We start from the raw sequence: 51,244 nt of genomic DNA, 5'->3' as shown, positions 1-51,244 counted from the left end.
TTTTTATGTTTTATATGTTCAGATATTCACAAATTAATACCTAAATAGGGACATAGTAGTATACTTAAAGTATGATGTAAAATTCACTTAAAGAAAACTTACGAGTGTACTTTCAGTATAAAACTACTAAACTAGTAGTTTACTGAGACTATACTTCAAAGTGTACTAAAAATGCTACTACAAGTATATAATTAGTAAACTATCAGTATATCTATAAGTTCACTTTTAGTATAGTTGCAGTACAAGCTAAAAAATTGATGTAAACTAGTTGTGTACTCAAAGTTTACTACTGTTATACGTAAAATACTTTTATATACTAGAAAGTGGGCCAATTTAGTCCCAAGGAGTATTTAAATAGTACACTTACAAGTATACTACTAGTACACTGATATTTGAATACTTATTACATAAAGTAAACTTAAAATATACTTGAACTTTACTTAAGTATACTTAATAAAATAAAGTTCAAGTATAATACTTTTTGGTAAGGGCTGTTAACCTAACCAAGACCAAATGTCCACAAAGAAACAATATTAAACAAACAAATCCCTTACTTCTCTCAGAATATCCTGTTTCAGATTTAGTTAATGCATCACAGTGCAGATGCCAAATACATCGCAGATGCCATGCCGTCCTTGGCGTTCACTTTTTGCCACCTTTAGCCTACTCCAAGTTAAAGTTCACATTAACAAAACAGCGCACTGTGCCAGGGTCATATTAAATGTTGTGCATTCATTCTGAGGTTGAATTTCCAACCTTGTGTGATTCTGAACCAAAGTTGTATTAATCCTTCATGTAAAATATGAACCGCTCTTTACTGTTTTTCCGTGAATTACCGCCAAGTTGGATCGTTCCTCTCAGCGTGTGACGGGCGTTCACGGCTGTTCAGGGACTCTCACTGGTGAACTGAATCTTCATTTCATTATGTTGAACTTTCCCCCAAACATACTTATATTTGAAAAAACAAAAACAAAACATGCAGTAATGAATCATTTGCAATAAGGGTAACCTTTACGAAAATTAACCATGGTTTTACTAAATATAAAACCAAAAAAAAAAACATGGTTACTAGCCAATTAAACCACGGTAACCAAATTAACCATGGTTTTGATACACTAACCGTAGTTTAACCATGGTATTTGTAGTAAAACTGTGGTTATATGGTAGTCAATACACCAAAAAAAATCATGGTTACTACACTTTTACCATGATAAAACCATGATAAATTTTCATAAGCGAAGTGTTTTCCACCAAAGTTCTGTCAAAATCAGATTAGCCTATGTTTTCAGACAGCAAATCTGGTGTTTGTGTTTGCTTACAGATCCTGTGCAAACATCCCTCTATTCATCTCACGCTGGACCACCAGAACCATGACAATAGCTGTTTCCATGGTCATTATGTCATTGTTCAGAGTTTGTCTTTCTGACCCCTTCCTCCAATCGTCCAAGCAGAGCGAACACGAGCCCAGCTCTCATCTGATCTGTCTTGAGTCTCGAGACTTTCTCCAGCTCAGCTGTCTCAAACACGGCTGGAATGAAAGCACAGATAACTCAGACGTGACTCTGAGTGTGTGTGACGGGTTATTATTAACAGCACTGACCTGACACAGAAACTGTCTTTCTGTGTCTCTGTGGTTTGCGGGTCTCTGTTGGAAGCCAGTAAAATCATTACAACTTGAATGGTTTGCTTTAACAGTGTGCTGCTGTTTAGCCTTAACGCAAGGAAAACCAGTGACAGCTGATTGCGATTTTAAAGTCATGCAGCCTACAATTTCATGATTGATAACTCAGCCTGTTTATTTTTTATGGTGTATTAATTTGTTTACAATTAAATACTTCTATCCCAGTTTTAATATAGAGCTATAAGGTTGACTTTAGCATAAACACTGCGCAGCATTTATGGTAGCTATGTATTTTGAGCAGAATAGGCATATTTTCTGTATTAACGATGTGTCATTTGTCAAAATGTGCAGTAGCTACTCAACCAGAATGCATTGCATGCAATACTGTAACCCACAATGCAAGGCGCTCAACTTGACTTTTTTAATTAGCATTTGGAAAAATCAGATCAGCTGATCTGTAAAAATTATTTATTGGTGTATCACTATTGGTTTTCACAACGTTTTGTGTCAGTGGCCTTTAACCCTTGCACTCATACACCTTATTTTGAACATAAGAGCAGGGAGGCAATTTGTAACGTGAAATGTGCGAGCTAGGCTTCCGGTTATTTTAGCTGTACCTAAAATATATCATTTGGTTGTACATAAACTTTCCCTTATGGTTTGTTGTATATATTAATTTATTGAGACCTCAGGTCAGAAACATATCTGTGTGACCGGCCGTCAGGTGGAGAGCTGAGCGCAGAGAAATAAAGGCGACTGTCCTCAAAAGCGATTCTACTCATAGACTACAGTGATCCCTGGTGGACAGTATAGGTAAGTACATCTCTACTGAAACTTTTCTCCCCGTCACGTGACCCATTCAGTTTACACCACCATGCTGGCAGGAAAGAACAGCCGGGAGCGAATATGAAATGAATGGCGCACTTTAATTCAAAAGACATAGACCTGTACATAGCAAAACGTAATAGATTAAACATAACAGATCCCTATAATGCCCCCGGGGTGCTTTTGATATATTTCCTGACCTGCAGTATCCTGAAATCTTAACTACCTCATCAAACTTTCCCTCCTAACGTTACTCCGGAGACTCTTTAAAAGCCTACACAATCCTGGAGGGGTGCAAATGGACGCACTCTAATTTTGTGATGAATATTCGGGTCATTCTACAGAAACGCCCACTTTTCTGTCCCTATTACAACTGAAATACACATTAGGGTTACAATTTTTTTATATATTTTAAAATGAAACAATATGTTATTTGAACAATTACACCTTCCTGAGCCATCAATGTGGCATTATTTTTTTTAAAATTAATTATATAGAATTCCAAGCACCACAAAACTGCTCGTCCCCACAGCCGTGTACAGCAGGAAAGTGCTTTATTTTGAGGTCAAAAACAGGATTTTCTACCATTTAAAATACAAAAGTCTATTTATAACTATATATGATATAAATGGCATAATAAAACAAAATGCCAAAAAAATATTATAAAATATAAAATGAAAATAGTGGTCCCCTGGAGTCGTGTCACTGGTGTTACCGCTTAACAAAAGTCTTTTATTTTGGAATAAAAAAATCACACTGATGATGACATCACTCGACTATGAAAAACATCCATGTTTAGTCCACTGTTTCTTTTCAGTTATCAGAAATTTTCTCATTTATCTCATGATTTCATATGAAGCTTTTAGTTGATGTCACTGGTGTGACCTACTTATTGTTAGGGAAATGTAAAAAAAAAAACTATAATACAAATGGATTAAACTACTTAATTTAGTGAGTATACCTTGATTGACAACATGTGGCTTGATACCTTGCAGCAGACATTTTGTAAAAATGCATTTTTCATGAAAATTGTCACTGGTGTTACTGTCACTGGTGTTACCTTCCTTATGGGTAACACCAGTGACGATCAGTATATCAGGCCTAATGTATGTCACTGGTGTTACTGTCACTGGTGTTACTGTGCTGTGTTATTGTGTTACTGTACTGTTTTTGTCTGTCACTTTAAATAAATAAAACATAATCTCCTTATTTCATGCATTTTCATTATTTTTCTGTAATTCTGGCTACATGTACATAATTTTTTTTTTAGAAAGAATATTTCATAAAAACTTTTAATATTGCTAAAGAAGGTAACACCAGTGACAAATAATGATACATGTGGTCTTGAAATAATTGCACAAAAAAGCTAAAAAAAAATAATAATAATTAAGCTGTCATTTATATGTATTCATAAAGTCAAAAGGTAATCTAATAATGTGGTCTAAGTTTAAATGTAAAAAAAAATAAAAATAAAATGTAAGACATTTTGCCATACCAAAAGACGTTTCTGTAGAATGACCCATTCAGGAGTCTTCCGGCTAAATCCATAGACTGTGAAAATGTCGTCACTGGAAGGTTAAGTCAACTGTGTTGTTAGCTAACGTAATCAACCCTAGCTGTCCTTGTAGGTAGCAAGCATCACTGTGAGTACAGTAGACATCAAATGTCATGAAATCTTACCCGGTAAATCCCAAATGTTGTGTGTTAGCATGTTTTATTGCAGTGAACCATTTTAGTCGTCTATCGGGATCCTTAGGAATACGATAAAATGATTTCCCCTTTGCTTTACGGGACAATCGCGCGTGTGTGTATATAGGAAAATGCATATTTTCAATTAAAGGTAACTTATAGATTTAATATGGGCTGCTTTTGGTGCTCGACACTTTTTTTTTATTGGTCATTTTTGTGTGTTTTACGAATAAGATAGGCTACAAGGTTAAGAAGCGTACTTAAATGTAAAATGTTTTTTCTCTATTTTGCAATAGTGAAAGACGGTTTCCGTGATCACGTCTCGGCTAGATTGCATGTTTTCTTGCGCGGCTGGATGTTGGACTCATGAAAAATAATCACTTTGTTTGCATTTGCCAAAATAGAAATTTACTTTAGTCAAAACACAGAATTTGCAGTAGCGCGAGCGCCGCTTATTGTGAAACGGGAGCGACTGGCCGACAGAGGATTCTGCAGACTTCCTCGAACAGTTATGTTCAGGACTTTCTGATTTAATTAACGAATACTGCGTGAGGGGGCGAGAAACTGGCCAAGGGAGGTCACGTACGGGACACATAAATTAAGCCCAATATACAGGACGTATACGGGGCGGTTGGCAACCCTAGCTTTCCCCTGCATGTTCTGGCATCCTGGCGCACAGCAGCTGTCCGCCAAGTTGAAATGGTTTAAGGTTTGTAAGGTCTAAATAGTCTGGTTTTAAATTATTGTTCTACAACTGTTGATATCAATGCTACGGCTGCTCTAGTCCTGCCCTTGCTGTCCAGAATAAAAGAGAACATCCCAATCGAGTGAAGGGATTTGTGGAAACTGTGGTTCCTAATTATTGTGATCCAACATTTACCTCGCATTTCAGGATGAAAAGACAAACATTTCAGGTGAAGGATAATCCACTTCTTACCTCCGAGACTGTGTTATGATCTATATGACCTTATATTTATTCTGAGTATTAGGCTTATCATTATTGCTGATCATTGTTGTTGTGTTATGATATTGTAATTGTGGCAAGAGTGGTCAGGTGTTTGCAAATTACCAGTAATAAGAGAAATCCTATGGTAGACAACGCCACCCGGAATACACCGGGACATAACAGCCCTATGCACTCATTCAACACGCCACATGTCACAAAGGGGCGGTACCAAGGATGATGCATCCCAAGCAGCCAAACACTTCCCTCTTTTATATTCACAACACAGGCACTATAGGCTCATGAAACTTACACAACTGACCAGTCATAATGAAGTACAAACACTGATTGGTTCACCTGTTTGAGTAGCGCCAGTCAATCATACCGGGGCTATACCTCACTCCGCTACATACTATTTACCATTATATAATCAGAGGAGCATAGAAAAGTGTATGAAAGTGTCACTCCACAATACAATAGCAAAATATATAAATATGTATAGTATTTGTATGTTACATTAATCAGTGTCTAGCACACCTTCCTAAGGAAAGGATATGGACCAGAAGCAGGGGCGTAAATTTCATCTGACAGTAGGGGGGGACAATAAACGTAAAATTTCTCAAGAGCAATTTTTGAAGGGGACACAAATAATACCGCCAAAATTGTACTTGTAAGGATAGATATGTGTACACAGCATGTGTACATAGCATTGAGACCGTGTTTAAATATGAGTTCATGGTTCCACGCGGTCATATTATAATTATTATTTTGCGTCATCCGTAGTATTTTAGGTTTAGTCTGTAACCTAGTATGTCTTTTTCGCATTAATTCAACCGCATTAAACCCACTGATCTGCCACTTAACATCATATTGAACGAAACCCAACACGTAGGTCTACAATATTAGCCTAATATCAGTTCACACACAGGCTTATTGCCGTGTTAGTTGTAGTGGGTGACAAGCTACATTATTAAGCTTGTTAACCTTATAATCGCCCTTACAAAAATTACCTGTGGTATTACATGTGGTAAAACATTAAAAGTACTGCACAAAAATTGTGTGGTAATTATGTGGTATTGTGTTGTTTTTTGGGACGCATTACCACAGCATTTTTGTTGTACTGTATGTAATATATCTGTGATATTCCTGTGGTACTACTGTCATATTTCTGCAGTAATACCTGGCTTTCCTGTAATAGTCCTGTGGTCCTTTTGTTATATTTTTGTGGTATTCCTGTAATAATTTTGCAGGGTTTTTTAATGGTAACACTTAATTTGCTATGATATTCCTGCAAGAAAACCATAGTTTTTCTGTCATAAACCTGTGGTATTACTGCTGGCTTTCCTGTAATAGTCCTGTGGTCCTTTTGTAATATTTTTGTGGTATTCCTGTAATAATTTTGCAGGGTTTTTTATGGTAACACTTAATTTGCTATGATATTATTGCAAGAAAACCATAGTTTTTCTGTCATAAACCTGTGGTATTACTAGTATACTTGTCATAATCTTAAAAATGTTACAAATACAAAATGTGACACACCATACTACATCTGCCATATTACATTTCAACATTTATTCACCATGTGTAACAACATAATCTGTGTACACTACAAAGTTGGGTATATGACACAATAAAACAATATAAGGCACAATTAAACAAAGCATGAAAATGCAAATTCACAGTATTCAAACATTAACATCTCACAATTAAGCTTTCGCTCATTTGATCATTTGTTGTGAACAGCCTCTCTCAGGGATCCTTTGTCCACATTAGGGAAAGCATTGTCTCGCGTAGCTAGAGCTTCAGACTGACGGCTTAAGGTCTGGAATCCATGGCAGCTTTCATTGGCCAAGGCCCGCCCATGAGGCCGTTTGACCGACATGTCAAACAACCAATCACAGTTCATTTCGTTCAGCATCATGTTTCATCATTATTCACCACAATAACAGACCGGTGTGTAAAACTCTCGGACGTATTTTACAGATTCTATGCCATGAAATTTAAATATTTCACATACTTTTAAAAATCCAGCGGTTAGTTGATCCTGATAAGCGCTCGTCATCACAGTTGTAAACATGACGGCTTTCTTCTTCGTGAGGAATTCGCCACGGCATATTTGTTTCCAGGTGGAACGTTAAAGAATGCAACACGCACGTCTCCGGAAATCCTGTATAATTCAATCAGTCCGATGACGACATTGAAACTCTTGAAGTGTTTCCACTTTTGTGTGTCATATGTATCAGATGTTTAGCCAACGGTCCGTGGGCATGACGTCTGAGGCTGAGAATAGGGAAAGCACAGCTCACTTTTTCTGCAAAATAAAAAAATGGACATGACTAATATACATTAATAAATAACTGACAAACGGTCCTTTAGGTTGGTTTGAAAACTACCGATATGTGTGTTGGAGCAGGTTTAGAACAAAGCTAGGACAGTTGCCCTCCAGGTATAAAGTGTTATAAAAAAACCTCACAATTCCAGGAAAGTTAGTCTATAAATTATTAGACCAAAGCCAAAGCCATGTTGTACTGTTTTGCTGTTGTTCTGAATATGAGCACAGCTATCATGTGTCCATAGGAACAATGATTAAACAACATGACTGCAATTTTGATATTGCTCTTTTACAACAGTACATTAAAAATGTAATTAATAGTGAGTAGAGATGCATGACATATCAGCAGATGATATATTATTGGCCATAAGAAGGAAAATTCAAACATTGTTATTCCACCAATAACTTAATTTCCACCAACAGTTCCACAGATAATTAAATCTGGTATATTTACGTACAGAGAAATTCATGATTACACGCAGCTTCTTTCATTTTGCAATTTGACAATGGCACTGAGTAGGGCTGTGCGATATGACGATATATATTGGACAAAATAAAAAGTATATCGTTTCATATTATGTTCTATCGTTTATTTTGTGGTGTCGCAAAATACATTGTTTACAGTAATACTTTTGAATCATTTGGATGACTGAGATCTTTACACTCCACCACGGGGCGTGAAGGGCAGACAGAACCAGGTGGAGAACGACCAGAACAAAACGAGGAAAAAAGGTTCTGTTTTTCCCCGACTTAAAAATAAAGGGGATTAATATTGATAATAACATTGAAGACATTGTATGATTATTCCTTAAAGATAAGGTTTTAATAGTTTTAGTAGTAGTAGCCTATTACGTTCTGCCCAATGTCTTCAAGTGAAACCGAACTTTTATTTTGACGGGTTGCCGTGAATACCTTTTACATTTCTGTGTATATGATATGAGGATAGTTTTTCTCAAATGAAACGCTCGAATGCTCATGAAGTGACTCTCAGAGCAGTTCTGGAGATGTTGTTCATGTATTTATGTCCTCATTTAGTGAGACGACAGACGTTAATATCACCGCAAGCGCCGCGCGCTTCTGTATGAGTAAACAAACCCACGCGTCTGCGCCATACATTAACACAGAGACAAGCAGAAATCATATTTAAATACACATTTTGCGGCTTAATATTTACAAATAGGTGTGAGAGTGTGCTCACTTGTGTGACATTTGTGTGTGTGTGTGTGCGAACCGGGGCAGAACTCCGCTGTGCGCGCGATACAGAGAGCACGACCATGTAACGTAGTGACAGAAATGACATACCGTCGTGCAAATAAGATAAATAACATAAGGCTATTTAGTTCGTTTAATAAATGACTTCTTTTGTGGTCTGGCGCTATAGAGAAAATAAAATTAAATAAAATTAACTTGACCTTCAAGGGGGGCTAGGGGTGCCGTTGGGGGCTGCCCCCCTAAAATAATGGTAGGGGAAACACTGAGATATATATATATATATGTGTGTGTGTGTGTGTGTGTATGTATGTATATATATGTATAGAATCTATACTAGGGCTGGGCAAAAAAAAAATTTTTTTTTCGATTAATCGTATTTTTTAATGACGTCGATTCGATATCGATTCTCAAAAGCCGCAAATCGATCTTTTCCGGTATTTATTTCAGCACGCATTTAAAACAAGATCTGATTAATGTGATTCTTATCATTAGTCTTCTCCACTAGATGTCACCCTTATTTACCGATGCGCGATGTTACAACAGAAAGCCTGTCATTCATTCAGTGCTTATCATGGCGGAGATACTGTTGATGAGAACCTGAACCAAGAACAAAGCCATACGCTTGATTCGTAATGCTCAGGTGAAATGTTATAGTAATACTATAAATCTGTAGAAGCATTTGATATCATGCATAAGGCGCCACGATTTCCACAATGAATGAATGAATGAATGAATGGGGATGGCCCGACACACTCTTTTGTTTACCACACACATACTAAAGCGCCGGACGACGCCGCAGTGTTTTCATCTTCTGCCGTCTCACTATATGATGATATTAACACACTGCTGCTCTGAGAGTCATTTCATTAGCATTTTACAGTTTAATTTGAGAAAACTAAAGTCATATCACATGATACACAGCAGCTGCAAGTTCCTCACGGCAACCTGTCAAAATAAAAGTTTAGTTTAACGTTAAGAGCAAGACTCAATGCTACTACTAATAATAAATATTAATAAATCTTTATTTTTTAAAGGAATAATCCCATTTGTTTTCTTTTTAATTTTAGCAGTAAACCTCTGTTGTGCAGCACTTTGTTTGCCAAAAAATAAAAGGGTTTAATTTTAATTCGATTAGGATAAATTAAATTAATGTTTAATTTAATGTAAAATTAACATTTTATAGGGCCCAATTATTGTTTAAGAAAGAACCCTATAGAAAAAAAAGAATGTTTAAAATAGAGGCCTGTGGTTCTTAATGTCTTTTTATTAATTCACTATTTGTAAACTGATGTTTACTGTTCATTTCGTTAGAAATATCAATAGCTTTTGTATTAAAACTATATTCACTGAATGTAATAAAAAAAATCGAGAATCAAATCGAGAGCTTGCGAATCGAATCGACATCTGAATCGATACCCAGCCCTAATCTATACATAATAAACATGTTAATTATATCTATCATAGATGGATAGATAGATATAATTAACACAGTGAAGACTAATTAATTTACACAATGTATGTAGCGTTTCTTATGTATTGTAGTTTTTGTCCTATTGCTTGCAATTAGTTTCTTATACTTATTTCATCACTGACTTTATTTTCAGTGAGCTTGAGTGTTTTTTTTTTGTCTATTTTAAGGCTTGTATTAGTTTGATATTGACATTGGTGACAAGGATTATGAAAATTCTATGGTATCAAAGATTTTAATATAAAAACCTTTTTAAAAGAAAAAAATTACTATATCGTGATTGTTATGGTCAGAGCCGGACACAAAGGTGAGTGTAAACAAAGGTGAGTTTATTGAAGTGAGTCCAAGCAAGGTGAGTATTCAAAAGGTGCAGTGACAATCCGTGAATGACTGGTTTCTTGTTTCAGCAGGTTAGGAAGACGAGACGAGGGGAACCACACAGACTCACACTATGACACCGTCGACGAAGGATCTGGAAGGGGAAGACAACAGAGGCAAATGGAGAACAACAGGAATGGATCTTAAAAGGTAAGTCTTAGGAAGGTAAGGATATCTTAGTTTTTCTTGAGATGAGAGTCCACGTAGCAATCAACGAGATCGGACGGTGAAGTGTGAGTGGTGCTGGTTTAAGTAGCCGGGTTGATTACTGAGGTGATTTGGTGCAGGTGCGGGTGATTAGTACTCTGGTGACCTGGAACGCTGTGATTGGTGGGGTGAAGGGCCTGACTGATCCGTGACAGTGATATATATCATATCGTGATATAAGATTTTGGTCATATCGCCCACCCCTAGCACTGAGCAATAACACATTTCGATTTTAGTTTGTTTGACAGATGTTTTGCCAAAGCAACTGTGCAAAACATAATAGTAGAGAACTTTTATGTTATCATGAGCAGTGTACAAATGTTTCAGTTCATTACGAAACTGTGTTTGTGACAAAGAGTGTGTTTAGTATAATGTGAGCAACACATATATTCCACTCTAGGTTTTCTTTTTCTGCTCCCTACTCACTAAATAGGAGCATTGAGGGCTTTCAAAAAATATGCTCCTCAATTCAGATCAATCCATTCCCCAACCTGCTTCTACTGTGCACCACATACATAATCTGTAATATTGTGAACAGAGTAATACAAACAGTGAAATGTCTTGGACCACCAATCAATCAAATTTGAGGATTGAAACAAATTTTTTTTCTAAATACAATTTTATATTTACCTCACTTTCAGTTTGAGGTCATGCCTCTGTCCTTAGCCTTCTCAGCTCATTGAGAATCCAGGAATCTCTGAAACAAGATTTTAACTAATTATTTTTTATGTAAACAATTTATTTTATCTTATAAATAATTTAGAGAAATATAAAAGGTGCTTTGAAATTTTTCTATAAAAACATATATTATATTAGAGACTTCAGACTATGTTTAAAATTATACAGAGTGTAATCAATGAAGCGGCCATTTACAACACTTGCATCATGTCTGCACTTCACTGGAGAACTTTATGTGGTAACATCTAAATGAACTGGTTATTTAACATGATCAACCTGACTGTATTGACAGATCAAAGTAATTTTAAGATCAGGTAAATATTGGCTCTATAACAACTGCATCAACTTTTTAGAGAGCATATTGTTTACTTTTTATTGTAACTGCTTTATAATATTCCTCATTTTGTGAGAAGTTTTTGTTTAGATAAAATATAAATAACTGAAAGACGTGACTCGAGATCTTCGTCCACTAATTTTTCCCTTACAGTTTTCAAGTTCCTCTCTGAGCCGCTGTTTTCTTCCTGTAGCCCTTCTATTCTTCTTTGCATTTCTTGATCTGATTCATTTACAGGGTCTTGAAAAGATACATAAGCAGCATAAACATTCATTGTCTTTTGTGGTATTGTGTTTTGAAAAACTGGAATTGACAGTTTTAGTATTTAGCCTACTATTTTTCACCTGTTTTCTTGTGGACTTATGTTTAATTAGTTGCTGCATTAAATGCTGTCCAGTCTTTGTTTCTGTTTTTCTTTTTTTATATAAAAGATTGTCAAAAAGAGCATACTTACTGAGGCTGAGCTGACAGTCTTTTCAGCATCATCTGAGCTTTTTCGGTTTTACAATTCTTCATTTAGCTTACCGGGTACATCAGCACCAGGCTTGCACTCTCTCTTTAAGCAGGTTTTCATCCAGGCCTGACTCTGTAATATAAAAACACGTCAACAATAGGGTTGTCAGCTGATTGAACTTAGTAGCTGAGATTTTTGTTTTAAATATGGGAAAAAAGTAGATTTCTGCAGCAGCACTCTTTACTTGTTTAACTCACACAGAAAACACATGATAGTGTATTACACCGAACTCAGTATGAATCGTATTAATCAATTAAATCATGAAAACTGGCTATACTATGTACTGATCCACCAATGTAGCTCAGTTCACGAACATGACACTATTGAGCCAGGCCTTTTTGGACAATTTCAGTGTCCAATTTATTAACAAATAACTCTTATGAACCCGCTCATTTAATGAAGAGCTGTATGTTATTTCCAGTCGGTCTAAATTCGTTATATTGATACTATCTCATCTAAACAGAGTGATATGTAATCGCGTGGTAAATTAAACTAACAAATACAACACAGGTAGCATAACATGCACATAAAAGTACAGCAGAAGCACTTAATCTACGTGAAATTAATCACCAGCAAAGAACTGAGACGTCTGGTTTCTCGCAGCGGGCCAGCTGACGATTACTTCCTCGGAGAAATACCATTCTTCCTTAATTAATGTTTCGTCGTGAATGTGCGTGTCTTCAGTGTAACTCGATAGACCTGTTTCGACTGCGTTTTCTTCGAAAAAAGAAAATAATCAGAAACGCAACATTTTACAAACTGTCTAGTTCGCGGTTGGCGGTTGAGAACGGCTTGACGTCACGGTTCAAAATCCAAAAGTGCGCCAAAGTCTGAGCTTCACCATTGCCATGGAAACGGGCAGCAAGCAACGCAAGCGTAAATGCCTGTTGTTGCATAATATCATTATTAATGTTATTACGTTAATGTGTATAATTATAATAATTGATTATTTTGTGTACTATAGGCTACACACAGACGCGCGCGCGCACACACACACACACACACATACATACAGTATATAACACACAATACATACTGGACTATATTTCATATCTTAGAAATACTGATGTTGTCATTATATTATAGCTGTTAAAGTTACAATATAACATATTTGTCATAAATTAAATTTAAATCATAAAACGAAAATTTTTGTGAGAATGTACTATCTAGGAAATTAATTTTTGTAGTTTAATAAAATTTTCAATTATGATAAAGTGAGATCAGACAATTGTTTATTGTGTTAAATATCACACAGAAACAATACATATACATATACAATTCAAATACAACACATTGTATTTTCTGTAGTAAATTCATGCTGTATAGAAAGTGATGTGGTAATCCTGTCATATTTAGCTTGTGTTGGAATTACAACACAAAAACAACAGAAAAACCACATACAACATCTAATGGTAAATTCTTGTGATACTGTACAACAGAGAAAGTGCTGTGGTAATCCTGTCATATTAAGCTCTGCTCATTTGTTGTGTGGTAAATTTATGTAGTACTGCTGCAGTACCACAGGAATACCACAGGGCGCTCATAGAAAAAACATCGGATGTCATAATTTTTTTGTCATGACTAATTTATTAATGATCCAGCATCATCTGTATTAAAGAGAAAGAATCATTTCACCCGATGTTTAAAGAGAATAAAATAGCCTTGACAGCCTACTTACACATAACTAACTTGCTCTCTCTCACCAGACTCGTGTGTGCATCGGTAAAGAAGGAAAGCAGGCAGTGGACCAAACCACTGTGAGGAAAGGGAGGGGGCAATCAAAACATTTCTGAACTTAAAACGATTTTTTGCATTTATTTTGTTTTACTAATCACACAGTTATTTTAAGTATATGTCCATTATATTATTTTCAATACACAGAGTCGCTTGTAATTATATTTTTAGGGGGGACAAGCCTCAGATAGGGGGGGTCCTGTCCCCCCCGGGATTTACGCCTATGAAGAAGACATTGCAATTACTAGCTACATGATATTTAGACAGACTTAAAGAAGTTCCAGATCTATACTTGTGCTCTTATTATTTCAGTTATTTTGCCTTTAATGTAAATAAACATATGCAAACAATATACTTGCTCTTGTGAATTCATTTTGATGTTAATTGTATTTACTAGCTATGTTACTATAAAACTCTTAGGACATGTCTTCTAATATCTTCAATTGTTGCGTATACTGAGCTGCAGCGTACACATTTGTGAACGACTTCAAACGGACCCATTGTGCGAGTTGTTTCTTTAATACCGCGTGGTTTATATACATATTGCTGCTGATTGGGCTGACATTTTTGACACACCCACCAAACAAGAGAAACGTATCTCAAACCCCGTTGCACACCGTTTCATGTCGTTCAACCCGGAAACCGTAGCAAAACGTTGGGCTTGAACGTGCCCCCGGCTTTTACTCTGCATATGCGCAGTAGTGTTTTCTCTGCCTCAGAAAGGCACGCGATCACATCACATTGAAAAAAAGGGATTTTTGATGTCCAGTAGGCTATTTTCCTGTTTAAACGTATCAAATAAAGAGGAGCGTCTCAAAATCGTCATCGGCGTTGACGAAGGTGAAGCCGTGCCGTTGTCAAGCTGATGTAGTCTACAGAACAAAACCATCAACATATGAAAATGTCACGAATTCAGGTATTTCTAATGTCAGACATCGATAGAACATCACCAAAAACTTTATTTAAATCTTAAAATATACCAATACATTAAACATGCATGAAATTATAATGTCAAAGCATCAATGTTTTATGAAACATGAAAAATAGACAAAAACGTATGCTTACTGAAGAGTGACTAAGACACGTAACATCGAAACTGCAGTTTATGGAAAATTACGCAAATTATTGGAAACATTACAAAACATGCTATTAACAGAAAGTGTTAGACAGGCGTTTAAATGCAGCTTGTTGAGGATGTAACTTCCCACACAGACACACCAAACCACTAACCACAGTCTTAAAAAGATCTAGGTACAATGATGTAAATAAATATCATGGACATTAGTTTGTGGTATTGGTACGTCTGACCAGTATTTCCTATTCAACTACTGACAGGGAGAAGTGTCATGTGACTTGACACACATCTGATTCAAAGCTGCAGTAACTGCAGTATATTTACACTCAGCTGGAGTCCAGCTTCATTTTCAATCCATGTGACGGGTCCTGGATCATTTGACTGTGCTGTAAATCACTGATTTACCCACCATCGCATCGGATCTGTGGAACAACATAATCAAATATGAAGTGTGGATGACCATTTAAGATCCACCACAAGTAATGCAGGAGCCGATCAATGGTCAGTCCTTTATGAGGGATCATGCAATACATTTCAAAACAAGTTTCAGTATCACATGAGAAAATGTGACTCAAACCAATTTTGTTTCTCACCTCGCAGCAGAATCAGGATGGTGCACTCTCAGACTCTTGTTGCTTACATTGTTTCTGATGTATTGGATGGTTGTGTACATTATCTGTTTAGTTTTTCCTGCGGTCTGATCTGCTCTGGGTGAAACTCTGGCATACAGACCATCATCACAGTGGTTACCCTCAGAGCTGGAAGGTTGTTGAACCTGGAGAAAGAAGCCAACACCTTTCAGAAAAGTAAAGTAAAACACACTGATTTCTCTTTCTTTGACATGCTGGATTCAGATCCAAACAATTAAAAAACATATTTTATAAAGCGCAACATAACGAAGTTGTGATTTCATTGTCATGACAGAAACAGAGATATTTCTGTGTTCTGACCTGCTTCTGCTTGACATCAGACACTCCACTTTTTCTCTTCCTGTAGTGCAGAGATAAGCATGTAAACAAACACACCTTCATAATTATTAATGAGTACACCATTGCGCATTATTAAAGATGTCACCTTATGAACATGATGATGCAGATAAGGAATAAAACTCCACATCCGGCTGCGATCGCAACAGCTGCGTACAGGTCTGTTTTATCTCCTCCTGAAAATGAATGAAAACTAAAGTATGATCTTATGTCTGTACAAAAACGATATTTGCAAAAATCAGAAAATGTTCAACGGTGACTAAAAATATAATATACCAGCCAGTGTATTCCGGCGGGTCTTTGGGTGACAAAATAAATTGTATGAAAATGTGCAATTGTGAATTAAGCAAAGGAAAATGAATGTGTTATTTAAATTTCAGTTCACTGGAAGTTTTAATACAACATTAGTTTTGACTAGCTTGATAAATATTAATTGGAAGCAATTTGTAAGAATGGAAAGTCCAGTGAGTTTACCTTGCAACGTCAATACAGCCTTATTAAATGAGCTAAGCATTCATCATATCATATGTCACATCCAGCACTTCTGCAACCTTCTAAACATTCATTCATAATTTTTCAAACAAATGCTCGGCAGAAATATTTAACTGATCTACCTTTAACAGTGACAGTAACAGCGTCTGATCTCTGAGATCCATGTTGATTGTGAGCCTCACAGTAGAAGCGTCCACTCTGTAGTGCACTGAAACTCTGTCCAGATCCAACAGCTGAGCTTTGATTCTCCTTAAACCAGTTGATTTCTGCAGGTGGGTTTGAATCACTGCTGCAGATCAGAGTCACTGAATCTTCTTTTTCACCAGATGGACTGATGGACACTGAGACATTCTTTGGAGGGTCTAGAAACCCCCAATAAAAAACAAAACCAAAAAAAAAAAAAACAGAAATTTGAGACTACAGTATGTTTAGAAAATGTAATTCAAACAAAATTATTTCACAATCAGTGTTGGGGAAAGTTACTTTTAAAAGTAATGCATTACAATATTGCGTTACTCCCTAAAAAAAAAAAATCTAATTACGTTACTTAGTTACTTTTTATGGAAAGTAATGTGTAAAGTAATACTTTTTAAATATGAGCAGGGCTTGATTGTTTGTTTTTAATATAAGAAGTTCTATTTATAGCAAATGTAAAAGCCCTTTCACACCAAAAAGTGTAATGAATAAACCTCAGGCTGAAGGAAAAGTAAATGCACCTTTGTACAGTAGAACGCAGAAGAAGAAGGTTCAACACAATTCAACAAAAAAAACAATGAAGCACATTTGTTAGTTCATCTAAAGTCATTTTTGCTTATTAGTATGATTGAACTGGATCATCAAAAGTCAGCAGCAAAGACATTGGTTAATAAAATGGGATTAGATACATTTGTGTTATTTAACATATTTAATTATAGCAGGTTTGCGTCATATTCTGAGTTTGCATTTCACTGTTTTAATTCATTTTGATGAATACTAAATCTGTTTTTTTTTTTTTTTTTTTGTGAGTGGGATGAATTAATGCACATTCACATTTAGTCTAGAACTACAGTAACATCATGTTCACACACAACGCCTCTGTACTTCCGATATTTCTCCCAATATGGTAACAGGAGACTTATCAATCAATAAATGGGACAACTTTTTTGAAAAAGTAACTCAGATATTTTCTTGTAAATTAAAAAGTAATGCTTTACTTTACTAGTTACTTGGAAAATGTAATCTGATTACATAACTCGCGTTACTTGTAATGCATTACCCCCGAACACTGTTCACAACATTGCATTTTGGTTGCTGTTAGGTTACATGCTGGAAACTAATGATAAAAGCTTAAGTTATGTGTTTGATAGAAGCTTAAGTTATATGTTTGTAATATCCCATAGCCTACACCTGACAAGCTATGAAAAGAGTTACCACTGTGCCAGCTACAAACTTCTGTGCATGCAAATTTGTCTCAAGCAACCAAAACTTATAATTATTATACCTGGTAATACAAAGAATACCTTAAAACACAGAACAAGTAAATTGGAAGAAGGCTGGCTTTAACATCAACAATTTGTTTTCAGAGTTGTCTTTTAAAAATCGAACTCTATACATGTGATGTGATACTGACATCAAATTGAAACTGAAATCTAATTTGTTTCATGAAAATCTGTTGGTCCACTATATGTGCACAACGCTACGAGTGTATGCAGCAATTCACTCTGACTTGTCCACTGTTTTGAGAAAGAGAAATTGATCATAAAAAAAAAATGCTCATAGAAAATTATGTAAGTAATTTCTTCTTTGAGTTGTGTTCCATTTGTCACAATAACAACGCAAGTTCTCACGTTAATATCTGACAACATTTTTCACTCTCGTTTTCCTGTCAGGAGATACTCACTTTAGGATGCGGAAATAATGTTTATAAAATTTCACAGTCAACAACTCACAGTCAAAAAGTCAACAAACTTTTTAACTTTTCAAATTATGACCAAATACTCACACGTGACACTGAGATGAACAGCAGGAGAGATGTAAGTGTGTCCATGTACAGCACAGTTATATCTGCCTGCATCCTCTCTTCTGACTGACTGCAGCAGGAGTTGATTGTTTCTGTCTCTTCTCTCAGTTAATGGCTGTGAGTTTCTGTACCAGATGAATGTTGCTCCGTCAGTCAGAGCGCAGCTGCTTTTACATGTCAGACGGACTGAATCTCCCTCTGTCACTCTCTCAGGAGACTCCACCTGAAGATCTGAACACAACACACACATTATATCTAGTGCTGCTGTCATACACTGATTATTATTCAACAAAATGCACAGAAGAAGAGTGAAACCTCATCAAAGTCACCTGTGACAGTAAGAGTCACTCCTGGATGACCAAGCCATTTATTATCTTTATTGGTTGTGAATCTGAAATAGTACTTGTGTTCATCTTTCTGTGTCACATGACTCAGTCTGATGGTGCAGTTCTGCTGTTTATCTCCCAGATACTGAAGCCTCTGACTGTATTCAGGGTCCTCAGACAGATCTGGATGCTCTTCATGTTTCTCTTCACTTGACCCTTTATGTTTACCTTTAACTTGTGTTTTGGTCCAGAACACTTTCTTGACCTGATGTCCAGTAGGGTATGTATAAGTGCAGTTCATTATCACTGATGAGTGCTTTAGTGCACAGATGTGTGAAGGACTGTAACTCACACCCCAACCAGCACCAGAAACCCCTGAAACACACAATTAATAAGAACAGATTAGCAGTAGTTACTAACAGAATGTATTTGCTCAAGATATTTGAATGTCTTTTGGTTGTTGAGTTGAGGGTGTTGACGAAAAGCAGCATTGAACAGCTGAGCCAGAACAGTGAAAACAGAAGTGAAAATACTAGCACTGTCTAGATTAAAATATTAATCAGATACAATCAATATACATCAGTATTTTCTGAGAAAAAACACATAACAAAGATAAATTTGCCATTACATTTACATTAGTAATGAGATACTGAGTAAAGCATTGGACAGACACAACAAAGACAGACTTCATGCTTGTACTGGTCCAATGGTACATAGGAGAATAATTTGTTTTATTCCTTTACAGTGCTGGGTAGATTACTCATAAAATGTAATCTGTTACTGACTCCAAATTACATGAATCCCCTGCAATACATGTAAATAAGAAATTATGTGAATTTTTTTTTGTAATGTAATTGTTATATGTAATAAATAAAAAAGTAACTGTAATCCAATTATGAATATTTTAAAATGTAATATAATTAATTACAAGTACTTACTTTTTGGAATCTGATTACATAATCCAGATTACATGTAATCAGTTACTACCTCCTTTATATACATAATTGAAAGCACAACATGGCAAATCATTGAAACTTGTTTACACTGTCACTCCAAATCTGATTTTGTGCATATCCGATTGGAATCTGATCTAGATGACTGACTGTCCACACTGTGTATGGCAACTACTCAAATCCGATGTGTGTTTTGTTTTACTGAATATCTGCATTGGTTTCTGTAAACAACAATACAGCTTGCAGTATAGATGTTGTTTTACAGCATGACAACTTGTTGCTTTTATGCTGGATTATATTTCGTCTTGAGATGAAGGGTGGGCCAGGGGTATGTGTGTGGTTTTTTTTAATTTTTATATTCTTTTAATGTTCAGTTCTTTTTCTGTTATATTTTGCAAAATAATTTATATTCTGAGAAAGCAACACCGAACACTCAACACGGAAAACAAAAACATGCATTGCACTCTAAGAAATATTCAAGCCATGATCTTTAGACCTGCTAGAGGGCTGCATTGGGATTGGGAGCACATAACCACGATTTGGCACATAACAAGAATAATGAAGTTACATTAACACTAGGCTTACTGCGCTAGTTGGTGTTACACAGTGTTTGGTCATACATCGATTACATTACTTAACCATCACCCCCACTGTTGTTTTGCATTTTTACAGAAATAAAAATCATTTAGTGCAGTTGGAAAACATACGGTACGATGAAAGTATCAACTGAAAGCATCTGCTCTACAGCAGGGTTGCCAGGTCTGCGTGACAAAACTAGCCCAATGTCCAGTCAAAAACAGCCCAAAGTTCAATGACCACATCCCAAATATCAAAACTCGTATATCATTTCCATACAAAATACATATTTTACAGTCACTGCTATGCAGATTGATCATAAACACTGCTCAATGGCTTCCTACCAGTGGTCCACAAAACTTAACATCCAGCCAGTGCCGGCCTGTCCAACAGGCGCCAACAGTGCCACCTTAAGGGGAGGGCCCCATGGCCGCGAGGTTATCAATTAATTTTCAAGGTGTGTTTGACTTGAAGCGGCGCTGTGCAGGCAGATGTTTGACATTGAAGTACCGTGAGAACTATGTGGGGGAGACCGGGGATGAAAGTAACACTTTTTGTTTGAGCATCAGCAACTCAGTGACAAAGACATTATACTGTATTCCTTTTAGGACTTTAAATTGAGCACAAAAACAATTGTGTGTGTGTGTGTACTGTATTCAGTCATTAGCTGTGTTGCCATCTTCCTATTTTATGTGAATTTTGGAATCACATAAAAAAAAAAATAAAAAAAATGTTGGATGGAAATGTCAAGATGCGCATAAATTCTAAACGTGCACAAAAAATTGTATGTGCTCATTCGAAGATAGTGTTGTTATCCAATAATAATATATGTGCATAAACTATGATGGAAACACATTTTACATAAATCCCTTGATGTGCAACAAAAACCTCACATGGTGATTGGATAACTGGACTCATTGGAATCATCATAAGGAGTTGGTTGTAACATTTTTAATGAATTGTTACAACTATCCCCACCCCAAGCAGCCATAGCATAGCTAACTGTTATAGCATGTGGGTTTTAAGTTAGCATGAATGAAAAGTATCAAATTAAACTAGAGAAACAGATACTTTAGGTTATGTAAGTAAAATAATTGTATCTACAACACAATGATTGCTAGGCAAAAAATGAAAAAAAATTACTTTTCCTGAAAATATTTTTTTTGGTCATAAAATCCACAGTGTTGCTCACATTCACATGCCATTTCTCCCAGATGACGCACCAGTGCTGTCCAGTGCAATTAAATACATTTAATGATGTTTTTTCTCCAAATTCATTCAATAACAAAAGTCGAGTGTTTGAAATAACTTCCTTTTGCGATCTGAAATGGTTTCATATCACAGAATGAGGCAAAATCATTTTATAATATTCTATTCGTGATAAAGCTATGCCAATTAGTATTGCATTATAAATATGCATTATGCATATAACAAATACCTGAGATAGTTTGAAGAACAGAGATACACCATTTAGTCACAATCGTATGCTTATTCTTCATTCTATATCAGTTAAAACGCCCTATCTGCGTTTTATTCAGCTACTGCAGAGATAGCATATGCCTTTGTCCATATCAGGGATTTCCTCCAACTTGATTTTTGTGAGTATTTCATATTATGATTTTTTCACTTATGGTTTTACTACAGGAGGGCGCCCTCTGGCTACCAGTATGAATGAAACAGCTACAGCTACTCACTACACCTTATTTTGGGTAAAAATTGGGAAAATAATACTTCTACTTTTCTCCAGTGTAGAGGAGTCTCTCTCTCTCTCTCTCTCTCTCTCTCAGTGCATGCATAAAATGTCCTGACAAAAAAGTAAGAAATTGCTGTTAATGTTTTTTTTTATCATAATCATTTATAAAAAATCCTTAGAGCTTTATAAACAATTACAGTTATAGGCATGTTAACAGGTCATGCTGCAGTTTTTTGTAAAATATATTAATAATAATCATTATCAATAATTATTACTTTGTTTAATGTTTTATTTAGTTATAACTATAATCAGAATTATTAGTAGTCATATTTTTCACGAATCTTGTCCATGCACTTCCATTCACTCACCACCAGAGGTCACTTGCTCACCACATTGACTCTCACACCTTACATCACACTGGACTGCATTTCCCATCATCCATTGCACTGATCACATTACTGTTGCACTTCACCATCTACTACATTTCTATGGCAAGCCGTTTTGACTTTTATTCATTCTCAGGATATGACTTCTTGATATCAACAATTCAATTTTCACTAGTTAAAATGTTAATTCTTGATATCAGGAATTAGATTTCCACTAGTAACAATGGTTATTTTTGATATCAGCAATTACATTTCCACTAGTAACAATGTTAATTCTTGATGTAAACAATTACATTTTCACTAGTTAAAATGCTAATTGTTGATATCAAGAATTAAATTGTTGATATCTGTAACTGTATTTTCACTAGTTAAATGTCACCATAGGCTGCCATTCAAAATCAATTGTTGATATCAAGAATTAATTTCTTACTAGTAACAATTTAATTCTTGATATCAGAAATACAATTCTTACTAGTAAAAATGTCTATTCTTGATATCAACAATTTAATTCTTGATATCAACAATTGATTTTGAATGGCAGCCTATGGTGACATTTAACTAGTGGAAATACAATTACAGATATCAACAATTTAATTCTTGATATCAACAATTAGCATTTTAACTAGTGAAAATGTAATTGTTTACATCAAGAATTAACATTGTTACTAGTGGAAATGTAATTGCTGATATCAAAAATAGCCATTGTTACTAGTGGAAATCTAATTCCTGATATCAAGAATTAACATTTTAACTAGTAAAAACTGAATTGTTGATATCAAGAAGTCATATTCTGAGAATGAATAAAAGTCAAAACGGCTTGCCATACATTTCCCATCATCCATCACACAGATCACACAGCTGTCACAGATTACACATTGCACTGATTACAGCTGAAACCCATTAGACACGTTTTATAAGCCTTGGACTTTCTTTCCCTCTCTACCGAGTATTGTATGCATTTATCGCTGCCCTACAGAGCCCCTGTTAGTTTCCCTAGTCTTGCCTTGCCTTGCCTGTTTCGGATTGTGTTTCCCCCTGCCTGGACTATTGCTTACGTTTTGGCTTACCTCTCTTGTCAAGCCCCTTTGGCTACTGTTCGCTGCCGTCTGACCCACGCCCGTTTTAGATTACTCTTTGCATAGGGCTTGGCAACCGACGTCACTGCGCAGTGCATTCTGGGACGTAAACAAAAGGGCGCCGCCATATTGTGAGGCCACATCGGGCGAGACTTAAAACTACCACATGAAAAACAATGTTGAAAAAGTTGAAAAATCGATTAAAAGAACAAAATGTACTATACAGAGACAAACTTCTAACGGACGCAAGAAAACGGTATCTGGAAAAGATGGCCAACCACCCGCACCTATATTTTTGCCTGATTTTGATTTAGATAACCGCACCCGATCGTCACATTCAGGGTTCATATACGGTCATGAAAAACCTGGAAAAGTCATGGAATTTTAAAACAGCAATTTCCAGGCCTTTTGGAAAAATAAATAAAGCCAGAAAGTTTTGGAAAAGTCATGTTTCACAATTCTATGTACAGTACAATTATGCTTAATCAGGTCCCGAATTTCAGTGTGGGATTGCGCATATATTCCCGCAGCTTTCGACTTTAAAATGAGGGAAATTCCTGCAAAACATTTATTCAATATAGCGTGTAGGTTAGATGAGTAAATAAATTCACACAACCAGTCATTTGAACACAGCGTGAGTGATTCAGCTGCACCGCGTCCTCTCTCTTTGACCTTCTCTTCACATCGGCGATACAAGACTTTAGCTCGCGTTTCGGTACAGCTGACAGAATTGTCAATTGCCTAATTGGTCATTGTTGCAACGTCACAGAAATGTATTATTTGCACGTCTTTTTAAGTCTTTCGGTACTCGTGCGCTCCAGAGGTGCTTTTCTGTGCGCTGCAGTTGCATCCAAAGCGCGCGCTGCGAACAAACAAACACAGCTTGTTGCGCTTAAGTGGCCAAATACACACAAAATAATGTCAAAATGGTCGTCCTGACGAGTATCCTCATAAGCATTGTCAGTTTTGTCTTAAGTTGCGAAAGAAAACGCATATGTATAAGTATTGGATCCTGAAACAGGTCTTGTGACAGAAGCCTAATAAAGTGTGCCGTCTGTCATTAATGTTAATCAAACAACAAAAGACAGAAGAAATCCCTCACTGCTCTTGACTAAATAATGTTTTGTTGAATAACTTTAATATGTTGATTTACACTTTATTCAATTTCTGTATCCTATTTAAAACAGGTTCATATTACAACTTCCTCGGCGCGTCGCAACAAGTGGCCTCACAAAATGGCGATTTTTCCCATCAGCCACCGCGGCGCTAGAGCAGTGACGTCACGCCCCCATCCCCTATTGCCTATGATATACCTGTCTGCCATTTTTCGACCCTGCCTGTTAAGACCACGTCTCTTGTCAATAAAAGTCTGCATATTGATCCGCACGTCTCATGTCTCGTCAGCCCCGTAACAATATTGATATATAAAAATAACTTTTTTTTTTTTTTTTGGCCAAATTGTGCAGATCTACAAACAGGCACAACAAACTTAGTGTTCTTTATAATTTCTGGCAAATAAAGAAAAGGTTTATCTGAAAACTCTTCTAGTTTGGGCAGATTTTGTTAGTTCAGATTTTGGAATTGAAATGAAAGAATGATAGAGGGATTAAAGTGAAATTGTGGTAGAAATGGAATCCAAACGGTATCTTTATGCAGCCGAAAAAAAAGGATGTCCTGACTGCTATGCATAATATTTTTTGCTGTAGTAATAGTATTATAAATGCAATGATGCCCATGATCACAGGCAGACTTGTCATATGTTTAAATTGCTATGACAATTTTTACACTAGTGGGGCCTATTTCCATTATCTTGCCTAGGGCCCCACAACCTTACGAGCCGGGACTGCATCCAGCACAGTTTTACCATTCGTAGAATGCACAATATTTCAGTAGAAGCATTTCAGTGAAATTTAATTGATGTAATATTTCAAACCTTTAACCCACAGGGGAAAAATCAACACACGGCAACAGATTTGACTGATCACGGGTCGAGAGTAAGGAGAGAGATAACTGACTGATCATGGTGGAGGATTTGCTGCTTAACAGATCCTGAGCTCATTGACAAATATCTTATTTCGTAAAATGAGTTCCCTTTACACAGAGTGTGCGTGACTGCAAAATCGAAAGTGAACCACGAGTGCTGTCTGGCTTCCCGTCTTATCCACGTACAGCTATTTTTAGCAGTACAAAAAGAAAACAAAAAAGAATAATATATGGAGTTCAATTGGATTCCACACCAATTTTGTGACAGGCCTGCTACAAAACATCTGACGTGCTTGAATTTTACGTGTGGCGTGAGAACATGAAAAAGATAGACTACATCCGATCTGAGCAGTCAGACTGAAACAGATTTCTGGAAATGTAGCTTGAATGTAGATATGAATGTAGCTTGAAACAGATTTGTAAAAGTCGAATTTCATGTGATTTTTGCTGTTCACATGCCAAATATGATCGGATTCCAATCGGATATGCACAAAAATCCTACTTGGACTGACAATCTGAACAAGAAGCATTAGAAACTCACTGTGAATCATGAGAGAAAAGATGAGAGGAAGAAGAAGAGCCATTCTGACTGACGTCACCACAGCAACACCTGCAACACGGAAATTCCAATATGGTTGAGATTTACAAGAAAAATATATTTCAGTCTTCCTACCTCAAAATTTTTAATTATTTGTGAAATTTACTAGCAATTTATGAGTAAAAACAGTTTCAAAGGAGATTCTACACCATTTTTGTTCAGTGCAGAAGCATTAAAAATGTATCTCCTTATAAATAAACAATCAAAACTTGATAAGAAACTGGTCATACCTTAGCACAGGACAACTCACCAGCTGAAACAAAATGACACATGAAGAGAAACAAGGAAGGTTTACCAGCCTCATTTATAACCAGAACGACGTAATTTCCTCCTCATTTCCTGTCTTTTTTTTTTTTAAACCTCTGACTAGTGATGTAAAAATATTACATAAAAAAAAAAAAAAAAAAAAGTGTCTTTCTTTTAGATTTTTTTAAATTCAAAAAACATTCTGTTTATTTCCTGGTCTATTTTGCAGATTTTAAGATCATGCATACTTTCTTGTAAATGAAAGCCAGGAATGAGCACATTTTTAGTGTAGAGTGGGGGGAAATTTTTTAATTTTTAAATATAAAGTCCAAATATTTTTATTCAACCAACTAGTTAGAATACATTTGATGGAAAAACAAAGGATTTGATGTTCAGAACAGAGTAACTAAAGTAATATCCCATTGCTCCCTGGGGGCATTTTACCCCACTGGCTATGTTTGTAAAAAAAAAAAAAAAAAAATTGTGTCATTCTGAAAACATAATTATATTTTTATTAAATAACACATACTCCCTATCTACTGGCCCTACTGTTCTCGTATCATATATACATGTGATGTTCTACAAAACAACAAGCTTTAAAACACTTTTTTTCTTACTGTTGAAAATTAGATTTTCTCTTTGGTACATCACCGGTGTAAACTTCATGGTGAAAATTTCTACATGACTCTCGTCAATATAGTCCATAGTTACAATGAAAAATGATCTTGAATTTATCTTGTGGTTATTTGGGGAAAAACGGGAAAAACTCTACCCTATTGCATGAAGGAAGACCTCTTATATCAAACACACAAGTGAAAAAGTTCCTGAAGTCTTAAAATATAGATGTCTGCTGACGTACGAGGGCCCACGTAGAACTATTATTTATAGATGCTGTTCCAATACATTAATAGCCAAAAAACAACAGTGACTGTATTGGTGTTTCCTGTTGCACATACGCACGTCTGACCGGCAGATTTCCAGTGTCGAAACACATCTGCAAAAGTTTTGTGTTTTTTTTTGCTGTTATGATTTTGCATGATTATACATTTAAGATTTTTAAAATTCTATTTAATTTCTTTAGTCACACAGTTAAATCAGTCTCATGTGCATGTTACCCTTAAATTTGGTTTTGTTGGTATAACCATATTTAGTTTGATTCAGTGATGTTAAGTAACATCAAGATTTAAATAAAATCAATTGAGACTTTACATCATAAAACAAAGAAAGAGGAAGGACAATCATAGGTTTCACCTCATTGACAACCAGCAGAAGAGTGAGACTTCTAGTCACTCACACTAAACATAGGTAAAGTACCAACCAACACCAGTGTTATTTATATACCTGAATGACGGAAATGGGCCTTAAAGGCTTGAAATAATAATTGATTCCATGTAACAGTGGAAGAACTTCAAGTCATCTGCATCTGTGCGATTTGAAAGACACTCAATCAGGTCAAATAGGACAAGATATTGCATATATCGCAACATGTATCCTAAGATAAATTTGGATATTGTGCTCACAGTAGGCAGGTCATGAAAATTATGGAATTATGAAAATTTCCGCCAAAGGCTTTGACAGATAATTTCTCTTGACAAGTTGTTGTCAGAAGTGTCTCTAGACGAAGCACACCAAATTTCATACAAACCGGATGAGGAGTTTATTCTTTTTGAGGGTTTACCAGCAATAATGTAGATTAAAAGAACATAGTCATTATATTTCCAAAAATTAATCTGCTTTTACCAACATTTTGTCCGGAGGGTCTCTAGATTTCACAAACTGCATGAAGAATTCAGGATTTCAGCAACATCCCGATCAGAGGACCAGTGAGAGAAAATGCTGTTTGTGAAAACATGGAATAATTCAGCTCTTAGGTAAAACTTAAAAAAGAAGAAATGAAAATCCAGCATCAGACAAGCAGTGCCACAGTCCCACCACACGAGGGCGATGTCAACATGGAGATCAGTTTTCCCAGGAACAGTAATTTCACCAAACTGATCTGTTGATTATTTGACTGTGCTGTAAATCACTGATTGATCCTCCACCATCTGATCAGAAGATCTGTGAAATTAATATAGATATTGCATCAATGACCTTTACAGGTGCCATTTAATACAATTTCAACCAATGCAGGAACTGCATTCATTGGTGCTCAAAAGTGTTCTGATTCAATCTAAATTCTTATGTTATGAACATGCCATGATGTTTCTCACCTCCTGGTAGCATCAGTCTGGTATTTTCTAATGTTGTCGTACTGGCTTTCCGTCTCTTCCGGTTGGTTCATCTCTTTGTTTCTGTGATGCAGGACAGTTACATACTGGATCTCTTCTGTTTCTTCAGAATCAGATGCTTTTCCTTCAGTCTGATTGTGACTGAAATTGTTGAGAGTAATTAAGGAATACAGCGCATCGTTTTTATTCACGGCATCAGATTCAGACAGAGACCCATCGTGAGCTGATACGTTGACATAAAGATCATCCTAAAATGAGAGGAAATTACTTATTACACTTTATTTATGGCAAAACTGATGAATACCTTTGCGTACAACATTTGCTTAATGCTCATTTGATAATTTGATTTACCTGCTTTTGTGCGATGTGATTAGGTCTCTGTTTTTTCCTCCTGTAATACAGAATCATCTAAAATGCATTTAGGAAATAAGCTTGGTATACTAATGTGTTTCCTGACAGAAAACATGAACTTACATGAGCAACACAATGATGAAAATGAAGATTAAACCTCCCAATCCACCAGTGACTCCAGCAACTGCATACAGGAACTTCCTTCCTACAAGACAAGTGACAAGACAATTATTTTATCTTTATACACTATGAGAAAACAAAACCATGATTCATAGTGTACAGCTGGATTTCAACACAGATACATTTATCTTCATAGTCAAAGATTTCATGACTGGTGCCCCCTTTGTCACATTTGAATGGATTGTTATTGCTGCTTCAATAGACATCCCTGTGTATTTTACAAACTGTAAATGTATTGTAGATAGCACACGTATGTCTACAAGATGTCTGTTAAAGATCTGGAAAGCATCTGCTGTGTACAAACACGACAGACATCTTAAAGATGTCAGTTTTACATACATTCTAAATCATAAACATCTTAAAGACATCTATTTGACATCTGATAGGAAACAACCTATAGACGTATTTTCTTCTACTCCTAACTCATCAGAAGCGGAAATATTTGTCCAGTCGCAGAAGTGATACACACCATGTACAGTGACAGTAACAGCGTCTGATCTCTGAGATCCATGTTGATTGTGAGCCTCACAGTAGAAGCGTCCACTCTGTAGAGCACTGAAACTCTGTCCAGATCCAACAGCTGAGCTTTGATTCTCCTTAAACCAGCTGAAGTTCAGAGCAGGTGGGTTTGAATCACTGCTGCAGATCAGAGTCACTGAATCTCCCTCCACTATTTCACCAGATCCATTTATAGACACTGAGACACTCTTTGGAGGATCTAAAAAGAACAAACATGAAATGTCAACATAAATATGAGAAAATTATGAATTTGGAAATTTGAGCAATGTAATGATAATTAACTCACACATGACATTTAAAGTCACAGCAGCAGAGTATTTCTGTCCATGTTCATTAATAGACTTGCACTTGTATTCTCCACTGCGATCAGAGCTGATGTTTGAGATGCTGTAGATTCTTCCAGATCCTACAGTTGTTCCTCCTTTAAACCAGCTGATTTCTGCAGGTGGGTTTGAATCACTGCTGCAGCTCAGAGTCACTGAATCTCCCTCCACTATTTCAGCAGATCCATTTATAGACACTGAGACACTCTTTGGAGGATCTAAAAAGGACAAAAATGAAATGTCACAATAAATATTAGAAAATTGAATTTGGAAATTTTGAATGTACAAATGATCACTAACTCACACATGACGTTTAAAGTCACAGCATCAGAGTATTTATCTATATCTTCATATCTGGACTTGCACTTGTATTCTCCACTGTGATCAGAGCTGATGTTTGAGATGCTGTAGATTCTTCCAGATCCTACAGTTGTTCCTCCTTTAAACCAGCTGATTTCTGCAGGTGGGTTTGAATCACTGCTGCAGTTCAGAGTCACTGAATCTCCCTCCACTATTTCACCAGATGGATTTACTATTACAGAAGTTTTCTTTGGAGGGTCTAGAGGTCCAGTATAAATGGAAATAATTTTAATAAAAACTTTTTTTTGCATTTCTATTTCGATTTTGTTGTTGAAACTTTGGTAACACTTTATTTTGGTGGTCCCTTTTTAGCACTCGTTTGACAATAAGTAACTTTGCACCTACATGTCAACAAACTGTCATTAGAGTAGACTGTTTGTTTGATTAATATCTGCTAACTCTTTATTGTGGTGGTCTCCCAACAGACATTCTACTGACTATATGTAACTTTGTAAGTACATCTTATGAGGTCAAAAATAATCAAAGACTTCTGCTTTCCTGTCCCAAACCCATCTTGAGAGTGAATTTCGAGGGGCATTTCATTTCCAACTGGTTAGGTTTATTTGGAAATTAAAGTGATTTCTATATTTTATCCATTCAAAAGCCTATACAAAAGCGATCCCAGTTCTGCATATAAACGTAGCGCTGTGTTTATGGTTCGCTGCGCCATTTAATACCTGCAGACTGCAGCCAATAGAAATGCTTCTGCTCCTCACAGCACAGACCGTGAAGCCAGACTGCAGTTGTTGTCATTCATTGTAACAAACAAAGTGTAGAGAGATGTAAATAATATATTAAGTGTGCAGTGTAGAGAGCTTCATTCATTAAAATGAAAGTTTGTGAGATAGCGATGTACGGAGGGTAACAGCTTTTTAATGATTATAGAGAGTTTGCAAATTGAATTTATACAACAGTTTATACCTTTTTGATTTTATACAAAAGTTAATATTAAGTGACTTACATTTTAGGAACACTGTTGTCTATTTTGCTCTATTTCGTCAACAAAAATATAGTTAAAAAACAAAGTCACAGCTGAGCCTCTGCGCAAGTCTTTGACAGCGCTGTTTCGTTTATGAATGAATCTTTGCTTTTGAACAAATCTAGTGAGTCAATGATTCAATGACCCATTCATAAAGAGAGTCATTTGCTTCGTTCCTAAATGAATCAGCCGTTTGAACGAATCGATTGAATGAATGATTCAGTGACAAAGACAGTGACTTGCTGCCACCTACTGGCAGTTTCTGTTTCATTTTTAAAGTATAAATTGAGTCATTTAATTCATTGAAATGTATATATTTAAAACATTAATCTCATAACATTGTTATTATGAGATGCATTAATGCCACCTCTGAGTCTTGTCAAAAATTTCTTAAGTTCTGTAAATATTCCTTAATGCCACATTTGTGCTCTTCTGTGCCATGCAAAGATGAATTGTTGATGCTAGTTTCATTTGACTGGAAACTTATTCTTCCTGATTGTTATTGTTATATCTTATTATTTTAATTGAATTTATTATTTAGGTTTTTTTTTTTTGGATAAAAGTTTATAAATCTAATTTTTTTGGCACAAAAGATGACATACATTTAATAAAGTTAGAAAAATGGCATTGCCAAGGTTTAAGGAGTCAAATATCAATAGGAAGGTTAATTTCTGGGTCATTCCTGGGATTCGGTAATATTTCAGTCCCCCAGAGTTTCTAAAGTGGTGGTTCACCGAAATGAATTGTTAGAAGCTTTTCACAAAACTTTGGGATGCCCATTATAATTAATAAAAATAAGCATAGCATAAAATAATGTATTATATCTATCTTGAACCCAGCATTTTGTAATGTGCATAGTGTATGTGGTTTTTGGCAACAATGTAAGCATTTACTTGTGTTCCTTTCTTGTAAAAAAATATTTTTCTAAAAAAATGGAAAATATTTGATAAAAAAAACAGACTGTAAAGTTATGTCTCTCAGTTTGAACTCAGCCCCGTCACACTAACCATTCTTCACCCATAATAATTTAGTCTCCACTCATATGTGACTTCATTCTGGTCTCTTTAATAGTGGTGCAGAAAATGGTTAGTGGTATCATACATATATTTTATTTTTGAGGCATGTTATGGTCAGGGAGGGTACTGTCAAGCTTAACAACTCAACCCCGTCATATAAAATTAAGATGGAAAATTATTACTTTTACAACATTTTATTTTCATTCATAAGTATATACAATGTGTTTATTTTATTGCTGCCATATATGGTCTACTCTCCTATGCTACATGAGCAGCAGTGGCCTCAACCCCATCACAAATATATGTATTTCTCATTGTTACAGGGTTGTAAACACGTGACAGGGTTGAGTTATTTGCTTCATTTATTAATAATTTTAATGAAAAAAATGTAAAATAGTCATGGTTTCAGTAAATATATATACTCCAAAATCATGACAACTCATATTTTTGTTTTAAATAGAATGTTTGACATAATATGTCCACTTAAACGTGGACAAGCATCATACATCAGAAATTGTGCACACATTTGACAATATTGAAGATGCAGATATGTTGACCCGGAAACAAGGGGACAATATGAGAGAGAAACAAAACCAAAAATTTTAATTTAAGGCAGTGTATCCCTTCAAATGTGTCTTCAACCCCATCACACCTTGTCACATTCATATTTTTAGAAAAATATAGGGAAGACAATTAAGAACAAAAGTATTTCTTGCTGATTACCATCTGACATGTTAAGGGCTAAAACAATAAAATTGTGGTTTTAGTTAAAAAATTTTTTTTTACAAAAATAAAGAGACAATTTGTGTATTTTTAGCTTCAGTCCTATAAAAATGTTAAAATGATGATAAATGTTACATTTGTTATCATTAAATTGTTATCAGGGACACAAGAGCAGTAGGTAGATGTTTGTTTATATAACGATTTCTGTGTAAAATCCTTTTTAAACCAATCCCATTTTGTCCGTTATGTGGTTGAGAAAAAAAAAAAAAAGCTGGAAAAAAACTCAAATTGATAAAAGGTCTTTAATGCCTGAGGTGGGAAAATATGATATTTTGAATATAATATATTAAAATGTGATGAATATTTTTTGGAGATTTGATATGTGCCTAATGATGTGGGGTATTTAGAAGTTGAATCACATGTAGTTGAAAAACATGTACATTCCAAGTTGAAATGTCACCGAATCCCAGGAATGACCCTCCTGTCATTGATCAGAAGGTCTGTTCCTATTTTTTATTTAATTTTTATTTTTTTCAACAGACATGGGTAGCCACATTTCTATATTTAAGATTATTGATTGTCATGCATAACGTTTTGATCATTAATATTTGTTATTTGCCAAATAATAATTAGAAACTGCCCTCGACTAAAGATTTTCTAAAGACTGTTTTTTTTTTAATAAATTTTTTTTTTTTAACATTTTATTGACAGCCCCCATTTTTAACAATTTAACTACCCCAATAGGTTGATGCTGGAGAAAATGAACAAGCATCGGGGAACATCTGTGTGTAATGCAGGAGGAAACAGAGAAGCTTAGACCAAACGTAGAGCTCCTCAAAGAAAGGATGGTGCTGATAAAATGCTATCGGACAAATTTTGTGTCCAAATATAGCACAGAGGAGACTCTCTCTGAGTTCCTGTGTTCCAGACCGGCCAAAATGCTCAGTACAGTAGTGTGTTAATTGCCTCCTTATTTAATTGTATGAGTTATGACTATATTTTAATAAATGTCTTTCCTCCTTTGCCTTCCTCTTAACATTAGCTCCTTTCGGATCTGTGAGACCACGCCAGTGTTGATGTGGACCAACAAATTCTCACACAGCTCTCTGTAATGACACCCCGAGTCCTTCAAGTTTCACGGACTCCCCTGAAGGAGAAGTTCAGGTGCATGATCAATGACTGTGAAGATGGCAGACTGAAAAAAAGGTAATTAAATCTTTACTGCTTAGTTTTTCATTGTACCACTGACTGACACCCTACCTCTCTGCCTGAGATCATACCTGTCTTCTTTCCTGCATGTATCTGTCTTACACACAGTAATGGGTGTAAAAAAAAAAAAAAAATGGGTAAAAGCTTCCACCATGTTATCATAATCTAATGAGGTTATTTTGTTTAAAGGCCTACAGTTGGAAGCAGCTATTCTGCTCTTGCCTGCTCTGTTCAAGGAGGACCCGGGGTTGCTGTTTGAAGTTGAGGTGAGCCATGAACAGTTGACTACAGTGTGTGAAACACAATCTAATCAAAGCACTACACTTATTGCACATTTTGGTATTCAGATGATTTCAATGCAAACAGCATGGCAAACAGAAAAGAGTCTTTTTGAAAGTATTATACAGTGGTGGGAAGTTGGTAAAGTGCACATAAGAGATTTCTCTCAGAAATATTCAGCCTATTCCTCTGTAGTTTTAAAAAATACTTTAAAGTGGCTTGAAACAGAGATTGGTGATACTGAAATGAATATGATGTTACTTTCAAAGAACGTTGGACTGAAAAGAAAAACCATTTAAGTTTAATTCTGAATGAAAGGGTTAAAGGAGCTCTCATAAGAAGCCTTTATTTAACTCTGAAGGACATGGATGCTCCTACTACTTGCTTTTTTAATTTAGCGCGTAAAGTGGGTCAACAGAAATTGATGCTTTCGTCGAAGGACAATAATGGACATGTTACCTCAGACCCACAGGGGATGCGAAAGCTTGCTGTTGATTTCTATTCTAATTTGTACGCTGCTGAAATCTCTGATGAACAATGTAGAAGATCATAAAGAGCTCTTAGAGACTAATATCTCTTTTGAGGAAGTCTCTCTGGCTGTCAAGGGTCTCTCTTCAGGCAAGAGACCTGGCTTGGATGGACTACCGGCCAAGTTTTATAAATCTTTTTGGACAATAATAGGAGATGACTATTTTGAGGTAATTCAGAAATGCTGTCGTGAAGGTATTCCTCCTACTAGCTGTCAACGTGCTGTTTTATCATTGCTCCCAAAAAAAAGGAGATTTAACACTTTTAAAGAACTGGAGACCTGTGGCAGTTTTGTGCACAGAATATAAAATGTTGTCCAAGGTTCTAGCAAATAGATTAAATAATGTGCTGCATGAAATTGTACACAAGGGATCAGTCATATTGTGTTAAAAATAGGTCAATCATGGATAATCTTCATTTAATCAGGGATGTTTTTGTAAAGATGTCAGTATGGGCCTGTTGTCTCTGGACCAGGAAAAGGCTTTTGACAGGGTTGATCATGGTTTTCTGTTTGACACCCTTAATGCTTTTGGTTTTGGGGAAAAATTCATCTCAAGGATTAAACTTTTATATACTGAAGCGACATGCATGATCAGAATGGGTGGTGGGTTAAGCATCCCTGTTAATGTTAAAAGAGGAATCAGACAAGGCTGTCCACTTTCAGGTCAACTGTACAGTATTGTAATTGAACCTCTGTTGTGTAAATTGAGAAGAGAGTTAATGGGCCTACAGGTTAAATACCCTAAACTGCTCTATTAAACTCTCTGCTTATGCTGATGATATAACGGTTATAATCAGAGACCAAAGTGACATTCAGGTGCTTAAACAGGCTTTAGAGTTTTATGGAAAAGCCTCATCAGCAGTAGTTAACTGGGGAAAAGTGATGCTTTATGGTGTGGTAGTGTTTTTAAAGGTCCAAATCTTCCTGGTGTGTTACAGTGGGGAAGTGCAGGTTTGAAATATTTAGGAGTGTTTTTAGGGTCAGAAGAGTTTAAGAAGAAAAATTGTGACCCTGGACGACAGAACCAGTCTTGTGTCAAATTTTTCGAAATTGAGATTTATACATCATCTGAAAGCTGAATAAATAATCTTTCCATCGATGTATGGTTTGTTAGGATTGGACAATATTTGGTCGAGATACAACTATTTGAAAATCTGGAACCTGAGAGTGCAAAAAAATCAAAATATTGAGAAAAACACCTTTAAAATTGTCCAAATGAAGTTCTTAGCAATGCATATTAGTAATCAAAAATTAAGTTTTGATACATTTACGGTAAGAAATTTAGAAAATATATTCATGGAACATGATCTTTACTTAATATCCTAATGATTTTTGGCATAAAAGAAAAATCGATAATTTTGACCCATACAATGTATTTTTGGCTATTGCTACAAATATACCCCAGCGACTTAAGACTGGTTTTGTGGACCAGGGTCACAATTGGGAGGGCCTCTTGGAGAAAATGTGTGCTAAGTTGTCTCAATGGAATTGGATGCTACCCCAGTTGTCCTATAGGGGGAGGGTTCTGGTATGTAACAACTTGGTTGCTTCTTCACTTTGGCACAGAATGACAATACTTGAGCCTCCTGAGGAGCTAGTGCGAGGAATACAACAGCTACTAGTGGATTTTTTTCTGGTTGGGACAGCACTGGTTGAAGGCGGCAGTGCTGTATCTACCCAGACGAGAAGGAGGCCAGGGGTTGACTGAAATCAGAGCGAGACTCAGGACCTTCAGAATGCAGACGGCACAAAGACTGCTCTACGGAGTGGATGTGAGCTGGGCTGAAGTAGCCTGTGCCCTCCTAAGAAGAGCTGGAAACATGGGTCTGGGCCGCCATTTGTTCTTGATGAACATTAACAGACTGGATTTAAGTGGTCTGAGTCTCTTTTACGGATCAATTCTAAAGGCATGGACACTTTTTACTTTGGAATAATTACTGAAATAATTAGTTCATTTGTCATTGATTTTGACACAGCATTTGTTCCCGTTGTATATGTCCTTTATAATGTCATATGTCCTTCCTCCTATTCCACTTTGGATTAGTTTTAGGAAAAGTCCATTGTCTCTCTCATTCATATCATTCTCTCTCTCTCTCTATTTCTCTCTGCGGTAACATGTTACATACATGCTGGGTACAATTAGCTGTTTATGTTTTACCATCCTTCATCTATTTTGTAACAAATTCAAGTGTAACCATAAAATATTGTTATTAAACCATTTCGATTATAAATTATTTGCTAGTCTTGATTCAAGGTTAATATTGAAGTGCTACCTATTGGAATACAATATAGTCACTTAATAGCAACGCTGGGTGGTAATATACTAAAAATGTACAGTTTTATACCATCGTGCTGTAGGACCTCATGCAAACGGAAACACCAAGACTTGTGTTTAACAGCACACATCCTTAAAAGGAGTCCTCTGTAGACATCTGCGGTCATGAGACTAGTTAACGATTAATCTCAGACCATGCACGGTTTGAGCCGTTTCCTGTCAGCGTTTTCTCATCGGTGATAATGACTAACTTAATCAGGAAAAACAAAGCTCCTTTGTTTAAAGAACTGCAAGAGTCTTTCTTGCAACCCGTGGAGCAACCGCGTGATTCAGTCAAGATATAAAGATCCATACATTTCGAACAGGAAAAGGGCCATTAAAAGGAACTTAAAGCCTCAGGCCGTCAAGACCACGAGATCTGTAACATGGCTCCCGCGTGCTCGGTCTCCAACTTTGCTCAGGCAACAAAAGAAACACTTACACAAATGATCGCTAAAGACAATCATTTATTTCCATTTTCATTGATTCAAGTGTATGAACAAATAACATGTTTCATGTCTTACATATATGCTTGATGTTTATGTTATGCGTGGTGTGATATTTCGATCTTTACCTTATAACTTTCTTTTGAATAGTGCCATGTATAGTATCATATTAGAGAGTATGTCAAATGCAGGAAGTTGGAATTAATGTTATGTTGATGTTTAAGTTCATATGAAGGGTGAATACTTTTATAACCATTTATTAGAAATATCACTCACATGATGGACGAAGCATTATGTTAATATATGCACAGAAAGAAGCCGTGCTGGGCGTGGCCTAGAAGATACCTTTAGTGGGTGGACAGAATCCAGCCCGTTAAAACTACGTGACACAAAGCTCACGGAGAGTTTTTTTTTTTTTTAAATGAACGAGAGCTTCTAAAGATGAACTGAGCTGCAAGAAAGGAATGGGGCTGCTGCTGCTGACAACTGGGCCGCTGGAAGAACTTTGCCGCTGGAAAACTTTGCTGCTGGAAAGCCGACAGCCTTAACATCAGGTTGACCATCCAAGACTTTCACTATCAACTTCTGACAAAGGAACTTGCAAAGCCTGCAGCATAAGGACTTCAAAGCCTTGCCAGTTTCGCGCAGCCAGGAAGCCACCAATCCAAAAGGATTCCCTGTGTGACATCACGCAACAAAGACACCGCAGCTCCGGGATTCCCTCAAACAACCATACAGAGCCAGCTCAGCCTTCAAGTCAACGTAACGCAAGTAAAACAAACAAAAACATCTCTATTTGCTGAGCTGATGTGCAGTAATCTTTAAGAGTAAAGTCAAAGCCTCTGTTTGTGACTCCATCAGGTCTTAGAACCTTAAATTGTCTTCAAATCGCAACCCTCTTGCCAAACGTGTGTATGTGTGTGTGTGTATGTTTTGTGTTAGTATTGTATCATAGAATAGTAAATAAACTCTTGTTTCATTTATGAGGAATGGTTTGGTGCTGTGTTTTTCAAGTTTGAAACTATTTGCCGAAGATCTTGTTACGTGTTGCTGAAAATTACCCAACAAATTCTGTATTATTATCGGGGCCACGAAATAAACAGAATTGCTAAAAATACTGGTTTAATGCTCGCTGGCTCGAGTCGTTAAGAAAGTATAAATTATATGTTTTGATTAATATCAATTAATCTATACATTTTGATTAATATCAATTAATCCATTCAAAATATTGGATTTCTACGATTTGATCCCCTAAAGCTAAAATTCAAATTAAAAGCTTCAATAAAGAGCTAAAGTTATTACAGTGCTGACATTGTTTCTTTAGTCAATCGGCAATCCTAAAGCCTGAACCACTGAAGGGAAACCATCATTACAATCTCAACTTATTCTAACTCTACCAGTCTACTAATAAAGTACTAACACTCTAATGAGAGTTAGTAGATATGTAGGTGCAATGTGACTTATAGTCAACAGAATGAGTTAAAGGGACCATCAAAAAAAGGGAAACCGAAACTTTTACATAATCTGAATTCTCTGTTGTGTGATATTCGAACAAATTTGCTCAGGTGGCCAAAAAATATGATTGAATCTGTACTCACACGTGACACTGAGATAAACAGCAGGAGAGATGTAAGTGTGTCCATGTAGAGCACAGCTATATCTGCCTGCATCCTCTCTTCTGACTGACTGCAGCAGGAGTTGATTGTTTCTGTCTCTTCTCTCAGTTAATGGCTGTGAGTTTCTGTACCAGATGAATGTTGCTCCGTCAGTCAGAGCGCAGCTGCTTTTACATGTCAGACGGACTGAATCTCCCTCTGTCACTCTCTCAGGAGACTCCACCTGAAGATCTGAACACAACACACACATTATATCTAGTGCTGCTGTCATACACTGATTATTATTCAACATAATGCACAGAAGAAGAGTGAAACATCATGAAAGTCACCTGTGACAGTAAGAGTCACTCCTGGATGACCAAGCCATTTCACAGTTTTATCCGTGATGAATCTGAAACAGTACTCGTGTTCATCTTTATGTGTCACATGACTCAGTCTGATGGTGCAGTTATGCTGTTTATCTCCCAGATACTGAAGCCTCTGACTGTATTCAGGGTCCTCAGACAGATCTGGAGGCTCTACACCCTGTACAGGGTTTTTGGTCCAGAACAATTTCATGATCTGATGTCCAGTAGGGTATGTATAATTGCAGTTCATTATCACTGATGAGTTCTTTAGTGCACAGATGTGTGAATGACTGTAACTCACACCCAAACCATTTTCACTGAAAACATCTGAAATATATATTTTTTTATAATTATTAGTATTATTCAAATGAACTGCATCTGTAAATCTAGAGAATGTTTAAAAGCAGAAATGGGTCTGACTCACTGTGAATCATGAGCAGAAAGATCAGAGGAAGAGGAGGAGCCATTCTGACGGACATCACCAATGTAAAGTGCCTTATTTTAGCTTCTGTGAAGATGAATCTCATGAAATCCATCAAGAACAAGATCAGGCCATTGCGTGATTTTTGGCATTAGAGTAAAATATGGGCCCTATATACAAACTTTTTTTTAATTTTTTTTATGATTTTTATATATACTCTACATTTATATCTACATTTACATGTAATCATTTGGCAGATGCATTTAACTTAGGTTATAAGTTAAAAGCAACTTTATGAGGGCAAAATAATTAATCAAACCAAACAACAAAAAAAACAACAACAATAAATAAATAAATAAAAAATAGCAGCAATATGTTGTGACAAGTCTAATGCCAAACATGTAGTAAGCAAACAGAGAAATTTTCTTACCGTTTTTCAGGGATGAAGTGATACAGTGAGAACAGAAGTTTACAATCATTAGATGATTTCTCTTGAAGATGAATGCTTTATCTTCCTCTCATCAAGCACATTTTACTGTCAGATTCTGCTTAAAAAAACAGCTTTGTTTAAATCCATTCAAAGAGTATTTATGTAAAAAATATCTCATCATAAAAAGGACAGGGCAAATGAAGCAGCATCCACCAGTGCATGATAATTAGTGAAACAGAGGGAAAAAAAAGAGGAAGTGAAAAGAGAACAACATGCAAAGTTTTTCACATTTCTCTGATACTGAGTTCCTTCACAGTGAACAGATGCAATCGTGGGGTCTTTTTTTTCTTCTTCTTCTTGAAGTTAATTTAGTGAGTTTTGTTGGAGCTTTTAAGATCATACAATTCTGTTTTACAAGTTTCTCTTCCTCTTTTTTGTGTTGATAAGAGGCCTGTGAATTACATTAAACCTTTATGCAAATCCAGAACCGACAATCTCTCTCAAAGCTTCAAGGCAGGGTTGGGCAAACTTTTTGACTTGAGGGCCACATCAAGTTTTTCACATTAAGTGAGGGGCCGCATAATAAGTTTATGACAAATGAAGCTTTGATTGTTTTATTTTTTTTGGTAAATTGACTCACTTACTACTCCCTTACAGAAAAAACACATGAACCCTGGATGCCGGTGCAGGACGGAGATACCGGATACTGGGGAGGCATCCAGGGCGGATCAGGGGACTCCGAGGGCCATGGCGGGTCAGGGGACTCCGAGGGCCATGGCGGGTCAGGGGGCTTGGAAGGCCAAGGCGGGTCAGGAGGCTTGGAAGGCCTAGGAGGAGCAGGGAGCAGGGAGCTTGGGCGCCCAAGACGGAGCAGGACACGTAGGGGAATAGCCCCAGGTGGGGACAATCGCAGATAATTAACAAACAACGGAAACTAACCAAATAAGGAAAACGGGGACTCGGACAGGCAGACATGTAACAATATACACTCAAAAAATATTTAATCCTGTTAAAGACCTCAATTTTATAGTAAAATTCCATTAAGTTTTGAGCAATCCTTATACACTATTCATATTATGAAGAATTTAAAAAGAATAACTAGTCTAAAGCATTTATATAAATCTTAAAGGGATAGGGATTTCAAAAATGAAAATTCTGCCATTAATTACTCACCCTCATGTTGTTCCAAATCCATAAGATCTTCGTTCATCTTCAGAACACAAATTAAGATATTTTTGAACATTTCAGTTGCATTGCTGTCTATGCAGGGTCAGAAAGCTTGGATTTCATCAAAAATATCTTATTTTGTGTTCCAAAGATGAACGAAGATCTTATGGGTTTTGAACGACATGAGGGTGAGTAATTAATGACAGAATGTTCATTTTGAGTGAACTATCTCTGTAATAACTGGGAATGTGCCATTTCAGATTTGTTCATAAATAAAAAAAAATTAAAAAAAGTTACTCAATCACAGTTCTCATGGCATGAAGTTCATAGAACCTGAAAGTACACAGAGAGGCACTATTAAGTACAATTGTAACGGAGCCAACGAGACGTGAGACGTGCGGATCCATGTGCAAAGCTTTTATTATACAGTGACGTGGTCAAAACACAGGCAGGGTCAAACAACGGCAAACAGGTATGGCATGGGCAAGACACAGAGTAATCCAAGGACAAGCGTGGGTCGACGATCACAGCTGTGTGATGATGACAGTTGTGTGCTCAGTGCAATGGACGATGGGAAATGCAGTCCAGTGTAATGGGCAAAGGTCTGTGTGGTGCGAGAGTCTATATGAAGGAAGGGCGACCTCTGATGGTGAATGGACAGAAGACCATGAACCGGATTCTTGACAACAATTAACACAATATTTATTAATCTCTTTTGTAACTGTGTTGTATTTAGAGCTATAACAACTTGAGTCATATTTCCATAATGAGATTTTCACAGGTTGGTAATGAAATTTGTATCGTCTGTAAAGAGGGCCACGGCAACATCTCCAAACTCATCAGACTTGTCCTAAATGAATGAATGAAAGGGAGATACAAATCACAAACAAATCCATGGTGTCCAAAAATATTAGTGTTCAATTTAATAATTTTTTTTAACCATAAATTATTATTATTTTTTTATTTTATTTTAAATTGTTTTTGACAAATAATCTCACAAAGATTTAGCCAAGCTAAAGTTCACCCAAAAATGAAAATTCAGTCATTATTTACTCTTATGCCATATGGCCTTTCTTTTTGATAACACAAAAGGGGAAATAAAAAAATAAAAAAATTCCGTTGGTCTGATGCGGAGGACTGCGTTTATGAGAATATATTTGCTCAACATTTCACTTCGACTCACCAAGGAAAATTTCTAAGTTTAAAACACTACACAAAACATGACTCTGAGAAAACTCAAAAGTATTACTCGTGTATTGTCTTTAATGAGGTGAAGATCTCCAGACCAAAACAATGCAAAAACTTGATTTGTTGTTCTGACGGGCAGAAAACAACAGATATATTCACCTCAGAACATAAAGTATGTGCAAAATTTTCTAGGAGCCATGAGTCGCATGTGACTGAATTTTAGTTTTTGGGTGAGCTGTCCCTTTCAAATAAATGGCAAATTAGTTTGAACAAAACAACACAGATGTAGTAAAACCAATCAAACGTTGATGAACTGACTAAACAACAGTATGAGTAAAAACACTTTTGTATTTTGATGAAATGCATAGAGTTGTCCTGTCAGTTATTCAAGGAGACTCACCGTGCAGGTTCTGAAAAAGCCAAACACACAGGAAGGACAGTGGAATGGCCCGGTGTGTAATTCCTATAAAACAAAACAAACAAAAAAAAATTAAGAGTATACTGTTGACAGTGAAGTTACCTCAACAAACATGATTTTAAATATTCCAATCAGATATACACAAATAACGTGTTCACATCTTTAATGCAACCAGAATAGAAAAATAGCAAAAGACAAAATAGCAAATAGCAAAAACAAAAACAACACTTTGACTATTACTGTCAGTGACAGAATGTGTAATTTCGAAAAAATTAGGTGAAGTTGATAATATATACCCAGTCAACACGTGAGGTCACGCGATGATCACAGTGACATCACACCATTCTCATACGGTGATCCTCACAGTGTGAGTAATATATGAACTCATTGTGAATTCAAAATCTTGAGCAGGTTGAGAGGAGGCAGCTCAAATATCAGTCACCGGGGGACATTCTACTTCCTGTTTCTCAACACTATCACAGAGATATCACAGTGCTCTCACATGATGAGCTCATGAGTGCACGCCCAGCTAACAGATTTCTGTTATAAGATACAAGTGAAACATATGTTACCATCATGGTGAGTTGTGTTTGCTTTAGTTGGGCTCTTGACCCTTGGCTTTATAATGTTATATATTTTTTAGGCTGCTGTAACTGTGTTTGTAAAGCACATTTGTTATGGCAAGAAAAACCAAAGAGAGACTGCAACCAGGTGATACTGGTTTGTTATTGATGATAACACAGTCATCACCTAGATTCAATATGCAATCTTGGTGAGGTTTTATTAATCAACAGTTTCTAAATATAAAAGCTCTGTGATTATACAGTATAGGACCCAGCAGTCTCATCAGTTATGAAGGATAAAAGCATAAGACACAAACATTATTAACTACCCTCTCATTTAAAAACAAAGAGAGACATCAAGAATCAGTGTATGAATCTCAACAATGGTGACAATCAAAAGTTTCATGTTGCAATGCATGCTGGGTACCTAGTATCTGTGCAGTGAGTGCACTTTGACCTCACATTAGTATGAGCACACAGTGAGGGCGCTGTGAGGTTACACTTTTAGCTCACTGTTACCTCACATTGTGACCTCATCACCAGTATCCTGTGAGCTCATGGTGACATCACTGTGAGATCAAATTGTTGACTGGGTATAGTGTGTGTGTGTGTGTTAGTTATTATACTACCTGATGATCAACAATTACAGGTACAAGCTAATAACAAGGTGTATCATCATAAATGAGCACTTACTAATCATAAGTGGTATGTAACCTATAATTGATAAATCATATATCAGTAGTAGTATGAACTTTATTTTATTTAACTTTTATTTGACTAACTACACTGTAAAAGATGATGCACTGTTAACTTAGTAAAATTACGTTCATCTTACTTATTTGTTTCTGCGCTGTTGACATTACACAGTTTGATCAAGTTTTTACTACATCTGTTACTTAAAGCATTGCAATTAAGTTCAGTTATCTTAATTTATTTGTGTTCAGTGAAAAGGTTGAAAATGTGGCTACTTTGTGCATGTAAATGAAAATGTATTTACAATGTACAAAAATGTACATGTACAAAAATCAGTAGGCTTTTATTTTGGCGGGTTGCCGGCAAGTGAGTATATGCGCGTCCAGGTTTAGCGCTGCCGAATGAAGAGCAGACACAAGCAGTTGCCAAGTCCGCGTATTGCTTTTTTTGCAAAGTTGCGTGAAAAAATCCCTGGTCGCGGGTTGCAGTTTTTTGGGCTTATTAAAAAAAAAATATGGTAGCTTGTTAGGGAAATCTGACAAGCAACTTCGTTTCTTTATGTTCGCCGTATTCTCCAGTGCATTAATTCAGTGTTTCCCAACCACTGTGCCGCGGCACACTAGTGTGCCGTGACAGGTTGTCGGGTGTGCCGTGGAAAATTATCTAAAATTCCATATCTCTATTATATTTCGTCATTATTATTTTAAATCAGTGCTATTGGTCAGCGTTATGTCTGTTTGTGGGGTTTACAAATATTAACCAATGAAAAGCATTCAAAAGAGCTTGTGACTTAACCTCGTAACGCCATTGGATCCTCAAATTGTCAGTCAAACCTCATAACTCCACCCCGCCACCATTCAGAATGAAGCGCCGCGCAGTTTGAAGCAGACGTCTACTTCTTCACAATGCAAGGTTAGCTAAATAAAGAACTGATGTTTGAATAAGAGCAGCGTTTCCTTTACTCAAGAAACGCTGTCTATAAAGGCTAATGTTTTTGTATGTTTAAAGAGCAGTCTGTCTTAGCATTTGGTGTCTAGTTGTAACCAATACACATTTGTAGGTTTTAAATATCCAGTGCATAGCGGTTCGTCTTTTATATCGTGAGATTTTGGTCAAATGTATTAAACAACAAGAGAAACTGAGTGCCCATATAGCTACAATAAACTTTAAACCTGCAAACTAATGAAAATGTGATGCTATTTATTTACTAACGTTACCTCAGATGCGGCCGTTCAAATGATGGACAAAACACAGATCTCTGTCATTCGGTCGTCAAAGACCTTGTTAACTTCATTTGAGTATGATTTTAAGAAATTAAGTGCAAGTGTCTGATCCTATATAAAGCCAAAATACTAACTCTGAAGGCGCAGTGTTTAATTATTGGGGGGGGGGACTTTATTTTCCCATTTATTGACTGACAAGTCTCCCCATATTGGGAGAAATCGGAAGTGCAGAGGTGTTGTGTGAACATGGTGTTACTGTAGTTCTAGATTAAGTCAAGTCAAGTCACCTTTATTTATATAGCGCTTTTAATAATACAGATTGTGTCAAAGCACTTAACAGTATCAAATTGGAGGATAGAGTGTCAGTAATGTATAATTAAATGTGAATATGCATTAATTCATCCCACTCGCAAAAAAAAATAAAAATAGTGTTCATCAAAATGAATTAAAACAGTGAAATGCAAACTCAGAATATGACGTAAACCTGCAGTAATTAAATGTTAAATAACAAATGTATCTAATCTCATTTTATTAACCAATGTCTTTGCTGCTGACCTTTGATGATCCAGTTCAATCATACTAATAAGCAAAAATGATTTTAGATGAACTAACAATTGTGCTTCATTGTTTTTTTATTGCTGAAGAGTGTTGAACCTTCTTCTCCTGCCTTCTACTGTACAGACGTGAATTTACTTTTCCTTCAGTCTGAGGTTTATTCATTACACTTTTTGGTGTGAAAGGGCTTTTACGTTTGCTATAAATAGAACTTATTAATATTAAAAACAATCAAGCCCTGCTCATATTTAAAAAGTAACGCAAAAGTAATGCAACGCATTGCTTTCCATAAAAAGTAACTAAGTAACGTAATTAGTTACTTTTTTAGGGAGTAACGCAATATTGTAATGCATTACTTTTAAAAGTAACTTTCCCCAACACCGGTGGTGTGCCATGGGATTTTTTACATATCAAAACTGTGCCGCGGCAGAAAAAAGGTTGGGAAACACTGCATTAATTGACACTTGGTCTGCTCGCAGTTAATAGCCAACCAGTGCAATAATATAAGTGCTGTAGTGTATTTTGCCATATGTCCCGCCCCCTCATTGGAGAAAAATCACATTCAAAAAGAAGGCGCGTGACGCTGTAATCCAAGCGATGATAGAAGTAGACGTAGATGAGTGGGATGGCTTTCTTTTAGCCTAATTTTTACAATGTTTTTTTGTAATGTATTAATTATCACGGGCTGTAATTAAAAAAAAAAAAAAAACAAGTAGTCATATCCTAATACTAGAGTAAATACATTTGGTTCGAATAGCCTGGTATGGCAAGATCTCTTAATGCATTTCTTTTTTTAACATTTAAATTTAGACCACATTATTAGATTATACCTTTTGACTTCATGAATACACATAAACGACAGCTTAATGATTTTTAAAAAAATATTTTTTTATAATATTTTTAATAATATTAAATAATATAATATTTTCTTTTTTAATATATATATATATATTATATATTTAAAATATTTTTTCTATAATATTTATTTGGCATTTTGTTTTTTATGTCATTTATTTGATGATAGTTATGTATACATTATTTTATTTTAAACGGTAGAAAAACCTGTTTTTGACCTCAAAATAAAGCACTTTCCCTCTGTACACGGCTGTGGGGACGAGCAGTTTTGTGGTGCTTGGAATTCTTTATAATTAATTAAAAACAGATATTGATGGCTCAAGAAGGTGTAATTGTTCAAATAACACATTGTTTCATTTAAAAATTTAAACAAAATTGTAACCAAGTGTTTTTGTAAAGGCTATATAGGGACAGAAAAATAGACACTTCCATAGAATGACCCCTATATATTTTAGGCTATACATATGTGGCTATGTTACAGCTCCCCTTTGAAGCTCTTGTGTTTTTCTCCTTTTCCATCTCTCCAATCCTATTCTGCTATTTGAACTGGAAGGCGTGCCATTGAAGAACCCCATTCAATACAATGTTGGTAGATATTGAACATCTAGAGCAAATAATTTAAAATTAAAGACTTGTAGTATGTTGTTTAGGCCCAAATAAATATTTAGCAAGTTGTTTTGTAGCGGGGTGACCCTCCTTTGGAAAGTTATTTAACTGGAAGGTGTGACATTGAAGAACCCCATGTAATACAGTTTGGTAAAGTTGGCAAGACATTCACAGATTCGACTTTTCCGGATCAATAAGTCATGAGCAAAACATTTTTACTACACAAATGACGCCTCTTTTCTTTCGTAGTGATGTAGCAAATGAGCTACAAGCGTGTTTTCCTCAAAACAAGCTTTCCTCCACTCTGTACAAAATACATTGATTTCAATGCGCTGGCGTCTGAGAGACAAGTCCGAAGGGACCGTGTGCAAAGTGCGAAACGTGAAAAATGTTACTAATAAAATACTCAATAACTTCACAGTAATACACTGTAGTGTTACCAAATTCAGTTCACACATCACTGCTCTCCTGCTGGTTATACTGCAACACTTATTTAGAAAATAATTGCTTTTGGATGATTTTTTAAAAACATATTTAATAACTTCACTGTTATTGGAAAAAAAAGTTAATAACTTCACTGTAATACATTGTACTTTCACCAAATTCAGTTCACACATCACTGTTCACTGTTCAGTTCACACAGTACAGTGTGTTACAATGAATTTATTAACTGTTTTTCATGATTAAAAAAAATCAAACGTGAGAGGCGTTTAAAATTTTTAAATAATTTTAAAAACACTGAAACGATTCAGTAAAGACTAAATATCAGTGTGACTGAAGACAAAATGAGTATTGTGAAGCTATATTTATATTATAATAATAGTTTATTTAAATTGTGTTTCAGGACAGTTCATGAAGACAGAGATGTGACAACCTCTGGACTGAAGTCCACCTGCCACATCAGACTCTCTGCTGTATATGGAGGCCTTTATGTGTGTACTTTTCATTATTGTGCATGCAGACATTATTCAGGTACCTGAACACTTGACTATTGCATGAATAATGAATGTACCATCTTTGAATATATCAGAATTTTAATTGGTTAATTGCAGATGAAATAAAAATGAATTAGAAATTTCAGTTTCACTTTATTTTGATGGTCCCTTTAACGCATTCTATTGACTATAAGTAATGTTGCACCTACATTTCTACTAACTCTCATTAGAGTGTTAGTAGTGTATTAGTTGACTGGTAGGGTTAGGGTTAGATTAAGTTGACACGTTCTTGCAAAGTTACTTATAGTCAGTAGAATATCTGTTGGGAGACCAGCACAATAAGGAGTGAGTAGATATGAAGCAAACAGTCTACTAATACTCTTATGAGAGTTTGTTGACATGTAGTTGAAACATTACTTAGTGTCAACAGAATGTTCAAAAGGGACCATCAAAATAAAGTGTTACCGAAATTTCCCCCCAATTCAGCTCCAACAGGTTAACATACACTACCAGTTAAATGTTTTTTTAACAGTAAGATTAAATTTTTTTTTTCTCTTCTCTTTTCTTCTGTTAACCAAGCCTGCATTGATTTGAACCAAAGTATAACAAACAGTAACATTTTTAAGCATTTTTAAATATATATTTAAAAATATATAGATTTATAAAAATATTTAAATATTTTGAAATATTTGGTGAGCAAAGAAACTTCTTAAAAAAAAAAAAATAAACCTCAACTAACTGGACCCAACTAAACTAAATTGTTTGTTATTTGTTATCAACTGTATGATAAGTGAAGTTTCTTTATTTTTATACGAACACACTGTGTCTGTGAGTTGATTTGCATGAATTTTATTTGAATGCATCCTAAGAGTGTTCATTTTATCAAGCAGTATAAATGATGTCTAAACGAGACTGCGGTCATCCCTATAAAGGCATCTTTACACAGCAAAGGCGGCACAGTAACCAAATCTGAAGCGGCATAAAACCACGAAAATGTGCATTTACACAGACTGTTTAATGCTTTAATGCTGTTTAAAACAAATTATATAAAAAACGAAATAAAAACACGACATTTTAAAATGTAACAACATTAAATTTAAATTTCCTGCGTGTGCTACAGTGTATCGTGCACTGGACGGTTTGTCACAATGTTAGCTTCTGTGGTATTGACAGTTATATTTTCTTAACAAAATTGTTCCAACTGGAAAAAAACAACAAAAAAACACTTAAAATAATTGAATTACTGCATCGGGAACATCGCCTACGATTAAAAGAGGCTGAAATTAGTTTCAAAGAGCCAGAAAGTCACTCAGGCACCGACACAACAAACGAAGACAGATGTCGCCAGACCGTCGTGTATGAGTGAAATGACGTCTACAAGGAGATGGTTCTTGGAATGTAACGGTACACAATTACAGTGATACTGACTGGGTTAAACATTTCAGGATGAGTCGAGATACTTTTATGTCCTTGGCTAATGAACTCAAACCAGCTCTACAAAAGCAGTTTTCAAACTGGCGAAAGCCAATTGATTACAGACAACACATCCCAATCATATCACAGAGAGAAAACCCCGCAGACCATCATAATCGCAAAGGCTGGCATTCAATAATCCTACAAGGCGTAGTTGATCACAAAATGTGGCAAGTAACTATACAGACAGTATTCTTTCCTTTGGTTAATTAATTATTTAGTTAAGTTAAGTTAAGTTAAGTTAAGTCGTGACGTATTGTCAAGTATGGTGACCCATACTCGAAATGGTGCTCTGCATTTAAATGCATTGAAATGGTGCTCTGCACACACAGCAGTGAGTAGTGAACAAGTGCACACACACACACACACACACACACACACACACACACATTTAGGCTACTAATCACAATTTTCTGCATTTTGTTTATAGTTTCACAGATGTTTACGCTGGGTGGCCTGGAAGGACACATGATGCTAGGGTACTGGCAAATTCCGATATTTATTGTCTTGCTGAACATCGACAGGGTGCTTATCTTTATGCAAGAGAGGTGAGAGAAGTGCTTGCAAAATAGCCTGTGACAATTTGGGAACTGTTGGCAAGAATGGAGCACACATTATCTGTTTTAATTATTTGCTAGAATAATTTATATTTAATATTCATGCTTCATAGCCCATACATGTTCTTTCCTGTAATTCATTTATACTGTAATAGTCAAACAACATCTTTGAACATTGAACCACCCATTAAATACTATATTATTTTTTATTTATTTGTTTGCTTTAGCACTCAGGGCACATTAATGGCTTGGAGATTCCTCTATATGTAATGGGTGATCCGGCCTATCCCTTGAAAAAATGGCTGATCAAAGCCTTCCCTAACAGTGTTACACTCAGACAAGAAAAGTGACACTTCAACCATCGGTTGAGATCAGCAAGGATAGTTGTGGAGAACGCATTTGGACACGTTAAAGGAA

General features: G+C 35.9%; 2 protein-coding genes and 2 long non-coding RNA genes across 7 annotated transcripts; 1 reads left to right on the top strand and 3 right to left on the bottom strand.

The window, feature by feature from the left end:
- Positions 1 to 7,243: 7,243 nt before the first annotated feature.
- Positions 7,244 to 13,248, bottom strand: LOC131542689 (uncharacterized). Its single transcript, XR_009271764.1, has 3 exons — positions 12,772 to 13,248; positions 11,306 to 12,273; positions 7,244 to 7,389 (listed from the first exon to the last, which is right to left on the bottom strand). It is a non-coding gene; the product is annotated as an uncharacterized LOC131542689 (long non-coding RNA).
- Positions 13,249 to 14,885: 1,637 nt separating this feature from the next.
- LOC131549775 (sialoadhesin-like) lies at positions 14,886 to 26,338 on the bottom strand. 2 transcript variants are annotated; one of them, XM_058792232.1, is made up of 9 exons: positions 26,309 to 26,338; positions 26,022 to 26,090; positions 18,817 to 19,188; positions 18,470 to 18,718; positions 16,611 to 16,850; positions 16,085 to 16,172; positions 15,961 to 16,000; positions 15,604 to 15,785; positions 14,886 to 15,432 (listed from the first exon to the last, which is right to left on the bottom strand). In XM_058792232.1, exons 2-9 carry the CDS (start codon positions 26,062 to 26,064, stop codon positions 15,384 to 15,386), a joined length of 1,263 nt encoding a protein of 420 aa, XP_058648215.1. In that variant the 5' UTR covers positions 26,065 to 26,090; positions 26,309 to 26,338; the 3' UTR covers positions 14,886 to 15,383. The 2 variants fall into 2 exon arrangements, with proteins under 2 accessions (XP_058648215.1, XP_058648225.1); XM_058792242.1 differs by lacking the exon at positions 26,309 to 26,338 and having other exon boundaries at positions 19,042 to 19,188; positions 26,022 to 26,153.
- A 1,905-nt stretch (positions 26,339 to 28,243) lies between these two features.
- On the bottom strand, positions 28,244 to 40,802 carry LOC131549760 (B-cell receptor CD22-like). 3 transcript variants are annotated; one of them, XM_058792211.1, is made up of 11 exons: positions 40,595 to 40,802; positions 40,168 to 40,334; positions 39,726 to 40,070; positions 39,379 to 39,627; positions 30,230 to 30,484; positions 29,889 to 30,143; positions 29,553 to 29,801; positions 29,027 to 29,108; positions 28,904 to 28,943; positions 28,535 to 28,800; positions 28,244 to 28,382 (listed from the first exon to the last, which is right to left on the bottom strand). In XM_058792211.1, the coding sequence occupies exons 2-11, from the start codon at positions 40,277 to 40,279 to the stop codon at positions 28,328 to 28,330; spliced, it is 1,908 nt and encodes a 635-aa protein (XP_058648194.1). In that variant the 5' UTR covers positions 40,280 to 40,334; positions 40,595 to 40,802; the 3' UTR covers positions 28,244 to 28,327. The 3 variants fall into 3 exon arrangements, with proteins under 3 accessions (XP_058648194.1, XP_058648184.1, XP_058648201.1); XM_058792201.1 differs by having other exon boundaries at positions 40,168 to 40,251; XM_058792218.1 differs by lacking the exon at positions 30,230 to 30,484 and having other exon boundaries at positions 40,168 to 40,251.
- A 4,521-nt stretch (positions 40,803 to 45,323) lies between these two features.
- On the top strand, positions 45,324 to 50,934 carry LOC131547943 (uncharacterized). Its single transcript, XR_009273053.1, has 3 exons — positions 45,324 to 45,535; positions 48,707 to 48,834; positions 50,701 to 50,934. It is a non-coding gene; the product is annotated as an uncharacterized LOC131547943 (long non-coding RNA).
- Positions 50,935 to 51,244: the final 310 nt, after the last annotated feature.

The sequence above is a fragment of the Onychostoma macrolepis genome, chromosome 01, assembly GCF_012432095.1.
Source record: "Onychostoma macrolepis isolate SWU-2019 chromosome 01, ASM1243209v1, whole genome shotgun sequence".
Classification (NCBI taxonomy): Eukaryota; Metazoa; Chordata; class Actinopteri; order Cypriniformes; family Cyprinidae; genus Onychostoma; species Onychostoma macrolepis.
This window is presented reverse-complemented; position numbering and strand designations above follow the sequence as displayed.

Excerpts from the sequence above, each read along its gene's own strand:
- LOC131549775 (XM_058792232.1), bottom strand. The coding sequence starts at position 26,064 with ATGGCTCTTCTTCTTCCTCTCATCTTTTCTCTCATGATTCACA. Across the intron at positions 16,173-16,610 it reads TGTTACTGTCACTGTTAAAG|GAGGAGATAAAACAGACCTG; the intron begins GTAGATCAGTTA and ends ATTCATTTTCAG. Across the intron at positions 16,001-16,084 it reads TGCATCATCATGTTCATAAG|GAAGAGAAAAAGTGGAGTGT; the intron begins GTGACATCTTTA and ends TCTGCACTACAG.
- LOC131549760 (XM_058792201.1), bottom strand. The coding sequence starts at position 40,643 with ATGATTGTAAACTTCTGTTCTCACTGTATCACTTCATCCCTGAAAAAC. Across the intron at positions 39,628-39,725 it reads AGTGACTCTTACTGTCACAG|ATCTTCAGGTGGAGTCTCCT; the intron begins GTGACTTTCATG and ends TGTTGTGTTCAG. Across the intron at positions 30,485-39,378 it reads TGTTTATCTCAGTGTCACGT|ACCCTCCAAAGAAAACTTCT; the intron begins GTGAGTACAGAT and ends CTGGACCTCTAG.